The 72,089-nt window shown below is 38.8% G+C and overlaps 5 protein-coding genes across 5 annotated transcripts; all 5 read left to right on the forward strand.

The window, feature by feature from the left end:
* The first annotated feature begins 4,841 nt into the window (after nt 1–4,841).
* LOC135231957 (olfactory receptor 5P76) lies at nt 4,842–5,786 on the forward strand. The gene has a single exon (XM_064289192.1). The coding sequence runs from the start codon at nt 4,842–4,844 to the stop codon at nt 5,784–5,786; it is 945 nt and encodes a 314-aa protein (XP_064145262.1).
* Nucleotides 5,787–17,260: 11,474 nt separating this feature from the next.
* Nucleotides 17,261–18,205, forward strand: LOC100676489 (olfactory receptor 5P76-like). The gene has a single exon (XM_003423634.3). It carries the CDS (start codon nt 17,261–17,263, stop codon nt 18,203–18,205), a length of 945 nt encoding a protein of 314 aa, XP_003423682.2.
* An 18,786-nt stretch (nt 18,206–36,991) lies between these two features.
* Nucleotides 36,992–37,936, forward strand: LOC135231958 (olfactory receptor 5P76-like). Its single transcript, XM_064289193.1, has one exon. The coding sequence runs from the start codon at nt 36,992–36,994 to the stop codon at nt 37,934–37,936; it is 945 nt and encodes a 314-aa protein (XP_064145263.1).
* An 8,852-nt stretch (nt 37,937–46,788) lies between these two features.
* LOC135232146 (olfactory receptor 5P6-like) lies at nt 46,789–47,733 on the forward strand. Its single transcript, XM_064289468.1, has one exon. The coding sequence runs from the start codon at nt 46,789–46,791 to the stop codon at nt 47,731–47,733; it is 945 nt and encodes a 314-aa protein (XP_064145538.1).
* A 17,907-nt stretch (nt 47,734–65,640) lies between these two features.
* Nucleotides 65,641–66,585, forward strand: LOC100672527 (olfactory receptor 5P76-like). Its single transcript, XM_003412182.3, has one exon. It carries the CDS (start codon nt 65,641–65,643, stop codon nt 66,583–66,585), a length of 945 nt encoding a protein of 314 aa, XP_003412230.1.
* The last annotated feature ends 5,504 nt before the right edge of the window (nt 66,586–72,089 follow it).

Raw genomic sequence — 72,089 nt, forward strand, 5'->3', positions numbered from 1 at the left:
TTTCCAGAAAGTTTTACTTTATTTGTGGGTCTCAGTGCTCCAGGATCACAGTCAACAAGACACAACAGATGAAGCCCAGGATAAAAAGCCAGAAAATTCCCACATGCGGGTCAACCTGGCCACTAGCTGGGTGATCCCGGCTAAACTTCTCAACTTGCGAGGCTATACTTTATTCAGCTGTACACTATGTCAAAAATAATATTTCATTCTACAATACTCCAATTAGAAGCATTCTTATAGTAGAAAATCATTCGATTTTTTTTGATAATTGTACTTTAATTACATCCTGGGTATCAGTCATATACTGTTTTGTAAGGTGATTAGATTGATATTTCACATTCCTTCATAAAACAATAATATTTTAACTACAAATATTTAATAAATTTACAAAAGGTGACTGTACCCTAATTTGAAATTCCTGTGTTGTATTAATAACAAGAACAATTCTATTTCACCCATTAGCACAAGTTGCTTCAACTCCTCATTCTCAGTCTTCTCATGTGAAAAATAAGGATAATAGAAGTAGGTAACCTCAGGAAATTCTTGTGAGAATTTGAATTTATGTAAAATGGTAAGCATAGTTCCTACCACAAAATAAGCTCTGAATGAATGTTGGTTCTTATTTTGTTGGGGGAAATCCTACTTCACTCATTCTTCAGGGAGGGAGATAAGAGTTTCTAAAATTAGGATTAGCAAGAGAATTAGGATAAGATTTCTGACTTCAAATTGCCAACACGTGTTTACCACGACTATCCATCCTCCCTATACAGTAAACTACTCCTCAGGAGGCAACCCTCTGAGGCACTGACAGTGAGTGAAAGACTATTTCTTATCCGGAATTTCTCTAAGACTCGTTTTATAAGTTAGCTATCTATATAATTCGCCATATGTGTGTCTTTTAACTTTTGCTATCCTAATCAATGTGCATGTCTTTATAATTCTTGTTATTTAAAATTCAACTTTGCATAAAGTTCCACCTCATGTTCCCCAAGGCATTTAATGACTTGTCTTATAAATATTAGTAAAAAAATATTTATCAGTGAACAGTACAGAATGGATAAAGCTAAGCTTAACTTTCTATATCTGAAGTTTAGCAATGAGCATCCCTTAATCAGAAATATCAAAGTAAATTTGGAACCGATATTTAGGTAGAAAACCAAAACCAAACCAGTTGCTTTAGAATCAATTCCGACTCATAGAGACCCTAAGACAATTTATATTATTCTCCTCAATAATTATTAAACACAAGTTATAGACCTGTGCATGAACATCTATGGAGAAACAAAAGAATACATTGACCACTTGAGAATTTACAGAATCCTGTGAGGACTGCAACTGCTCGATATGTGCTCCAGGACATGGTAATGCTCCATGGCGCTTTGTGAATTCACATTTGAATCTCTAGCATCTTCAGAGATTTATTCCCAAAGGCAAACAATAATAAATGATAATCTATGTAACCACAGTGACTTTAGAATTATTACTAAAGATAAGTGAGTTTTTTTCCAGAAGTTTGTGTGTGTGTGTGCGTGTGTGTCTGTGTGTGAATGAATCTGAAGTATTGATTTTCATTTACCATCTGAGAACACATTACTCTCTAACCTGTCTGTACTCATAAACCAAGGGTGGGAAAGAGGGCACATGTAATCAAGCAATCAACCAGCTAGTAAGAATCTTTGGCTGAATGACTCTGTTTCCACAATCAGTTTCATGTGAATGAAAAGGGACAATCCAAACTACCAGGACTCCATATGACCAGAAGCTCAGGATCGTTCAACACTATCTAAACAAGATATTTACCCTGGAAAAAAAAAAAAAAAAAAATCACTGCCATGGAGGGGATTCTGAAATGCATTCAGTATTTATTGTTAGTAAAGAGCTTGGCAGAAAAACTTACTTTGTTTACGGATCTGAATGCTTTTAACAGCAAGACAAAGCTCAGAATGTGAAGCCCAAAAATTTGGTCATTGGAGCCAACACAGCCCCTAGCTGGGTGATCCTGGGTAAACTTTTTCAATATTTAGATTATACTTTATTCAGCTATACACAGGCAGGTGTGGCTTAAAACATTTGACAACATATAGTCAAGTCCACGGTCCTGTGAAAAAAAATTTTTTTTTCTTTAAAGTGTAAGCAGCTCTCCTTTTATCATTTCCCCCTAACGGTTTTAAGGAAACCCTGGTGATATAGTGGTTAAGAGTTACAGCTGCTAACCAAAAGGTTGGCAGTTTGAATCCACCAGGCGCTCCTTGGAAACTCTACAGGACAATTCTACTCTGTCTTTACGGTCAGTATGACTCCGAATCAACTTGACGGCAACGAGTTTGTTTTTAATGGTTTAAATGAAATTCCAGTGGCCTAGTGGTTAAGACCTCAGCTACTAACCAAAATGTCAGCAGTTCAAATCCACCAGCTGCTCCTTGGAAACCCTATAGAGCAGTTCTACTCTGTCCTATAGGCTCGTTTTGAGTCAGAATTGATTGCCCACAAGAATTTTTTTTTTAATGGTTTTAAAGACGCCCAAACCCAGACTCTTGCAGCACCGGACCACGGGTGGGATACAGGCAGGTGAGTCAGAGGACACGGTTCTGGGCATGGGGTCTTGGGCTTTGTCAGGTGGTGGCTGCAGCTGGGGCTGCAGGGGACCTGGCTGCTCCTGCAGTTCAGGCTGGCAGAACAGCGGGTGGGGCTGGCCTCCCTCTGCCCTCTCCCCCCTCATTTTCTCACTTCCTCTCCATGGCCACCCATTCCTCTGGCCTTCACCTGCAGCTCCGCCAGCAGCAGCAGTGGCAATAGCAGTGACAAGGGCGACTGGAAGCTGACTCCCACAGGGTTTTTAATATGGTGCTAATATAACAGAAACCCTGGTGGTGTGGTGGTGAAGTGCTACGGCTGCTAATCTAAAGGTCAGCAGTTGAAATCCGCCAGGCGCTCCTTGGAAACTCTATGGGGCAGTTCTACTCTGTCCTATAGGGTCGCTATGAGTCGGAATCCACTCGACGGTAAAGGGCTTGTTAGTATAATGTCCACATCACATAACATCCTATTTCACAGAACATACGATGGACCAATGCGTGTCTTTATTATGTTAAAAATTATGTGATTTTATTCTACAATGCTTCACTTAGAAAACATTATTAGAGAATGATTTTGTTCGAATAAATGCACTTTAGTTATGTCCTGATTATTAATCATAAAGTGTTTTGCGTAGTAATTAGATCGATATTTCAAACTATAGGTAGTCCCCAATTTATGAGTTACGGATGAAGCACACGTAGGACCGTCCGGTTTTGTTTTGTATCTTACCGTCAATAATATGCACTGCATACAATGTTGCAGCACGTAATTTGCTGCTTTAACATTCTCAGAAGTTCACTCAAAGATGTTCAGTGTTACGACTTACCGTTCAAAACACAGCTGTATAGAGAACTATGAAAACTAAAAAAAATGTATTTGACTTGCGTTGGAACCGATTTACACTGGATTTCTCCGACCGGAGACAGGTCTAAGTCGGGGACTACCTGTGCTTGATGAAACAATAATATTTTAATTACAAATATTTAAAAATTTAGTAAATTAACAAAAGGTGACTCCATTCATCTCTACTTTGAAATTCCCTTCTGGTACTATTATCAAAAGCAATTGCACCTCTATTCTTTTTAGATGATCTTATTTAACCAATAAACCAAAAACCAAAGCCATTGCTGTCCAGTAGATTCTGACTCATAGCGACCCTATAAGACAGTGTAGAACTGCCTCATAGCGTTATGGAGAAGCAGCTGGTGGATTTGAACTGCCAACCTTTTGGTTAGCACCCTGGCTCTTAACCACTGCACCACCAAGGCTTCATAGTGACCCACAGACATTGTAAAATATATGTCACTAGCCTACTTCCTCATTTATTAGCTCTTAAGAAGCTTAAAGGATAATCTAATATCCACCTATTGGCAAGTGTATTGGATACTGAGGTAAGTATTATTTAACTTCATTTATAGTAAAGTTACTGAAGAAATGTCAGACTTGCTGGCAATCACATTTTGACTCCACACTTGCTATGTAACCTTGTGCAAGTTACATAATCTCTTTCACTCATTTTCCTCATCTACAAAATAATAATGAAAGCACTTAATATTATTTTATAGAAAATAAAATGGAACTATGTATGATGGTGCAGTGGTTAAGAACTACAGCTGCTAACCAAAAAGTTGGCAGTTGAATTTCACCAGCTGATCCTTGGAAACCCTATGGAGCAGTTCTACTCTGTCCTATAGGGTCACTGTGAGTGAGAATCGATTAGACAGCAACAGGTTTATTTTTGCACTGGATATGTGTATATATGGATATGGGTATATATGGATATGTGTATATCTATGTATTTTATATATACGTATACATAAATATATATACTCCTAGCCCTATTCTCATCACTCACTAAGCTTATAATAAATAGATTTTCTCAAGCTTTCAATATAAAACCTATATTTTCTTTGTATTATACTCACCATTTCTTTTTTTTTTTTAATGTTTCTATTTTTTAGATTTAAAAACCACTTTAAATACATTTTTGGAAAAATATAATATAAAAAGGAAAATCATCATACATTGAATTTTCTGGTGTTTTTCCAATAACAATAAATATAAATAAATATAATTGCATATCAACAAGTAAATACAAATATATACTTATCATTACATATTAATATGCAATGACACTTGAACGATATCTTTATGTATAATGACTTTCCATGTGTGTATTAAAGAAAATGGAGCCATGAAATTTATAACTGCTTTAATGCAATTTTTTCTTCACAGATCTTTTCTCATTCCACCTACATTGTCTCATGGATTCCCTGGTGGATGGGAACCACACTGCAGTGATAGGGTTCATTTTATTGGGCTTAACAGAAGATCCTATGCTTCGGGTCACCCTCTTCATGGTCATCCTATGCATCTATCTGGTGACCATATCTGGCAATCTCAGCACAATCATCCTGATCAGAATCTCTCCTCAGCTCCATTGTCCTATGTATTTTTTCCTGAGCCACTTGGCTTTGACTGACATCGGCTATTCATCTTCTGTCACACCCAATATGCTTGTAAACTTCCTGGTGGAGACAAACACAATCTCCTATCTTGGATGTGGGATCCAACTTGGATCAGCTGCTTTCTTTGGACCACTTGAGTGTTTTCTTCTGGCTGCCATGGCCCATGATCGCTTTGTAGCAATCTGCAACCCACTGCTTTATTCAACTAAAATGTCCACACAAGTCTGTGAGCAGTTATTATCTGTGGCTTATGTAGGTGGTTTTCTCGATGCTTCCTCCTTTACCATTTCCTTCTTTTCTTTATTCTTCTGTGGACCTAATCGAGTCAATCATTTTTTCTGTGATTTTGCTCCTTTAGTTAAACTTTCTTGTTCTGATGTCACTATCCCTGCAGTGGTCCCCTCATTTTCTGCTGGCTCCATCATTGTGGTCACAGTGTTTGTCATAGCCATCTCCTACATCTACATCCTCATCACCGTCCTGAAGATACGCTCCACTGAGGGCCGCCACAAGGCCTTCTCCACCTGCACCTCTCACCTCACTGCAGTCACTCTGTTCTATGGGACCGTTACATTCATTTATGTGATGCCCAAGTCCAGCTACTCTACTGACCAGAACAAGGTGGTGTCTGTGTTCTACCTGGTGGTGATCCCCATGTTGAACCCCCTCATCTACAGTCTCAGGAATAAAGAGTTTAAGGCTGCTCTGAAGCGGCAGCTTCATAGAAAAATATTTTCTTAGCAAAACCTCTTATTTTGTAGGGTTTGATGTAATAATATACTATTAATGTAATATTAAAAAAAATTTGATTCCTGTGGGCAAAATATATCTGCATATAATTAGCCAGTATGAGGCTTCGTAGTATACATGGGGGCGGATCTTCAGACAGTAAATCAAAGAAAATAGTGAGTTAACTTTAATAAATTAAATTAAATTAAAAAAAAAACACAAATTGGTTCACAGGAAAAAAAATCTTAATCTGCTGAAAATCTTTTTTAAGCTTTATTTATATATTATTTTTCAAAACCAGTTTTATGTCATAAATCAAGTTTATCAGGCCTCCAAATCTTTAATGCTATATTCATTTTCAACAGCAGATTATGCTGAGAAGAGCCTGATAACCCTAGTTATGCGTTGATTGAGTACCTTCTGAGGGGAAATAACAAAGTGGAACAAGATGGTAAAATTGCTAAAGACATGGTGCTTATAGAAAGCTTAACTGCAGGGGTTGGCATTTGTGTACTCATAAAATTCTAGCCTATGTTTCTGGGTTCTGACTATGGTCTTGGATATAAGGGGTCCCCAGAGTCTAAGAGGATGAGACCACCCTGAGTAACCTGTGAACTGCTCAGTCACATCACAAGAGATGACTTCCTCTGAGGGAATAAACAGGGTTCCCAAACTCATCAGGGAAAGAGCAGAGCAAAAGCAAAAAAAGGATTTCCAGGAGAATCCGGCAAGCTGGATGACATTGAGTCTGTGAGGAAGAAACTCTTGGAGGAATTTATTATCAGGTCCACATTCTGCTCATAAAACTCCAGAGGCCTGGACTGTTTCTCAGCTAAAATAGTGACTTGACAGGCTAAATTCACCTCTATATGCTGATGACTGCTGCATTTATTTCTGTTTCCTGTCCCCACTTAATGATTCAGAAACAAATTGCATCTTTTTGTGAAGAGAAATAAAGGGCATGTCTTACTGAGGGTTCTGTAGAGAAACAGAACCAGTAGAAAGAGAAAAAGAGAGAATATACCTTTGAGCCTTCTGTTCCAGCAATTGCAGGTTTGGTCATTTTAAGCAACTCTCATGATGAACACAGCTAAAGAGAGGGAGGGATTTTTCTAGAGGAACTGGCTCACATGATTAGGGGACCTAAACCTGTTGCCATCAATCGAGACTCATGGTGATGCCATGTATTCCCGACTAGAACTGCCCCTCGTGGTTTTCTTGGCTATAACCTTTATGGAAGCAGATTGCCAGGTCTTTTATCCACAGCACTGTTGGGTGGGTTAGAACTGTCAACCTTTAGGTTAGTAACCGAAAGCAAACCATTTGCCCTACCCAGGGCCGTATACATAGTCTGGAATATATGTAAATAACCTAGTTGTGGTCGAGCTGATTTCAACTGAACTGCCCCATAGAGTTTCCAACACGGTAATCCCTACTGAAGTAGACTGCCACATCGTTCTCCTGCTGAGTGGCCGGTGAGTTCTAACTGCCAACCTTTTGGTTAGTAGCTGAGTGCTTAAACACTGTGCCGCCAGAGAGAGAAAGATTGATTTTGAGGAATTGGCTCATGGGATTACGCAGGCTAGGAAGTCCAAAATCCATATGTCAGGTAAAAGGCTAGAAATTCCAGCAATGTCTATTTACAGTGTTGAAGCTGAATCCTTCTTCAGGAAACCACAGTTTGCTTGTAAGGCCTTCAAGGGATCGGATGAAGCACATCCACATTATGGAAATTAATCCGCTTAGCAGCATCTAGACTAGTGTTTGTCCAAACAACTGGGCACCATAGCCTATTCATGTTGACGTAAATTTAATCATCACATGGCATTAATCATTTCATTCACTAAAAAATTATACTGAGTGCTTCTAATACTCTGGTACCACATAAACTACTGGAAATAAGTGGCAAACAAAGGTGTCTGCCTTCCTGAAATTAATATTCTAGCAAAGGAGACAGACAACAAACACAGCAAGGACATGATATAGAGTATTAGAAGCTAGTGAGTGCTGTGGAGGAAGAAAAAGGAAAGCAGAGTAAGGGACACTGACATGTTAGTATAGACCTCGCTGAGAGGGTAACATCTGAGCAAAGGATCGAAATAGGTGAAGACACTTTGTGCTAGCTGATACCTGTGCACACACATAGAATTGACCTTTGAGGCTTCCACTCCAGCAATGGCAGGATTGGCAACTTTAATCAACTCTTATGATGAACACAACTAAATAAAAGCTTGATGAAATACTAAATATATCATAAAATCATATTAGAGCTTAAAGGATAATAACTCAGAACCCAAATAAACCGTGATTACCCAGAGAAGTGAGCTCAGCACTCAAAAATGCTTTTACAATGAGATTTGAGAAGTAGAAGAAAAAGCTAAGAGGTGGAGCTGTGGATTTAGTGTTCTTTTGGAGTGAGAGAGGCAGAAATCAAAGCCTAGGGCATGTCCAGGTGAGAAGTCTAATTCATGCACCTCATATACACCGTGATGGTAGGGAGAAACATGAAGTAAACAAGCCTTTGTACAGATTTTCAGCCCTGGGAACCTAGGGAAACTTAAGCCTGGAAATTGGGGTAAGGTGGTCTAAGACAAGTGGACCTGAATAAATACATGAACATCCTATCTGGAGAAAGGTCTTCATTCAAAGACTTCATTCCAAGGTGTTTCTACCAATAATTATGATCATCAAAGAGTGAAAACTAATGTCCAATGCAAAAAGAAACAAGAGACTAAACACGGGAACCAGTACGAACAACAAACTATAGAAACAGAATCGCTAAGACTACGATAAGGAGATTAACTGTTAAACTTGAAGAATTAAGAGAAACTTAAAAATTAATACAATCAACTCAAGAAAATACTAGCAAACCAAATCAAAAAACATATTAAAGGATTATACAGCATAATCAAGTGAGATTTATCCCAGAAATTCAATGGTGGTTGAACATTAGAAAGTCAATCAATATAATACAGCAAACTAACAGAACAAAGAAAAGGACCAATTTTTCACCTCAATCAATATAGGAAAGGCATTTGACAAAATTCAGCACCCTTTCATGGTAAAAACAAACAAGATAGGAATATAAGGGAAAGGAGTTTCTATGCGTAGCTTGGGAGATTTTTCTCTGGGCCCTGAGGAACTGGTACAGTTTCCACTGTTACAGTTACCCAGGGAAGAAGCCAGTTCCTGCCAGTAGAAAATGTCAGTTAGATGGAGCCACTTGAGAGGGATTGGTCACTTTAGTCCAGTGAGGGGATTGGTCACTTATTATGCAAAGAGGGTGTGTAAACGCTGCCCAGTAAGATTGAGCCACTTGCCTATATAAGCAACCATCCCACAGAGGTTCAAGGGGTACCTCACTAACACCAAGAAGAGCCTGAAGTGGAGTGTGTCTTTTGGACCTGGGGTTCCCGTACTGAGAATATTAGACCTGGGAGAAAGAGAGAGCTGGAACACAGAAGACCAGTGTGAGACAGCGTGGTGGGCTTCCTGGCCCATGGAGTGAGATGCCTACAGTGCACTTGCTGACCCATGGAACAAGAGAACTTAGGGCCTTTAGGTAGGAGGCTTGCTGCTGTAGTGGGGTGCCTCCAGGCACTTGTTGGTGGAGCTAATAAGCTCAAGGCCAGGCCTGAGCAGAGGCAGAGGCCAGGACCAGGTGGGGACAGAGGCCAGGCCAACAGGGGCAGAGGTAGAGGCCAGGCCCAAGTCCTGAGAGTGAGAGCCTGGCAGCAGAAACCAAGCAGAAGGTATCCTAATTGAAGAACTATATCCTGAGTTATTCTTGTTACTTCTCTGTATGTGGACGTTAAACCTTAAAACTAACCTAGAGGCATAACTGAATGGATGACTTCAGGGCTAAATTAAAACTCCATTCTGAATTAAAGTGAAATCTTCACTTCTATTGTTCTAAAGAGAAAATTCAGCCTCTTTGTCAAAATTTAACTGTGTGTAACACAAAGGGAGCAATAGCAGGATTTCTGGCATGGATGAGGAATTGTTCGTTGAAGGTGTTTATTAAGAATGTTTATTCAGCTTGTTCTTAAAAGAATGCCTATATCAAGCATGTCCACGGAGGTTAGGAAATAGAATTGATAATGTTAAGATGAAGCCTATAACTGTCTTATAATTCCGTAACCAAGATGAGGTAAACATCAGTTAACCAAGTCTTAAACTACATTTTCAATACTGGAGTCTCCTGCTCGGTTTCTGCTAATTCCTTGTAAACCCGTAACTAGGTAAAGTCATAAGCCTGTTAGCTTAAGAAGGGGGAAGAGGCAGATGCGTAGCACTGTAATTAAAATGACTGCCAACAGAATGCCTTGTTCAACAAATCTCAGGATGTAACAATCTCAGAGTGTAGCAAATAGGCTTACTGATGTTAAGAAGAATGTCTTGGCCAAACAGGTAGACAGGTTAGAGATTAATGTTAGGAAAGCTTGTAGTTTAAGAAAGTCCTAGTAATTTTTTGCCATGTAACTCTTCCCTTCACTCCCCGCATCTGCAGTCCTTTGTTTGTTCCACCTGATAAAACCTCACTGTTCTCCCTGAAGTTAGGAACACAATACAGCATCTTGCCTGGGTGCTTGTGTGTCTGCCTGTTTCGTGATATGTTTTAGCCTTCAATAAAGCTCTTTGTTTTTATTTCTCAAAAGCAAAAAACAAAACAAAAAAAAACCCCATTACCTTTGAGTCAGTCCCAACTAGCAGAGTATAAATCTGGTGTTTTACCAAGACACTTCCAAGTTAATCCTGATCCCATGTTACTTCCTTAATAAGCTATGTAACTGTGAGTATGGCCTGTGAGTTGTGTGTGGCCGTTGCAACAAATTATCAAACCCAGCAGAGAAGTAGAGAATGCAGTGGGGAGGACAGCTGGTGTCAGAATTAGTAAAAACTTTGAAGAGTCAGCTTTGTGCTAATGCTGATTCTCATCCTCCCTGAAGTCAGACAAGGTACGACAGTGTTGCTACCTCACTACAGAAGGTGAAAGACTTGTACATAAAACACTGGAGGACATTACTAAAAGAAATTTTTAAAAAAGACCTAAATAAATGAAAGGAGAGTATGTGTTCATGAATTGGAAGGATTAACATAGCTGTCAATACTACCCAAAGCAATCTACACATTCAGTGCCACCCCCATCAAATTTCAACAGCCTTTTTTTTTGCAGAAATGGAAACCAATTCTCAAATTTATATGGAAGGAGAAGGAACGCCAAATAGCTAAAGCAATTTTCAGGAAGAACGAAGTTGCAGGACTCAGGCTTCCTGATTTCAAAACATACTATAAAGCCACACTAATTAAAAGAGCCTGAGACTGGTGTAATAGTAGACTTATAGACCAATGGAATAGCATTGAGAGTGCAGAAATAAAATAATATGTCTATGATCAATTGATTTTCGATAAGGATATTTATTTGATTGGGAAAGAAGTCTCTTCAATAAATTGCACTGGAAAAATTGGAGTTCCATGTGCAGAAAAATAAACCAGAATCCATGTCTAATAATACAATTTTTTTTTTTTAATAGATGAAGAAGCAAAACATGAAACCATAAGATTCTTACAGGAAAATGCAGGGGCATGGCTAAAGGAAGTACTTCTTAATGATGGATTATCAGATATGACAGCAAAAGGGCCACTGAAGGGGACATTCAGATGCCTTAAAAACAAATGAAAAGATGCTCAACAGCATTAGTCGTTGTTAGTTGCTGTCTAGTGGCTTATTAGTATCTGTAGAGAATGGAGCGCTGGGCCACTATTTTTATGAGCCACTCCCCCACTTCCACCAAGGTGAGAATCGGGAGGACTTTATAAATTGAGGATTAGCAAGAGAATTATATTGAGTCTTTGGGTTGAAGATACTTGCTTCTACCATCATCTCCCTAGTCACATAAGCCACAAACCAGTAGTCATCTGTTTGCGGCATGCAGTATGAAAGACTGTCTTATTTGGAAATCATTCATAACTTTTTTACTTCATAGTTCTCAATCTATACAACTTTTAAGGTACTTATTTTGATAACTTTTGCTAGAAAAAAATGTGTCTTAAATAATTTTCTTATTAAAAATTCAACTTTACTTGGTGTTCTACCTCATATTCCCAAAGGTATCATACAGACTTTCTTACTCTCACTACCAAGTACTTATAAAATGAACAAGCTGAATGAATGAAGATAATGTTACCTTCTATATATGAACTTAAGTATTCCTTATGATGAAGTATTGAAGTAAATTAAAAACTAACATTTAGTTATAAGACATTTATTTTATTAGAACTCACTAATCGTCAAATGAATGTGCACCAACACCTACTTAGAAATATAAACAGGCCACTTGAGAATTGACAGAACCCTTAAGACTAGTTGTGTATGTATGATTTGAACTGTTCAATCTCCACTGGAGAATGTGATAATGATCTTTGGTGCTTTGAATTCACATTTGAATCTTCAAAGAACTTTATCCCCAAAGGCAAACAATAATAGAAAGATAGGATGACTGCTATATAACCACAGTGACTTTGAATTTATCACTGGAGGATGAACGAATTATTTCAAGAGGTAAGATTTCAGCATCTATGAGTGAACCTGACATATTGACTATAATTCATCATTGAGAACACTTTGCTTCTAAGATTGTGTCTGTAATCACAAGCCATAGTTGGGGAACCAGGCAGATGTAATCAGGCTGTCAACTAGCAAGTAACTTTGATTGAATTCTTAAGAATCTAGTCAGGTTAGTAGGAAAAAATGAGCTTAATTCGAATTAACAGGACTGCTTATTTATCCACCCTAAGTCCAGAAACTCATATAATCTTTAACACTACACACAACATTCACCACAATGGTAATGAATTCATTAGCATCTAGATTCTTTGGGGATTTATTATTATAAACATCTTTGCAGAAAGATTTACTTTATTTATGGGTCTGAAAGTGCTAGAATCACAATCAACAAGGCACAATGGATAAAGCCCAGGATAAAAAGCCAGAAAATTTGCAGATGAGGGTCAACCTGGCCACAAGCTTGCTAATCCTGGCTAAACTTCTTAACTTGTGAGGCTATACTTTATTCAGCTGCATACTATGCCAAAAATAATAATATTTCATTCTACAATACTCCAATTAGAAAACATCATTACAGTCGAAAATGATTGGATTTGTTTGGATAATTGCACTTGAATTACTTCCTGAGTGTTAGTCATATGGTGTTTTGTAGGGTGAATGGATTGATATTTCACGCTCCTTCATAAAACAATATTTTAACTATAAATATTTAATCCATTTGCAAAAGGTGACTATTCCCTAATTTGAAATTCCTGTGTTGTATTAATATTAAGAATAATTGTATTTCACCCACTAGCACAAGCTGCTTAAACTCCTCGTTCTCCATTTTCTCATGTGAAAAATAAGCATAATAAAAGCAGGTAACCTCATGAAATTGCTGTAATTGTGAGGATTAAATTCATGTAAAATGTTAAGCGTAGTTTTGGGCACAAAATAAGCTTTGAATGAATGTTGGTTCTTCTTTTGCTGGAGGAAAACCCTACTTCACTCATTCTTCAGGAAGGGAGATAAGAGTTCCTAAAATTAGGATTAGCAAGAGAATTAGGATAAGATTTTCATCTTCAGATTGACAACACCTGTTTACCACGACTATCCCACCTATACAGTAAATTGCTCCTCAGGAGGCAACCCTTTGAGGCATTGACAGTGAGTGAAAGACTATTTCTTATCTGGAGTTCCTCCAAGCCTCTTTTTATATTTTAGCTCTCTACCTTAAACAGTTTTCAAGGTGTGTATTTTCTAACTTTTGCTATAATAATCAATGTACATGTCTTAATAATTCTTGTTATTTAAAATCCAACTTTACATAAAGTTCCACCTCATATTCCCCAAGGTACTTAATGACTTGTTTTATAAATATCAGTAAAAAATATTTATCAATGAACAATACAGAATGGATAAAGCTAAGCTTGGCTTTTTATATCTGTAGTTTAGCACTAAAAAACTAAGTATCCCTTAATCAGAAATATCAAGGTAAACTTGGAACCAATATTTAGGTAGAAAACCAAAATCAAACCAGTTGCCATAGAGTTGATTCCGATTCACAGAGACCCGAAGACAATTTACATTATTTTCCTCAATAATTATTATATGAAAGTTATAGGACTGTGCACGCACATCTATGGAGAAACAAAAGAATAAACTGACCACATGAGAATTTACAGAATCACGTGTGGAAACTCTGGTGGCTTAGTGGTTAAGTGCTATGGCTGCTAACCGAAGGGCTGGCAGTTAGAATCTGCCACTGCTCCTTGGAAACTCTGTTCGGAAGCTCTACTCTGCCCTAGAGGGTCGTTAGGAGTCGGAATACCCTGAGCAGCAGTGGGTTTGGCTGTGGTTTGTGTGGCCGGCAGCTGCTCAATCTGCACTCCAGAATGCTCCATGGGGCTTTTGAATTCAGATCTGAATCTCCAGAGTCTTCACAGATTTATCCCCAGAGGCAAACAATAATAAAGGATAATCCATGTAACCACAACGATGAGTGAGGTTTTATTCCAAGAGGTGAGAATTTTCTTGTCTTTTTTTTTGTGTGTGTGTGAATGAATCTGAAATATTGAGTTTCACTTATCATCTGAGAAACATTAGTTTCTAAGGCTCTGTACTCAAAAGTCAAGGATGGCAAACAGGGCAAACATAATCAAGCAATCAACCAGCTAGTAAGAATCATTGGCTGAATTACCTGTTTTCACAGTTTCATGTGAATAAAAAGGGACAATCCACGTAACCAGGATTCCATATGACCAGAAACTTGTACAATCGTTCAGCACTATCTAAACAAGATATTTACCCTTAAAAAAAAAAAAAAAAACACTGCCATGGAGTGGATTCCGAGATGCATTGGGTACTTATTGTTAGTAAATAGTTTGGCATAAAAACTTACTTTGCTGATGGATCTGAATGCTTTTAACAGCAGACAAGCTCAGAACTTAAAGCTGGAAAACTTGGAGTTTGCGCTACCATAGCCACTAGCTGGGTGATCCCGTGCAAACTTTAAAATTTTTAGGTTACACTTTATGCAGCTGTACAGAGGCATGTGTGTCTGAAAACACTGGACAGCGTATAGTCCACGGTCCCATGCTTTTTTTTTTTTTTTTTAATGGAAAGCAGCACTACTTTTGTTTATTTCCCTCTATTGGTTTTAATGGAGCTCTGGTGGCAAGTGGTTAAGAGCTTGGCTGCTAACCAAAACATCAGCAGTTCAAATCCACTAGCTGCTCTTTGGAAACCCTATAGGGCAGTTCTACTCTGTCCTATATAGGGTTGCTACGAGTTGGAAATAACTTGCCCCTAATTTTTTTTTTTTTAATGGTTTTAAACACCCCAAACTCAGACTCTTGCAGCACTGGACAACGAGTCGGATACAGGCAGATGAGTCAGAGGACATGACTCTGGACATGGGCTCTTGGGTTTTGTCAGGCAGTGGCTGAAGCTGGGGCTGCGGGGTCCCTGGTTGCTCCTGCAGTTCAGGCTGGCAGACCATCAGGTCTGGCTGGGGGCTCTCTGCCCTCTGCCGCCTGACTTCCTCAGTTCCTCTGACTCAGCTCCTACAGCCACCTGATCCAGTGGCCTCTGCCTGCCGCTCCAGCAGGAGCCTTAGTGGCAATAGCAGTGACAAGGATGACTGGAAGCTGGCTCCCATAATTTTTTTTAATGTGGTGTTAGCATAATGTCCAAATCACATAACATCCTGTTTCACAGAACATATCATGGACCTAGGCGTACCTGTATTATGTTAAAAACAATATAATTTTATTCTACAATGCTCCAATTAGAAATCATTGTTACAGCAGGAAATGATTTTATTTGCTTGAATAAATGCACTTTGGTAATATCCTGATTATCACTCATATAGTGTTCTGCATAGTAATTAGATTGACATTTCAAACTATACATAGTCCCCAATTCATGAGTTACAGATGAACCACACTCAGGACCCTCTGTTTTTGTTTTTGTTTTGTATCTCACCTTTAGTAATATGTACTATATACACTGTTGCAGTGCATAATAGGCTGATGTTATTATTCTCAAATACTCATTCAAAGATGTTCAATGTTAGGATTTACTGTTCAAACACTGCTGTATAACAGGCTAAGAAAACTGAAAAAAAAAATGAAGTATTTGACTTGCGTCAGACTGATTTACACAGGGTTCTCAGAATGGAAACCAGTCAAAGCCGGGGGCTACTGGTACTTGATAAAACAATAATATTTTAATTACAAATGTTTGCAAATTGAATAAATTTACAAAGTTGACTCCATTCATCCCTAATTTCGAATTTCCTTCTGGTACTATTATCAAAAGCAATTGCATTTCTATTCTTCGAACCCATTGGCATCGAGTCAATCCTGACTCATAGTGACCCTACAGGGCAGAGTAGAACTGCCCCATATGCTTATCAAGAAGCAGCTGGTGGATCTGAACTGCCAACCTTTTGGGTGGCAGCCTAGCTCTTAACCACTGCACCACCAGGGCTCCATAGTGACCCACAGACATTGTAAAACATGTAACTAACTACTCTTCTGTCTTATATATTAGCTGTTAAAAAGCTAAAAGGATAAACTAATATCCACCTATTGGCAAGTGTATTGGACATTGAGGTATTATTATTAAACTTCAGTTAGAGCATAGTTACTAAAGAAATGTCAGACTTTTGGCATTCACATTTTGACTCCATACTTGCTATGTAACCTTGTGCAAGCTACACACTCTCTTTCACCTGGTTTCCTCATCTACAAAATAATAAAGAGAGCACTTACCATTATTTTATAGAAAATAAAATGGAACTATGTATGGTGGTGCAGTGGTTAAGAGCTACAGCTGATAACCAAAAGGTTAGCAGTTCAAATCCACCACCTGTTCCTTGGAAACCCTATGGGGCAGTTCTACTCTGTCCTATAGGGTCACTATGAGTCGGGATTGACTCAATAGCACTGGGTTTCTGGGGTATATATAGAATTCTTAGCCCTGTTTTTATCATTTATGGAACTTGTAATAAATGATAGTTTTTTCTCAAGTTTTCATCAAAAAACCTATATTTTGCTTGGTATTATACTCACCATTCCTTTTGTTATTCTAATCAGTTTCTATGTTTTTTAATTCTTTAGCTTTAAAACCACTTTAAATGCATTTTTGGAAAAAAATAATATAAAAAAGAAAATCATTGTATGTTGAATTTTCTGGCATTTTTGCCAATAACTGCATATATATATGTATATATACATATAAAAATTGCATATCAACATGTAAAGACAAATATATATTTATCACTACATATTAATACGCAATGCCACTTGAATGATATCTTTATTTATAATGACTTTCCCTATGTGTATTAAAGAAAATGGAGCCCTGAAATTGATAACTTCTTTAATGCAATTTTTTCATCACAGATCTTTTTTGACACCAGCTACATTGTCTCATGGATTCCCTAGTGGATGGGAACCACACTGCAGTGACAGAGTTCATTTTATTGGGCTTAACAGAAGATCCTACCCTTCGGGTCATCCTCTTCATGGTCATCCTATGCATCTATCTGGTGACCATATCTGGCAATCTCAGCACAATCATTCTGATCAGAATCTCTTCTCAGCTCCATCATCCTATGTATTTTTTCCTGAGCCACTTGGCTTTGGCTGACATAGGCTTTTCATCCTCTGTCACACCCAATATGCTTGTAAACTTCCTGGTGGAGACAAATACAATCTCCTACATTGGATGTGTGATCCAACTTGGATCAGCTGATTTCTTTGGAACAGTTGAGTGCTGTCTTCTGGCTGCCATGGCCTATGATCGCTTTGTAGCAATCTGCAACCCACTGCTTTATTCAACTAAAATGTCCACGCAAGTCTGTGATCAGTTATTTTCTGTGGCTTATGTAGGTGGTTTTCTCAATGCTTCCTCCATTATGATTTCATTCTTTTCTTTATTCTTCTGTGGACCAAATCAAGTCAATCATTTTTTCTGTGATTTTGCTCCCTTAGTTGAACTTTCCTGTTCTGATGTCAGTATCCCTGCAGTGGTCCCCTCATTTTCTGCTGGCTCCATCATTGTGGTCACAGTGTTTGTCATAGCCATCTCCTACATCTACATCCTTATCACCATCCTGAAGATGCGCTCCACTGAGGGCCGCCACAAGGCCTTCTCCACCTGCACCTCCCACCTCACTGCAGTCACTCTGTTCTATGGGACCGTTACATTCATTTATGTGATGCCCAAGTCCAGCTACTCTACTGACCAGAACAAGGTGGTGTCTGTGGTGTACATGGTGGTGATCCCCATGTTGAACCCCCACGTCTACAGTCTCAGGAATAATGAGATTAAGGCTGCTCTCAAGAGGCAGCTTTGTAGAAAAATATTTTCTTAACAAAACCTCTGATTTTGGAGGGGTTGATGCAGTAATATACCATTAAGGTAATATTAAATGAAGTTTGGTTCCTGTGAGCAAAATATGTCTGTACATAATTAGCCAGAATGAGCTTCATAGTATATGTGGGGGTGGATCTTCGGATAGTAATTTAGAGATAATAGTGAGTTAACTTTAATAAATTAAATTGATTTTAGAATTCAGAAACACAAATTGGTCCATATGAGGAAAATCTTAATCTGCTGAAGATCCTTTTCATATTTTATTCATATATTATATTTCAAAACCAATTCTAAGTCATAAGTCAAGGTTATCGTATGTCCAAACTTCAAGGTTGTGTTCATTTTCAACAGCAGATTATGCTGAGGTGAGCCTGATAATCCTAGTTTTGCCTTGACTGAGTACCTTCTAAGGGGAAATAACAAAGTGGAACCAGACAGTAAAACTGCTAAAGACATGGTGCACAGAGAAAGCATATCTGCTGGGGTTGGCCTCTATGGACTCTTTTTTTTTTTTTTTTGTGGAAATAATTGAGAATGTTTGTTGTTTTTATTTCTTTTTTATTTTTTTAACTTTTATTAAGCTTCAAGTGAACGTTTACAAATCCAATCAGTCTGTCACATATAAGTTTACATACATCTCACTCCCTACTCCCACTTGCTCTCCCCCTCTTGAGTCAGCCCTTTCAGTCTCTCCTTTCGTGACAATTTTGCCGGCTTCCCTCTCTCTCTATCCTCCCATCTCCCCTCCAGACAAGAGTTGCCAACACAATCTCAAGTGTCCACCTGATATAATTAGCTCACTCTTCATCAGCGTCTCTCTCCCACCCGCTGACCAGCCCCTTTCATGTCTGATGAGTTTCTTTGGGGATGGTTCCTGTCCTGTGCCAACAGAAGGTCTGGGGACCATGACCGCCGGGATTCCTCTAGTCCCAGTCAGACCATTAAGTTTGGTCTTTTTATGAGAATTTGGGGTCTGCATCCCACTGATCTCCTGCTCCCTCAGGGGTCCTCTGCTGTGCTCCCTGTCAGGGCAGTCATCTATTGTGGCTGGGCACCAAGTAGTTCTTCTGGACTCAGGGTGATGTAGGTCTCTGGTTCATGTGGCCCTTTCTGTCTCTTGGGCTCTTAGTTGTCGTGTGACCTTGGTGTTCTTCATTTTCCTTTGCTCCAGGTGGGTTGAGGCCAATTGATGCATCTTAGATGGCCGCTTGTTAGCATTTAAGACCCCAGACACCACATTTCAAAGTGGGATGCAGAATGATTTCATAATAGAATTATTTTGCCAATTGACTTAGAAGTCCCCGCAAACCATGTTCCCCAGACCCCCGCCCTTGCTCCGCTGACCTTTGAAGCATTCAGTTTATCCCGGAAACTTCTTTGCTTTTGGTCCAGTCCAATTGAGCTGACTTTCCATGTATTGAGTGTTGTCTTTCCTTTCACCTAAAGCAGTTCTTATCTACTGATTAATCAATAAAAAACCCTCTCCCACCCTCCCTCCCTCCCCGCCTCGTAACCACAAAAGTATGTGTTCTTCTCAGGTTTACTATTTCTCAAGATCTTATAATAGTGGTCTTATACAATATTTGTCCTTTTGCCTCTGACTCATTTCGCTCAGCATAATGCCTTCCAGGTTCCTCCATGTTATGAAATGTTTCACAGATTCGTCACTGTTCTTTATCGATGCGTACTATTCCATTGTGTGAATATACCACAATTTATTTACCCATTCATCCGTTGATGGACACCTTGGTTGCTTCCAGCTTTTTGCTACTGTAAACAGAGCTGCAATAAACATGGGTGTGCATATATCTGTTTGTGTGAAGGCTCTTGTATCTCTAGGGTATATTCCGAGGAGTGGGATTTCTGGGTTGTATGGTAGTTCTATTTCTAACTGTTTAAGATAACGCCAGATAGATTTCCAAAGTGGTTGTACCATTTTACATTCCCACCAGCAGTGTATAAGAGTTCCAATCTCTCCGCAGCCTCTCCAACATTTATTATTTTGTGTTTTTTGGATTAATGCCAGCCTTGCTGGTGTGAGATGGAATCTCATCGTAGTTTTAATTTGCATTTCTCTAATGGCTTATGATCGAGAGCATTTTCTCATGTATCTGTTGGCTGCCTGAATATCTTCTTTAGTGAAATGTGTGTTCATATCCTTTGCCCACTTTTTGATTGGGTTGTTTGTCTTTTGGGGGTTGAGTTTTGACAGAATCATGTAGATTTTAGAGATCAGGCGCTGGTCGGAGATGTCATAGCTGAAAATTCTTTCCCAGTCTGTAGGTGGTCTTTTTACTCTTTTGGTGAAGTCTTTAGATGAGCATAGGTGTTTGAGTTTTAGGAGCTCCCAGTTATCGGGTTTCTCTTCATCATTTTTGGTAATGTTTTGTATTCTGTTTATGCCTTGTATTAGGGCTCCTAGGGTTGTCCCAATTTTTTCTTCCATGATCTTTATCATTTTAGTCTTTATGTTTAGGTCTTTGATCCACTTGGAGTTAGTTTTTGTGCTTGGTGTGAGGTATGGGTCCTGTCTCATTTTTTTGCAAATGGATATCCAGTTATGCCAGCACCATTTGTTAAAAAGACTATCTTTTCCCCAATTAATTGACACTGGTCCTTTGTCAAATATCAGCTGCTCATACGAGGATGGATCTATGTCTGGGTTCTCAATTCTGTTCCATTGGTCTATGTGCCTGTTGTTGTACCAGTACCAGCCTGTTTTGACTACTCTGGCTGTATAATAGGTTCTGAAATCAGGTAGAGTGAGGCCTCCCACTTTCTTCTTCTTTTTCAGTAATGCTTTGCTTATCGGGGGCTTCTTTCCCTTCTATATGAAATTGGTGATTTGTTTCTCTATCCCCTTAAAATATGACATTGGAATTTGGATCGGAAGTGCGTTAAATGTATAGACGGCTTTTGGTAGAATAAACATTTTTACTATGTTAAGCCTTCCTATCCATGAGCAAGGTATGTTTTTCCACTCAGGTATGTCCTTTTGAATTTCTTGTAGTAGAGCTTTGTAGTTTTCTTTGTATAGGTCTTTTACATCCTTGGTAAGATTTATTCCTAAGTATCTTATCTTCTTGGGGGCTACTGTGAATGGTACTGATTTGGTTATTTCCTCTTCGGTGTTTTTTTTGTTGATATAGAGGAATCCAAGTGATTTTTGTATGTTTATTTTATAACCTGAGACTCTGCCAAACTCTTCTATTAGTTTCAGTAGTTTTCTGGAGGATTCCTTAGGGTTTTCTGTGTATATAATCAAGTCATCTGCAAATAGTGATAACTTTACTTCCTCCTTGCCAATCCGGATACCTTTTATTTCTTTGTCTAGCCTAATTGCCCTGGCTAGGACTTCCAGCACGATGTTGAATAAGAGCGGTGATAAAGGGCATCCTTGTCTGGTTCCCGTTCTCAAGGGAAATGCTTTCAGGTTCTCTCCACTTAGAGTGATATTGGCTGTTGGCTTTGCATAGATGCCTTTTATTATGTTGAGGAATTTTCCTTCCATTCCTATTTTGGTAAGAGTTTTTATCATAAATGGGTGTTGAACTTTGTCAAATGCCTTTTCTGCATCAATTGATAAGATCATGTGGTTTTTGTCTTTTGTTTTATTTACGTGATGGATTACATTAATGGTTTTTCTGATATTAAACCAGCCTTGCATAAAACCTGGTATAAATCCCACTTGATCATGGTGAATGATTTTTTTGATGTGTTGTTGGATTCTATTGGCTAGAATTTTGTTGAGGATTTTTGCATCTATGTTCATGAGGGATACCGGTCTATAATTTTCTTTTTTTGTAATGTCTTTACCTGGTTTTGGTATCAGGGAGATGGTGGCTTCATAGAATGAATTGGGTAGTATTCCGTCATTTTCTATGCTTTGGAATACCTTCAGAAGTAGTGGTGTTAACTCTTCTCTGAAAGTTTGGTAGAACTCTGCAGTGAAGCCTTCCGGGCCAGGGCTTTTTTTTGTTGGGAGTTTTTTGATTACCGTTTCAATCTCTTTTTTTGTTATGGGTCTATCTAGTTGTTCCACTTCTGAATGTGTTAGTTTAGGTAGGTAGTGTTTTTCCAGGAATTCATCCATTTCTTCTAGGTTTTCAAATTTGTTAGAGTACAATTTTTCATAATAATCTGAAATGATTCTTTTAATTTCATTTGGTTCTGTTGTGATGTGGTCCTTCTTGTTTCTTATTCGGGTTATTTGTTTCCTTTCCTGTATTTCTTTAGTCAGTCTAGCCAATGGTTTATCAATTTTGTTAATTTTTTCAAAGAACCAGCTTTTGGCTTTGTTAATTCTTTCAATTGTTTTTCTGTTCTCTAATTCATTTAGTTCAGCTCTAATTTTTATGATTTGTTTTCTTCTGGTGCCTGATGGATTCTTTTGTTGCTCAGTTTCTATTTGTTCAAGTTGTAGGGACAGTTCTCTGATTTTGGCTCTTTCTTCTTTTTGTATGTGTGCATTTATCGATATAAATTGGCCTCTGAGCACTGCTTTTGCTGTGTCCCAGAGGTTTTGATAGGAAGTATTTTCATTCTTGTTGCTTTCTATGAATTTCCTTATTCCCTCCTTGATGTCTTCTATAACCCAGTCTTTTTTCAGGAGGGTATTGTTCATTTTCCAAGTATTTGATTTCTTTTCCCTAGTTTTTCTGTTATTGATCTCTAGTTTTATTGTCTTGTGGTCTGAGAAGATGCTTTGTAATATTTCGATGTTTTGGACTCTGCAAAGGTTTGTTTTATGACCTAATATGTAGTCTATTCTAGAGAATGTTCCATGTGCGCTAGAAAAAAAAGTATATTTTGCAGCAGTTGGGTGGAGAGTTCTGTATAAGTCAATGAGGTCAAGTTGGTTGATTGTTGTAAGTAGGTCTTCCGTGTCTCTATTGAGCTTTTTACTGGATGTCCTGTCCTTCTCCGAAAGTGGTGTGTTGAAGTCTCCTACTATAATTGTGGAGGTATCTATCTCACTTTTCACTTCTGTTAAAATTTGATTTATGTATCTTGTAGCCCTGTCATTGGGTGCATAAATTTTTAATATGGTTATGTCTTCCTGTTCAATTGTCCCTTTTTCTCATTATATAGTGTCCTCCTTTATCCTTTGTGGTGGATTTAAGTCTAAAGTCTATTTTGTCAGAAATTAATATTACTACTCCTCTTCTTTTTTGCTTATTGTTTGCTTGATATATTTTTTTCCATCCTTTGAGTTTTAGTTTGTTTGTGTCTCTAAGTCTAGGGTGTGTCTCTTGTAGGCAGCATATAGATGGATCGTGTTTCTTTATCCAGTCTGTGACTCTCCGTCTCTTTATTGGTGCCTTTAGTCCATTTACATTCAGCGTAATTATAGATAAATAAGTTTTTAGTGCTGTCATTTTGATGCCTTTTTATGTGTGTTGTTGACAATTTCATTTTTCCACATACTTTTTTGTGCTGAGGCATTTTTCTTAGTAAATTGTGAGATCCTCATTTTCATAGTGTTTGACTTTATGTTAGTTGAATCGTTACGTTTTTCTTGGCTTTTATCTTGAGTTATAGAGTTGTTTTACCTTTTTGTGGTTACCTTATTATTTACCCCTATTTTTCTAAGTAAAAACCTAACTTGTATTGTTCTATATCGCCTTGTATCACTCTCCATATGGCAGTTCAATGCCTCCTGTATTTAGTCCCTCTTTTTGATTATTGTGATCTTTTACCTATTGACTTCCATGATTCCCTGTTATGTGTATTTTTTTTTAATTAATCTTAATTTGTTTGTTTTTGTGATTTCCTTATTTGAGTTGATATCAGGACGTTCTGTTTTGTGACATTGTGTTGTGCTGATATCTGATATTATTGGTTCTCTGACCAAACAATATCCTTTAGTATTTCTTGTAGCTTTGGTTTGGTTTTTGCAAATTCTCTAAACTTGTGTTTATCTGTAAATATCTTAATTTCGCCTTCATATTTGCGAGAGAGTTTTGCTGCATATATGATCCTTGGCTGGCAGTTTTTTTCCTTCAGTGTTCTGTATATGTTGTCCCATTCCCTTCTTGCCTGCATGGTTTCTGCTGAGTAGTCTGAACTTATTCTTATTGATTCTCCCTTGAAGGAAACCTTTCTTTTCTCCCTGGCTGCTTTTAAAATTTTCTGTTTATCTTTGGTTTTGGCAAGTTTGATGATAATATGTCTTGGTGTTTTTCTTTTTGGATCAATCTTAAATGGGGTTCGATGAGCATCTTGGATAGATATCCTTTCGTCTTTCATGATGTCAGGGAAGTTTTGTGTCAGGAGTTCTTCAACTATTTTCTCTGTGTTTTCTGTCCCCCCTCCCTGTTCTGGGACTCCAATCACCCGCAGGTTATCTTTCTTGATAGAGTCCCACATGATTCTTAGGGTTTCTTCATTTTTTTTAATTCTTTTTTCTGATTTTTTTTTTCAGCTATGTTGGTGTTGATTCCCTGGTCCTCCAGATGTCCCAGTCTGCATTCTAATTGCTCGAGTCTGCTCCTCTGACTTCCTATTGCGTTGTCTAATTCTGTAATTTTATTGTTAATCTTTTGGATTTCTGAATGCTGTCTCTCTACGGATTCTTGCAACTTATTAATTTTTCCACTATGTTCTTGAATAATCTTTTTGAGTTCTTCAATAGTTTTATCGGTGTGTTCCTTGGCTTTTTCTGCAGTTTGCCTTATTTCGTTTGTGATGTCTTGAAGCATTCTGTAAATTAGTTTTTTATATTCTGTATCTGCTAATTCCAGGATTGTATCTTCATTTGGGAAAGATTTTGATTCTTTTGTTTGGGGGGTTGGAGAAGCTGTCATGGTCTGCTTCTTTAAGTGGCTTGATATGGATTGTTGTCTCTGAGCCATCACTGGGAAACTAGTTTTTCCAGAAAATCCACTAAAAAAAAATGCAGTCAGATCCCTATCAGAGTTCTCCCTCTGGCTCAGGCTATTCGGATGTTAATGAAGCCGCCTGGGGAGGGTGGGGGAGGGAACAGAGAGATGGGAGAGTAGCACCTCAGAATATAGCCAGAGTTGCTAGTCTTGCTTGGGATGACTATTATATCTGCGATTCCCACGGGGCGCGTTGCCTATGTGTGCTGGCTGTGTGGAGATTGCCCCCAGGGGGTCTGGCCCGCTGGAGTCACGGTCAGATCCTCCGCTTCCAGCCCCACGCCCAGCGTCAAGGCTCCCCTGCTGGGACGGTGCACTCTCAACTCCATAATCAGTCACTGCCTCCCTGGGACTTCTCCTCCCTCCAGCCACGTTGCCGTGCCGCCTCCGCTAACCGGTTGGGCCCCCTCCCAGGGTTAGTTCAGGTGGGTGGAGCAGCTCCCCTGCTTCTGCCGTGACTGAGTGTCCCGGCTGGGACACTGTTCTCCCCGCTCCAATACCATTCGCTGCCTCCCGGGGACTTCTCCTACCAGCTGCATCCCACGCCGCCCGCCCGAACCAGCTGGGCCCCTTCCCGGGGTTAGTTCAGGGGAGTGGAGCAGCTCTCCATGTTTATGCCGTACCTGCATCCCGTCCAAATCCCGGCGGGACGGTTCCCCGGCTGGGACGCTGCTCTCCTGTTCCAAGACCGGTCACTGCCTCCCGGGGACTTCTCCTACCGGCTGCTTCCCACGCCGCCCGCAGAACTGGCTGGTCCCCCTCCCGGGGTTAGTTCAGGGGGGTGGAGCAGCTCTCTGTGCTTGTGCCGTACCTGACTGGTACGCTGGCTCCAGGCTCTGAAAACAATCGCTGCTTCCCCGTATTAGTTCGTTCTCCGTCTCTAAATCTTTGTTTGTTGTTCAGGGTTCGTAAATTGTTATGTATGTGGTCGATTCACTTGTTTTTCCGTGTCTTTGTTGTAAGAGGGATCCGAGGTAGCATCTGCCTAGTCCGCCATCTTGGCTCCGCCTCTCTATGGACTCTTAAAATTCCAGCCTGTGTTTCTTGGTTCTGACTCTGGCCTTAGATATAAGGGGTCCCCAGAGGGGATGAGGATGAGACCACCCCAACTAACCTGTGAATTAGTTAATCATATCAGAAGAGATGACTTCCTCCGAGGGAATAAACAGGGTTTCCAAACTCATCAGGGATTGAGGAGAACAAAAGCAAAAAAGGATTTCCAGGAGAATCTGGGAAACTGGTGACATTGAGTCTCTGAGGAAGAAACTCCTGGAGGAATTTATGATCAGGTCCACATCCTGCTCATAAAACTCCAGGGTACGGGACTGTTTCTCAGCTGAAATAGTGACTGCCCCTCTGGACAGACTAAATTCACCTCTATATGCTGATGAGTGCTACATTTACTTCTGTATCCTGTCCCCACTTAATGATTTAGACACAAATTGCATCTTTTTGTAAACAGAAATAAAGGGCATGTCTTATTGAGGGTTCTGTAGAGAAACAGAACCAGTAGAAAGAGAAAAAGAGAGAACAGACCTTTGAGTCTTCTGTTCCAGCATTGAAGGTTTTGGTCATTTTAAGCAACTCTCATGGTGAACACAGCTAAAGGGAGAGAGGGATTTTTCTAGAGGAATTTCTCACATGATTATGGGAGCTAAACGTGTTGCTGTCAATTGATGGGGACTCATGGTAATACATGTGTTATAGACTAGAACCGTTCCATATGGTTTTCTTGGCTGTAATCTTTATGGAAGCAGATTGCCAGGTCTTGGGTGGGTTAGAATTGTCATCTTCTAGGTTAGTAGACGAAAGCAAACATTTTACGCCACCAAGGGTTGGGAATATATGTAAATAACATTTTTATGGTCCAGTTGATTTCAACTGAACAGCCCCATAGAGTTTCAAAGGCTGTAATCTTCATGGAAATAGACTGCCACATTTTTCCCCTGCTTAGTGGCTGAGTTTGAACTGCCAACATTTTGGTTATTAGCTGAGTGCTTAACCACTGCACACCCAGAGAGAGATTGATTTTGAGAAATTGGCTCACAAGATTGGGCAGGCTTGGAAATCCAAAATCCATATGTCTACTTACAGTGTTGAAGCTGAATCCTTCTTCTTCAGGAAACCATAGTTTGCTTGTAAGGCCTTCAAGAGTTTGGATGAAGCACATCCACATTATGGAGGGTAATCTGCTTAGTTTAAGGTTAATTGATTTAACGTTAATCACATGTGAATATCTTTATAGCAACATCTAGACTAGTGTTTCTCCAAACAACTGGGCACCATAGCCTATTCATATTGAAATGAAATTAATCATCACAGGGCATTAATCATCTCATTCATTACAAATTTACACTGAGTGTTTCTAATATCTCCGGTACTGTGTAGGCTATTGAAATATAAGTGACAGACAAAGGTGTCTGCCTTCCTGGAATTAATGTTCTTACAGTGGAGACACACCACAAAACTAACAAGTATGTAATTTGGACTGTTAGAAGTTGGTGAGTGCTGTGGAGATGTGGAGAAAGAAAAAGCAAAGCAGAGTAAAGGAGACTGACATGTCAGTGTAGACCTCGCTGAGAAGGTAACATGTAAACAACGGATCAAAGGAGGTGAAGACACCTCATGCCAGCTGTGTCGCTTCCTCTGTACACACATACAGTTGACCTTTGAGGCTTCTGTTCCAGCAGTGTTAGGCTTGGTAATTTTAATCAATTCTCATGATGAACACAAACAAAATAAAGCTTGATGAAATGTTAAATACATCATAAAATCACATTAGAGCGTACAGGATAATAAGTGAGAACCCAGATAAACCATGATTACCCAGAGAGGTGAGCTTTGCACTCAAAAATGCTTTTTCAGTGAGGAGATTTGAGAAGCAGAAGAAAAAGCTAAGAACTGGGGCTGTGAATTTAGTGTTTTTTTGTAGTGACAATGGCAGAAGTCAAAGCCTAGGGTATGTCCAGGTGAGAAGCCTAATTCATACACCTCATATACACCGAGATGGTAGGGAGAAACACGAAGTAAACAAGCCTTTGCACAGATTTGCATCCCTGGAAATCTAGGGAAAGTCAAACCTGGAACTTGGGTTAAGGTGGGCTAAGGCAATGTGACTCTAATAAATACATGAACATCTTATCTGAAGAAAGGCCTTAATTCCAAGCCTTTTTTTCCTGCCAATAATTATGGCCAACAAAGAGTGAAAACTTATGCCCAGCACAAAAGAAATCAAGAGACTAAAGACGGGAACCAGAAGGAACAACAGATCACAGAAACACAATCACTGAGACTAAGACAAAGGAATTAACAGATTGAGACTATAATACTGCTAAGCTTAAAGAAAGAATAGAAACTTAGAAACAAATACAATCAACCAAACAATACATTAGCAAACCAAATCAAAAAACATGATCAAGTGAGATTTATCCCAGGAATGCAAGGTGGTTCAACATTAGAAATTCAATCAATGTAATACAGCAAACTATTGGAACAACAGAAAGGACCACTTGTTCACTCAAATAGTATAGAAAAGGCATTTGACAAAATTCAACACCCTTTCATGATAAAAACACCAAACAAGATAGGAATATAAGGGAAATGAGTTTCTTTGTGGAGTCTTTTCCTTACTTCTGCATAAGAGAAAGAGGAAGAAATCAGCTTGGGAGTTTTTTTTCCCAGGCCCTAAGGAGTTGTTACAGTTTCCCTTATTACAGTTACTCAGGGAAAAGCCAGGCCCTGCCAGTAGAAAATATCAGTTATGCAAATAGATGGAGCCACCTGAGGGGGGATTGGTCAGTTTAGTCCAGTGAGGGGGTTAGTCAGTTATTATGCAAAGAGAGTGTGTAAAATCTGCCCAAAGATTAAGCCACTTGCCTATATAAGCACCTACCATAGAGAGGTTGAGGGGGTATCTCACTACCATCAAGAAGAGCCTGCGTTTCTGTGCTGAGAACCTCCCAGACCCAGGAGACAGAGCTGTAACACTGAAGACCAGCAGGAGATGGCATGGCGGGCTTCCTGGCCATGGACTGAAGTGGCTACAGTGTACTTGCTGACTCATGGAAAAAGAGAACTGAGGGCGTTTACATATGAGGCTTCCTCTGTAGTGGGGTGCCTCCAGGCACCTGCTGGTGGAGCTAATAAGCTCCAGCCCAGGCCTTAGCAGGGGCAAAGGCCAGGCCCAGGTTGGGACAGAGGCCAGGGCAGCAGGGGCAGAGGTAGAAGACAGGCTCAAGCCCTGAGAGTGAGGGCCTGCTATCAGCGGCCAAACAGAAGCTGTCCTGACTGAATAACTATATCCTGAGTTATTCCTGTCACTTCTCTGTATGTGGACTTTCAACCTTAAAACTAAGCTACTGGCACAACTGAAATGGATGACTTCCGGCCTAAATTTTAACTCCATTCTGAGTTAAAGTGAAATCTTCACTTCTACTGTTCTAAAGAGAAAATTCAGCCTTTTTTGTCAACATTTAACTGTGTGTAACACAAAGGGAGCAAGAGTCAGGATTTCTGGCTCCGATGAGGAAATGTTTATTGGAGTTTATTAAGAATGATTATTCAGTTTGGTCTTAAAAGAGTGTCTATCTCAAGCATGTCCATGGAGATTAGGACATAGGATTAGAAAATTGATAATGTTTAGATGAAGCCTATAACTGTCTCACGACTCTGTAACCAAGATGAGGTAAATGTGAACCAAGTATTAATCAAACTACATTTTCACTCACTGGAATCTTGCACTCCATTTCTGCTAACTCTTTGTAAACCCGAAACTAAGTAAAGTCATAAGCCTGTTAGCTTAAGAAGAGGGAAGAGGCAGATGTAGCACTGTAGTTAAAATGACTGCCAACAGATTGCCTTGTTCAACAAATCTCAGGACGTAACAGTCTCAGAACGTAGCAAATAGACTTACTGATGTTAAGAAGAATGTCTTGGTCAAACATGTTAGAGAGGTTAGAAATTAATGTTAGGAAAGCTTGTAGTTTAAGAAAACCCTTGTAATTTTTTGCCATGAAACACCCCACCACCCTCATCTGCAGTCCTTTCTTTGCTCCATCTGATAAAACCTCACTGTTCTCCCTGCAGTTTAGAACACACTGTAGCATCTTGCCTGGGTGCTTGTGTGTTTGCCCGTTTTGTGAAATGTTTTATCCTTCAGTAAAGCTCTTTGTTTTTATTTCTCAAAAAAGAAAAAAAAAAAAACCAGAAAATGAAACCCATTGCCATCGAGTCGATTCCAACTAGCAGAGTGTAAATCTGGTGTTTTACCAAGACACTTCCAAGTTAACCCATGTTACTTCCTTAATAAACCATGTAACTGTGAGTGTGGCCTGTGAGTTCTGTGTGGCCATTGCAACAAATTATCAAACCCAGCAGGGAAGTAGAGAGTGCAGTGGGGAGGACAGCTGGTGTCAGAATTAGGAAAAAGTTTGAAGAGTGGAAGTGTGTCTGACCTCAACCTCATATGAATCGGCTTTGTGCTGATGCTGATTCTCATCCCCTCTGAAGTTAAACAAGGTCCAACATCATTGCTACTTCATTGCAGAAGGTGAAAGACTTGTACATAAAACACTGGAAGACATTACTAAAAGACATTTCGAAAAAGACCTAAATAAATGAAAGGACAGTCCGTGTTCATGGATTAGAAGGCTTAACATAGCTAACATGTCAATACTACCCAAAGCAATCTACAAATTCAATGCAATCCCCATCAAAATTCCAACAGCCCTTTTCTTGCAGAAATGAAAAACCAATTCTCAAATTTATATGGAAGGAGAAGGAACCCCAAATAGCTAAAGCAATCCTGAAAAAGAACAAAGTTGGAGGACTCAGGCTTCCTGATTTCAAAACTTATTATAAAGCCACAGTAATTACAACAGCCTGGGACTGCTATAATAATAGACATATAGGCCAATGGAACAGCACTGTGAGTCCAGAAACAAAATCATACATCTATGACCAAATTTTTGACAAAGGTGCTAAGTCTATTTAGTGGGGAAGAAGTCTTTTTAGTAAATTGTGCTAGAAAAATTGGATTTTCATGTGCAGAAAAATGAATCACAATCCAGGCCTCATACTACACACACAGAAAAAAAAAAAACTAAAATAGATGAAAAACCAAAATACGAAGCCAGAAAATTCTTACATGAAAATATAGGGACACAGCTACACGATGTAATTCTTAATGATGGATTATCAGATATGCCAGCAAAAGGATCACTGAAGAGGACATTCAAATGGCTTAAAAACACACGAAAAGATGCTCAACATACATTAGTCATTGTTGTTAGGTGCTGTCTAGTTGCTTATTAGTATTTGTATAGGATGGGGTGATGGGCCATTATTTCTCTAATGAGCCACTTCCCACTTCCCCCAAGGGAGCATCATGAGGACTTTATAAATTGAGGATTAATAAGAGAATTATATTGAGTCTTTGGGTTGAAGGCACTTGCTTCTACTGTTATCCCTGTAGTCACATAAGCCACAAACCAGCAGTCATCCCTTGGAGGCATGTAGTATGAAACACTGTCTTATTTGTAAATCATTTGTTTACTTCATAGTTCTCAACCAATACAACTTTTAAGATATTTTTTATAAATTTTGCTAGAAAATTACATACCTGTCTTCAGTAATTTTATTATTAAAAATTCAACTTTGTATGGTGTCCCACCTCATATTCCCCAAAGTATTGAATGGAGTTTCTTCCACTAACAAGCAAATACTTATAAATTGAACAGGCTGAATGAGTGAAGATAAAACTACCTTTTATATATGAACTTTAGTATCCCTTAAGATGAAATATCAAAGTAAATGAAAAACAAATATTTAGTTATGAGAATTATACCCCAATAATTGTCAAATGGAAGTGCACCAACACCTACCTAGAAACAAAAATAAATAGGCCACTTGGGAATTGACAGAACCCTTAAGACTAGTTCTGCACGTGTGATTTGAACTGTTCAATTTCTGCGGGAGAATGTGATCATGATCTTTGGTGCTTTGAACTCACATTTGAATCTTCAGAGATTTATCGTCAAAGGCAAACAATAATGGAAAGATAGCAGGGTTGCTATAAATACAATGACTTTGGATTTATTACTGAAAGATGAACGAGTTATTTCAAGACGTAAGATTTTCGCATCTGTGAGTGAAACTAACATACTGATTCATAATTTACCACTAAGAACACTTTGCTGTCTAAGATTGTGTGCGCAATCACAAGCCATAGTTGGGAAACCAGGCAGATGTAATCAAGCAGTCAGCTAGCAAGTAACCTTGAATTCACTTAAGTTTCCAGTCAGTTTAGTGTGAGAAAATGAGCTTAATTCCAATTACCAGGACTCCTTAAGTCCAGTCGCTCATATAATCTTTAACACTGTCTACACACAACATTCAGCCACAATGCTAATGAATTCATTAGTTTCTAGATTCTTTGACAGTTTATTATTTTAAACATCTTTGCAGAAAGATTTACTTTATGGTTCTGAGTGCTCTAGGATCACAGTCAACAAGACACAATAGACAAAGCCCAGGATAAAAAGCAGGAAAATTTGCAGATGAGGTCAACCTGGCCACTAGCTGGGTGATCCCAGCTAAACTTCTTAACTCGTGAGGCTATCCTTTATTCAGGCTGTACATTATGCCAGAAATGATATTATTTCATTCTACAATACTCCAATTAGAAAACATTGTTACAGTAGAAAATGATTTGATTTGTTTGGATAATTGTACTTTAATTACATCCTGAATATCAGTCATATAGTGTTTTGTATGGTGATTACATTGGTATTTCACATTCCTTCATAAAACAATAATATTTTAACTACAGATATTTAGTAAATTTACAAAAGGTATCTAAGCCCGCCCATCACCGTTGAGTCGATTTCTATTCGCTAATATGAAATTACCCTGTTGTATTACTACCAAGAGCACTTGTATTTCACCCACTAGTACAAGTTGCTTAAACTCCTTATTCTCAGTTTTCTCATGTGAAAAATAAGGATAATAAAAGTAGGTAACCTCATGAAATTGCTGTAATTGTGATGATTTGAATTTATGTAAAATGTTAAGCATATTTCTTGGTACAAAATAAGCTCTGATTGAATGTTGGTTCTTATTCTGTTGGGGGAAAACCCTACTTCAGTCAGTCTTCAGGGAGGGAGATAAGAGTTTCTAAAATTAGGATTAGCAAGGGAATTAGGATAAGATTTCTGTCCTCAGATTGCCAACACCTGTTTACCACTAGTATCCTCCCTATGCTGTCAGTTCCTCCTCAGGAGGCAACCCTTTGAGGCACTGGCAGTGAGTGAAAGACTATTTCTTATCTGGAATTCCTCCAAGCCTCTTTTTATACTTTAGCTATCTATACAATTTTCAAGGTGTGTATTTTCCAACTGTGGTACAATAATGAATATAAACCAAAACAAAAAAAAATTTATAAAATATACATGCCTTAAAAATTCCTGCTATTTAAAATTCAACTTTACATAAAGTTCCACCTCATGTTCCCCAAAGTACTTAATGACTTGTCTTATAAATATCAGTAAATAATGTTTATCAGTGAACTATACGGAATGGTAAAGAAAAATTACCTTTTTATATCTGAAGTTTAACACTGAGGATCCCTGAATCAGAAATATCAAAATAAACTTGGAACCAATATTTAGGTAGAAAACCAAAACCAAACCAGTTGCTGTGGAGTCAATCCTGCCTCAAACCAACCCTGGGACAATTTATGTTATACTCCTCAATAATTATTAAATGAAAGAGATGGAACTATGCACGAACATCTATGGAGAAACAAAAGAATAAACGGAACACTTGAGAATTTGCTGAATCCCGTGCGGACCGCAGCTGCTCAGTGTGCGCTCCAGGACGGGGTAATGCTCCCCGGGGCTTCTGAACCCACATTTGAATCTCTGGAAACTTCAGAGAGCCCCAAAGGCAAACAATAATAAACGATACTCTGTATAACTACAGTGACTTAAAAACTGGTACTAAAGATCAGTGAGTTCTTATTCCAAAAAGTAAGAATTATTTTTTGTGTGTGAATGAATCTGAAGTATTTTCATTTACGATCTGAGAACACAGCACTTTATAAGGCTGTCCGTGCTCACAAGCCAAGGGTGGGAAAGAGGGCACACGTAATCAAGCAATCAACCAGCTAGTAAGAATCTTTGGCTGAATGACTCTGTTTCCACAATCAGTTTCATGTGAGTAAAAAGGGACAATCCAAGTTACCAGGATTCCATATGGCCAGAAATTTATACGATCATTCAACACCATCTAAACAAGATATTTAGCCAGTTAAAAAAATGAAAACAGAAGAACCACTGCCATGGAGTGGATTCCGAGATGCACTGGGTATTTATTCTTAGTAAATAGCTGGGCAGAAAAACTTACTTTGTTTATGGGTCTGAATGCTCGTGACAGCCGACAAAGGTCAGAATGCTAAGCTGGAAAATTTGGAGATGGGCGCCAACATAGCCACTAAGGCGGTGATGCTTTCCAAACCCTTAAAATTTTTAGGTTACACTTTATTCAGCTGTACACAGGCATGTGCGGCTTAAAACACTGCACAGCATATAGTCCATGGTCCCGTAAAGTTTTTTTTTTTTTTTAATGGAAAGCAGCTCTCCTTTTGTTTATTTCTCCCTAATGATTTTAATGGAGCTCTGGTGGCTTAGTGGTTAAGAGCTGGCTGCTAACCAAAACATCAGTAGTTCAAATCCACTAGTTGCTCCTTGGAAACACTATAGGGCAGTTCCACTCTGCCCTATAGGTCACCATGAGTTGGAATTCACTTGCCTGCAATGACTTTTTTTTTTTTTTTTAGATCATTTTAAAGACCCCAAACCCAGACTCTTCCAGCACTGGACAACAAGTGGGATACAGGCAGGTGAGTCAGAGGACTCGATTCTGGGCATGGGCTCTTGGGTTTTGTCAAGCTGTGGCTGAGGCTGGGGCTGCGGGAGCTCTGGCTGCTCTGCATTTCAGGCTGGCAGACCATGGGGTTGGGCTGGGGGTGCTCGGCCGTCTCCCCCTGACTCCACTACAGCAGCAGCGGTGGCAATAGCACAACAAGGAGGACTGGAAGCTGGCTCCCAAAAGGTTTTTAACATGGTGTTAGCAAAGCGTCCAAATAACCGAACGTCCTATTTCACAGAATGTATCACGGACCAATGCATTTCTGTATTGTGAAAAACAATATAATTGTATTCTACAATGCTCCAATTAGAAAACATTATTAGAGTAGGAAATGATTTTATTTGCTTGAATAAAAACATTTTATTAATGTCCTGATTATCAATCACACAGTGTTTTGCATAGTAATTAGACTGATATTTCAAACTAGAGGTAGTCCGCAAGTTATGAGTTACTGGAAAAACCACACTTAGGACCATCTGCTTTTGTTTTTTTTTTTTTTTTTTTTTGTGCCTTACCATTAGTGATATGTAGGACATACAATGATGCAGTGCATAATTAGCTGATGTTATCATTTTCAAATGTTCCCTCAAAGATATTCAATCACATGATTTACTGTTGAAAGCACTACTGTATAGAAAACTAAAAAAAAAAAAAAAAAAAAAAATGAAGTATTTGACTTGCATTGGAACCAATTAACACCGAATTTCTCAGAATGGAAGCAAGTCAAAGTCGGGAGGCTACAATAATATATTAATTACAAATATTTAAAAATTGAATACATTTACAAAACGTGACTCCATTCACCCCTGATTTGGCACTATTTTCAAAAGCAATTGCTTTTCTATTCTTTTTAGATGATTTTTTTAAACCAATAAGCCAAAAATCAAACCCATTGCTGTCGAGTCAGTTCTGACTCATAGCCACCCTATAGGACAGGGTAGAACTCCCCATACTGTTACTGGGAAACAGCTGGTGGATTAGAACTGCCAACCTTTTGGTTAGCAGCCTAGCTCTTAACCACTGCACCACCAGGGCTCCATAGAGACCCACAGATATTGTAAAATATATAACTAACTAGTGTCTCTCATACAATTAGCTGTCAAAAAGCTTAAAGGATAATCTAATATCCACCTATCGGCAAGTGCATTGGACACTGAGGTAAGTGTCATTTAACTTCATTTATAGCATAGTTACTAAAGAAATGTCAGACTTCCTGGCAATCACATTTTGACTCCGCACTTCTACGTAATCATGTACAAATTATGTAATACTTTCACTCGGTTTCTTCATCTACAAAATAATGACAGCACTTACTACAATTTAATAGAAAAGAAAATGGAACTATGTATTGTGGTGCAGTGGTTAATGGCTACAGCTGCTAACCAAAAGGTTAGCAGATCAAATCCACCACCCGCTCCTTCGAAACCCTATGGGGCAGTTCTCCTCTGTCCTACATGGTCACTATGAGTCAGCCTCGACTCAACAGCAACGGGGTTGTTTTGGTACTGGATATGCATATATAATTTCTTAGCCCTATTCTTATCATTTACGAAGCTTGTAATAAATGATAGCTTTTTCTCACGTTTTCATTATAAAACCTGTATTTTGCTTGGTATTGTACTCACCATTCCTTTTTGTTATTCTAATCAGTTTCTATTTTTTTATTCTTTAGCTTTAAAACCAACTTAAAAGCATTTTTGGAAAAATATAATATAAAAAGGAAAATCATCATATGTTGAATTTTCTGGTGTATTTCCAATAAAAATAAATATATATACATATAATTGAATAACATGTAAAGACAAATATATATTTATCATTAAAAAAGTATTAATTAATACACAATGACACTTGAATGACATCTTTATTTATGACTTTCCATATGTGTATTAATGAAAATGGAGCCATGAAATTTATACTTTCTTAAATGCAATTTTTTCATCACAGATCTTTTTTGACACCAGCTGCATTGTCTCATGGATTCCCTGGTGGATGGGAACCACACTGCAGTGACAGAATTCATTTCATTGGGCTTAACAGAAGATCCTACCCTTCGGGTCGCCCTCTTCATGGTCATCTTATGCATCTATCTGGTGACCATATCTGGCAATCTCAGCACAATCATCCTTATCAGAATCTCTTCTCAGCTCCATCGTCCTATGTATTTTTCCCTGAGCCACTTGGCTTTGACTGACATAGGCTTTTCATCCTCTGTCACACCCAATATGCTTGTAAACTTCCTGGTGGAGAAAAATACAATCTCCTATATTGGATGTGGGATCCAACTTGGATCAGCTGCTTTCTTTGGACCACTTGAGTGTTTTCTTCTGGCTGCCATGGCCTATGATCGCTTTGTAGCAATCTGCAGCCCACTGCTTTATTCAACTAAAATGTCCACACAAGTCTGTGATCAGTTATTCTCTGTGGCTTACCTAGGTAGTTTTCTCAATGCTTCCTCATTTATGATTTCCTTCTTTTCTTTATTCTTCTGTGGAGCAAATCAGGTCAATCATTTTTTCTGCGACTTTGCTCCTTTAGTTGAACTTTCCTGTTCTGATGTCAGTATCCATGCAGTGGTCCCCTCATTTTCTGCTGGCTCCATCACTGTGGTCACAGTGATTGTCATAGCTGTCTCCTACGTCTACATCCTCATCACCATTCTGAAGATGCGCTCCACTGAGGGTCGCTACAAGGCCTTCTCCACCTGTACATCCCACGTCACTGCAGTCACTCTGTTCTATGGGACCACTACATTCATTTATGTGATGCCCAAGTCCAGCTACTCTACTGACCGGAACAGGGTGGTATCTGTGTTCTACACAGTGGTGATCCCCATGTTGAACCCCCTCATCTACAGTCTCAAAAATAATGAGATTAAGGCCTCTCTCAAGAGGCAGCTTGGTAGAAAAATATTTTCTTAACAAAACCTCTGATTTTGTAGGGTTTGATGCAATAATATACCATGAATGTAATATTAAAAGAAATTTAGTTCCTGTGGGCAAGATATATCTGCATAGAATTAGCCAGTGTGGGGCTTACAGTATATGTGGGTGTGGATCTTCAGATAGTAAATCAGAGACACTAATGAGTTAACTTTAATAAATAAAATTAAATTTAGAATTAAGAAACACAAATTGGATCACACGAAAAAAATCTTAATCTGCTGAAAATGCTTTCTATGTTTCATTCATATACTATGTTTTAAAGAAATTCTATGTCATAAGTTACAGTTAATGTACCTCCAAACCTTTAAGGCTATCTTCATTTTCAACATCAGATTACGCTGATATGAGCCTGATAATCCTAGTTTTGCCGTGACTGAGTACCTTCTGAGGGGAAATAACAAAGTGGAATTAGTCAGTACAATCGCTAAAGACATGGTGTTTGGAGAACTTTTATCTGCTGGGGTTGGTCTTTGTGGACTCTTTAAAATTGCAGGCTGTGCTTCTGGATTCGGACTCTGGCCTTAGATATAAGGGGTCCCCTTAGTCTAAGAGAATGAGACCACCCTGACTAACCTGTGAATTGCTCAATCAGATCAGAAGAGGTGACTTCCTCTGAGGGAATTAATAAAGTCCCCAAACTCATCAGGGACAGAGTGGAGTAAAAGCAAAAAAGGATTTCCAGGAGAATCCAGCAAGCTGGATGACGTTGAGTCTGTGAGGAAGAACATCTTGGAGGAATTTATCATCAGGTCCGCATCCTGCTCATAAAACTCCAGGCGACTAGACTGTTCTTCAGCAGAAATAGTGACTGCCCCTCTGGACAGGCTAAATTCACCTCTATATGCTGATGACTGCCACATTTATTTCTGTTTCCTGTCCCCACGTAAGGATTCAGGCAGAAATTGCATCTTCCTACAAACAGAAACACATGGCATATCTTATTCAGGTTTCTCTAGTGAAACTGAACTGGTAGAAAGAGAAAAAGAGAGAACAGACTTTTGAGCCTTCTGTTCCAGCAACTGCAGGTTTGGTCATTTTAAGCAACTCTCATGGTGAGCGCAGCTAAAAGGAGAGAGGGATTTATCTAGAGGAATTGGCTCACGTGATTATGGGAGCTAACCCTTTTGCTGTCAATGCCTTGACACTCATGGTGACGCCGTGTGTTATACACTAGAACTGTTCCTTATGGTTTTCTTTGGTGTAAACATTATGGAAGCCATTTGCCAGGTCGTTCTTCCACAGCACTGTTGGGTGGGTTAGAATTGTCAACGTTTAGGTTAGTAGCCAAAAGCAAACTGTTTGCACCACCCAGACCATATATATATTCTGGATTATATGTAAATAACCTCGTTGTGGTCGAGTTAATTTCAACTAGACTGCCCCATAGAGTTTCCAATGCTGTCATTTTTATGTAATGGACTGCCACATCTTTTCCTGCTGCGTTGCCGGTGAGTTCAAACTGCCAACCATTTGGTAAGTACCTGAGTGCTTAACCACTGTGCCACAAAAGAGAGAGAGAGAGATTTTGAGAAACTGGCTTGTAGGATTAGGCAGGATAGGAAGTCCACAATCCATACATCAGTTAAAAGGCTGGAAATTCCAGCAATGTCTGTTTACAGTGTTGAAGCTGAATCTTTCTTCAGGAAACCACAGTCTGCTCATAAGGCCTTCAACAGATTGGATGAAGCACTTCCACATTATGGAGGGTAACCTGCTTAGTTTAAGGTCAATTGATTAAATGTTAATCACATGTAAATATCTTTATAGCAACATCTAGACTAGTGTTTGTCCAAACAACTGGGCACCATAGCCTATTCATGTTGACATAAAATTAATCATTGCAGAGCATTACTCATTTCATTCACTCAAAAATTATACTCATTGCAACTATTATCTCTGGTACAGTGTAGGCTATTGGAAATATAAGTGATAAACAAAGGTGTCTGCCATCCTGATATTAATCATCTAGCAGAGGAGACAGACAACAAAACTAACACGTATGCGATATAGACTATTAGAAGATAGTGAGTTCAAAAGAGAAAGAAAAAGCAAAGCAGAGTGAAGGAGACTGACATATCAGTGTAGACCTTGCTGAGAAGGTAACATCTGAACAAAGGATCGAAGTAGGCGAAGATATTTCATGCTAGCTGCTGCCTGTGTACACACATACAATTGACCTTTGAGGCTTCTGTTCCAGCAGTGGGAGGCTTGGTAATTTTAATCAACTCTCATGATGAACACAACTCAATACGTTTGATGAAATATTAAATACTTCATAAAATCACACTAGAGCTTACAAGATAACAAGTGAGAACCCAAATACACTAATTACCCAGAGAAGTGAGCTCAGAACTCAGAAATGCTTTTATAATGAGGGGATTTGACAAATAGAAGAAAAAGCCAAGAACTGGGGCTGTGGATTTAGTGTTCTTTTGAAGTGAGAGAGGCAGAAGTCAAAGCCTAGGGCATGTCCAGGTGAGAAGTCTAATTCATACACCTCATATAGACCATGATGATCGGGAGAAACATGAAGGAAACAAGCCTTTGTACAGATTTGCATCCCTCTGGAAATCTAGGGAAAGTCAAGCCTGTAGCTAGGGTTAAGGTGGTCTAAGACAAGGTGACTTGAATAAATACATGAACATCCTTTCTGGAGAAAGGTCTTCATTCCAAGCATTTTTTTTTTTCCTGGCAATAATTACGACCATCAAAGAGTGAAAAATAATGTCCAACAGAAAAGGAAACAAGAGACTAAACATGGGAACCAGTAGGAACAGGAGACTACAGAAACAGTATCATTAAGATTAAGATAGGAAATTAACAGACACTATTAATATTTTTTTATAATACTGCTAAGAGAAATAACCTTAAAGATAAATAAAATCATTTCAACAAAATACTAGCAAACCAGATCAAAAAACATATAGAAGGATTATACATCATAATCAAGTGAGATTTATCCCAGGAATGCAAGGACGGTTCAATACTAGAAAATCAACCAATGTAATACAGCAAACTCATAGAACAAAAGAAAGGACCACTCGTTCATCTCAATTAATACAGAAAAGGCATTTGACAAAATTCAACACCGTTTCGTGATAAAAGCTCCAAACAAGATAGAACTATAAGGGAAATGAGTTTCTTTGTGTAGCCTTATGCCTTGCTTCTGCATAAAAGAAACAGAGGAAGAAATCAGCTTGGGAGATTTTTTTCCTGGGCCCTAAGGAGTTCTTAAAGTTTCCCTTCTCATAGTTTCCCAGGGAAGAAACCAGTCACACAAATAGATATATGTGAACCCATGTTCACTGCAGCACTCTTCACAATATCAAAAAGATGGGAAGAACCTAGATGCCCATCAACAGAAGAATGGATGAACACACTGTAGTACAATGGAGTATTATGCAATGCTAAAGAACAACAATGAATCTGTGAAGTATCTCATAACTTGGATACATCTGGAGGACATTATGCTGACTGAAATAAGTCAGTCACAAAAGGACAAATATTGTATGAGTCCACTACTGTAAAAACTCATGAAAACGTTTACATACAAAAAGAAACAATATTTGATGGTTACAAGGGAGGGGAGGAGTGGAGATGGAAAAACACCTAATAGACAATAGATAAGCAGTATCTCTGGTAAAGGGTAAGACAATACACAATGCTGGGGAAGCCAGCACAACCTGTACAAGGCAAAGCCATGGTAGCTCCATAGACACATCTAATCTCCCTAAGGGACTGAATTGCTGGGCTGAGGGCTGTGGGAACCATGGCCTCAGGGAACATCTAGCTCACTTAGCATAATAGAGTTTATAAAGAATATGTTCTACTTTCTACTTTGGTGAGTAGCATCTGGGGTCTTAAAAGCCTCTGAGCAACCATCTACGATACTCCACTGGTCTTATGCCTTCAGAAGCAAGGAAGAATGAAGAAAATTAAAGACATAAGAGAAAGATTAGTCCAAAGGACTAAGGGACCACATCTACCACGGCCTCTACCAGACTGAGTCCAATACAACTAGATGGTGCCTGGCTACCACCACTGACTACTCTGACAGGGATCATAATAGAGAGTCCTGGACAGAGCTGGCGAAAACTATACAACAAATTCTAACTCAAAAAGAAAGACCAGACTTGCTGACCTGACAGAGATTGGAGAAACCATGAGAGCATGGCCCCCAGACACACTTTCAGTGCAGTAATGAGGCCACTCCTGAGGTTCACCCTTCAGCCAAAGATTGAACAGTCCCATGGAACAAAACAAGACTAAAGTGGCACACCAGCCCTAGGACAGGGACTGGAAGGTAGGAGGGAACAGAATGCTGATAATAGGGAACCCAGGGTTGAGAAGGGACAGTGTTGACATGTTGTGGGGTTGTTAGCCAATGTCATACAACAATGTGTGTACTAACTGTTTGATGAGAAACTAGTTTGTTTTGTTAACCTTCGTCTAAAGTTCAATAATAAATAAATAAAGAATGTTTATTTACCCTGATGGGGCAGGAGACCAGTGGGATGCAGGCCTCAATTCTTGTAAAAGGACCAGACTTAATGGTCTGACTGAGCCTAGAAGGACCCTGGAGGTCATGGTCCCCAGAGCTTCTGTTAGCCCAAGACTGGAACCATTCCCAAAGGCAACTCTACAGACGGGGATTTCACTGGATTATAAGATAGAAGATGATACGGGTGAGGAGTGAGCTTTCTGGATCAAGTAGACACATGAGACTATGTAGGCAGCTCCTGCCTGGAGGGGAGATGACAAGTCAAGGGGCAAAGAAGTTGGCTGAATGGACACAGAAATAGAGAGTGGAGGAAAGGAGTGTGCTGTCTCATTAGGGGGAGAGCAACTAGGAGTATATAGCAGGGTGTATATAAATAATATATATAAAACCCTGGTGGCCTAGTGGTTAAGTGCTACAGCTGCCAAACAAAGGGTTGGCTGTTCAAGTCCGCCAGGCGCTCCTTGGAAACTCTATGGAGCAGTTCTACTCTGGCCTATAGGGTCACTATGAGTCGGAATCAACTTGACTGCATTGGGTTTTTTATATACATTTTTGTATGAGAGACTGACTTGATTTGTAAACTTTCACTTAAAACACAATAAAAATTAAAATAAAGAAAAAAAAAAAGAAACTCCTTGTAATTTTTTGCCCTATAACTCCCCCTTTCTCCCATCTGCACTCCTTTGTTTGTTCCACCTGATAATTTTTTTTCTTTTGTTCTCCGGGCAATTTGGAACACACTGCAGCATCTTGCCCGGATGCTTGTGTGTTTGCCCATTTTGTGAAATGTTTTATCCTTCAGTAAAGCTCTTGGTTTTTGTTTCTCAAAACAAAAAAACAGAAAATCAAACCCATTGCCATTGAGTCAATTCCAACTAGCAGAGTGTAAATCTGGTGTTTTACCATGACACTTCCAAGTTAATCCTGATCCCATGTCACTTCCTTAAGAAACCATGTTGCTGTGAGTATGGCCTGTGAGTTGTGTGGCTCTTGCAACAAATTATCAAACCCAGCAGAGAAATAGATTGCAGTGGGGAAGACAGCTGGTGTTAGAATTAGTAAAAACTTTGAAGAGTGGAAGTGTGTCTGACCTCAACCTCATATGAATCAGCTTTGTGCTGATGCTGATTCTCATTCTCCCTGAAGTTAGACAAGGTCCGACACTGTTGCTACCTCATTGTAGAAGGTGAAAGACTTGTACATAGAATACTGTAAGACATTACTAAAATAAATTAAAGAAGACCTGAATAAATGAAAGAATAGTCTGTGTTAATGGATTGGAAGGCTTAATATAGCTAAGATGTCAATACTACCCAAAGTAATCTACAAATTCAGTGCGATCCACATCAAAATTCCAACAGCCTTTTTTTGCAGAAATGAAAAACCAATTCTCAAATTTATATGGAAGGAGAAGGAACCCCAAATAGCTAAAGTAATCTTGAAGAAGAAGGAGGTTGGAGGACTCAGGCTTCCTGATTTCAAAACATACTATAAAGCCACAGTAATTAAAACAACCTGGGATGGTGTAATAATAGAGCTATAGACCAATGGAATAGCAACAAGATTCCAGAAATAAAATCATACGTCTATGATCAGCTGATTTTTGACAAGGGTGCTAAGTCTATTTGGGGGAAAGGAAGTCTCTTTAAAAAATTGTGCTAGAAAAATTAGATTTCCATGTGTGGAAACATGAATTAGAATCCATTATTCATCTCACACACAAAAAAATTTTAAATAGATGAAGAACCAAAATATGAAACTATAAAATTCTCACAAAAAAATACAGGGGCACAGCTGTAGGATGTATTTCTTAAACATGGATTATCAGCTATGACAACAAAAGGATCACTGAAGAGGACATTCAAATGGCTTAAAAACATATGAAAAGATGTTCAACATCATTAGTCGTTGTTGTTAGTTGCTGTCTAGTGGCTTATTAGTATTTGTATCGGATGGGGTCATGGGCCATCATTTTTCGTATGAGCCCCTTCCCCACTTCCACGAAAGGGGGCATCAGGAGGACTTTATAAACTGAGGATTAGCAGGGGAATTTCATTGAGACTTTGGGTTGAAGATACTAGCTTCTACTGTTATCCCCCGAGTCACATAAGCCACAAACCAGTAGTCATCCCTTTGAGGCACGTAGTATGAAAGGCTATGTTATTTGGAAATCATTTTTTTACTTCATAGTTCTCAATCTATACCACTTTTAAGATATTTTATAACTTTTGCTAGAAAAATATGTACATGTCTTAAATAATTTTGTTATTAAAAATTCAACTTTGTATGGTATCCCACCTCATATTCCCCAAAATGTCAAATGGAATTTCTTACGCTAACTACCAAATATAAAATGAACAAGCTGAGTGAATGAAGATAAAATTACCTTTTATATATGAACTTTAGTATCCCTTAAGATTTAATATCAAAGTAAATTAAAAACTAATATTTCGTTATAAGAAATTTAGTTTATTATGCCCCGATAATCGTCAACTGAAAGTGCACTAACACCTACATAGAAACAAAAATAAATGAATAAATAGGCCACTTGAGACTTGACAGAACCCTTCAGACTAGTTGTCTGTGTGGGATTTCAACTGTTCAATGGCCACTGGAGAATGTGATGATGATCTTTGGTGCTTTGAATTCACATTTGAATCTTCAGAGGTTTGTCCCCAAAGGCAAACACCAACAGAAAGCATGGCTGCTGTATAAATACAATGACTTTGGATTTATTACTGAAAGATGAATGGATTATTTCAAGAGGTAAGATTTCAGCATCTGTGAGTGAACCTGAGCTACTGATTCATAATTTACTATGGAGAACACATTGCTCTCTCAGATCACGTCTGTACTCACAAGCCATAGTTGGGTAACCAGGCAGATGTAATCAAGCAGTCAGCTAGCAGGGAACTCTGAATTCACTTAAGTTTCCAGTCAGGTTAGTATAAAAATATGAGCTTAATTCACATTACTAGGACTCCTTACTTATCCATCCATAAGTCCAGAAACTCTACCTACATATGACATTCAGCCACAATGCTAATGAATTCATTACCTTTTAGATTCTTTGGAGATTTATTATTTTAAGCATCTTTGTAGAAAGTTTTACTTTATTTATGGGTCTGAGTGCTCTAGGATCACAGTCAACAAGACACAACGGACAAAGCCCAGGATAAAAAGCCAGAAAATCTACAGATGAGGGTCAACCTGGCCACTAGCTGGGTGATCCTGGCTAAACTTCTTAACTTGTGAGGCTATAACATATTATTTCATTCTACAATACTCCAATTAGGAAACATTGTTACAGTAGAAAATGATCTGATTTGTTGGAATAATTACATTATTCCAACAAATCAAATCATGAGTGTGAGCCATGTAGTGTTTTGTATGGTGATTAGATTGATATTTCACACTCCCTCATAAAACAATAATATTTTACCTACAAAGATTTAATGAATTTTCAAAAGGTGACTATTCCCTAATTTGAAATTCCTGTGTTGTCTTAATATCAAGAATAATTGTATTTCTCCTTTAAAAAAATGTTCTTGTCTTACTGATAGACTTTCTGAACTATGTAACTAACTAGACATCTCTTTTATATGTTAGCTGTCAGAAAGCAAAAAGGTTAATCTCTTATTTACTAATTTCCAAGTATATTCAACTTCATCGATATAATCATTCAATGTCATTTATGTTATAGTTACTAAAGAAATGGACTGGATTCAAACTTTGGGGTTCATATCCTGATTCCACCACTTTGTATACAACTTCAGGTAAGTTACTTAATTTTTCAGCTATCAGTTTCCTTATCTGTGAAATGAGAATAACAAAATACTTAATATTATTTCATGGAAATTAAAACAGAAGCATGTATATAAAATGCTTAGTCCTGTGTCTGTTGTTTAGTAAGCATTAAATATTAGCGATTATGCTAGTTTTCAGTATGTAATCCTGTATTTATACATTTTTTTTATACCTATGAATCCTTTCGTTATTTGCATAAGTCTTATGTTTTCTAATTTTTACATTTAGAGGCACTTGGAATGCACTATTGTAAACAATAATATTAGCAAGAAATTCAACCAAGTTATCTGATGCTTTTAATAAAAGTGATTTAAAACTAGAGAGGGACTCATCACTGCATATAAATATATACATTTTTCTGGGGCTCTAAGTAAACATTAAATTTTTAAAAACCAAACTTGATAAATTTGTTTATAAAGACTTCCATGTATGTATTTATGAAAATGAAACCATGAAATTCATAGCTTCTTTAAGGCAATATTTTCATCACAGGTCCTTTTTGAACCAGCTACATTGTCTCATGGATTCCCCGGTAGATGTGAACCACACTGCAGTGACAGAGTTCATTTTATTGGGCTTAACAGAAGATCCTGCCCTTCCGGTCGCCCTCTTTATGGTCATCCTATGCATCTATCTGGTGACCATATCTGGCAATCTCAGCACAATCATCCTTACCAGAATCTCTTCTCAGCTCCATCATCCTATGTATTTTTTCCTGAGCCACTTGGCTTTTTCTGACGTAGGCTATTTATCTTCTGTCACACCTAATATGCTTATAAACTTCCTGGTGGAGAGACATACAATCTCCTATCTTGGATGTGCCATCCAGCTTGGTTCAGTTGTTTTCTTTGGGTCAGCTGAGTGCTGTCTTCTGGCTGCCGTGGCCTTTGATCGCTTTGTAGCAATCTGCAACCCACTGCTTTATTTAATTAAAGTGTCCACGCAAGTCTGTGTCCAGCTGTTCTCTGTGGCTTATATATGTGCTTTTCTCAGTAGTTGTTGTTGTACTATTTGCTTTGATTCTTTATACTTCTGTGGACCAAATCAGGTTAATCATTTTTTCTGTGATTTTGCTCCTTTAGTTGAACTTTCCTGTTCTGATGTCAGTATCCCTGCAGTGGTCCCCTCATTTTCTGCTGGCTCCATTAATGTGGTCACAGTGTTTGTCATAGCCATCTCCTACGCCTACATCCTCATCACCATCCTGAAGATGCGCTCCACTCAGGGCCGCCACAAGGCCTTCTCCACCTGCACTTCCCACCTCACTGCAGTCACTCTGTTCTATGGGACCATTACATTCATTTATGTGATGCCGAAATCCAACTATTCTACTGAACAGAACAAGTTGGTGTCTGTGTTCTATACGGTGGCAATCCCCATGCTGAACCCCCTCATCTACAGTCTCAGGAATAATGAGATTAAGGCTGCTCTCAAGAGACAGCTTGGTAGAAAAATATTTCCTTAACAAAACCTCTTATTTTGTAGGGTTTGATGCAATAATATACTATTAATGTAAGAGTAAAAAGAAACTTGCTTCCTGTGCGCAAAATGTATCTGCAAATAATCAGCCACTATGAGGCTTCATAGTATACCTGGGGGCAGATCTTCAGACAGTAAATCAGAGAAAATAATGAGTTAATAACTTTAATGAAATCAAATGAAATTTATAATTAAGAAACACAAATTGGTTCATGTGAAAAAAACCTTAATCTGCTGACAATCTTTTTTAATATTTATTCATACATGATTTTTCAAAAGCAATTCTATGTCATAAGTTAAGGTTATTGTACTTCCAAACCTTTAAAGTTGTGTTCATGTTCAGCATCAGGTTATGCTGAGATGAGCCTGATAACCGTAGTTTTGTCTTGACTGAGCACCTTCTGAGGGGAAATAACAAAGTGGAACCACACAGTAAAATTGCTAAAGACATTGTGCTTATAGAAAGGTTATCTGCTGGGATGGTCTTTGCAGACTCATAAAATTCCAGCTGTTTTTCTGAGTTCTAACTCTAGCCTTGGATTTAAGGGGTCCCCAGAGTTTAAGAGGAGCCCTGGTGTTGTAGTGGTTAAGAGCTCAGCTTCATACCAAAAGGTCAGCAGTTCGAATCCACCATCTGCTCCTTGGAAATCCTATGGGGCAGTTCTACTTTGTCCTATAGGGTCACTATGAATTGGGTCGTTATGAGTCAAAATTGACTCCATGGCAATGCGGTTGGAGCCCTGGTGGCACAGTGGTTAAGAGTTCAGCTGCTAACCCAAAGGTCGGGAGTTCAAATCCACCAGCCACGCCTTGGAAAAGCCTTTGGGCACTTCTACTCTGTCCTAACCCACTAAAACCAACCCACTGCCGTCGAGTCTATTCCGACTCATAGCAACCCTATAGGACAGAGCAGAACTGCCCCATAGAGTTTCCAAGGAGCGCCTGGGGGATTCGAAATGCCAACCTTTTGGTTAGCAGCTGTAGCACTTAGCCACTACACCACCAGGGTTTCCAACTCTGTCCTACAGGGTCAATATAAGTTAGAATTGACTGGACAGCAATGGGTGGTGGTAGAGTCTAAGAGTAAAAGAGCACCCTGACTAATGTGTGAGTTGTTCAATCAGATCAGAAGACATGACTTACTCTGAGGGAATGAGCAGGGTTCCCAAACTCATCAGGGACTGAGCAGAGCAAAAGCAAAAAAGGATTTCTCGGAGAATCCGGCAAGCTGGATAAAACTGAGTCTGTGAGGAAGAAACTAATGGAGGAATTTGTTTATGATCAGGTTCACATCCTGTTCTTAAAACTCCAGGGGACTAAACTCTTTCCCAGCTAAAATAGTGACTGCCTCTCAGAACAGGCTAAATTAACCCCAATATGCTGATAACTGCTACATTTATTTTTGTTTCCTGTCCCCACTTAAGGATTTAGACACGAATTGCATCTTTTTGCAAATAGAAACACAGGGAATTCCTTAATCAGGGTTCTCTAGAAAAACAGAACCCGTAGAGAAAGAAAAAGAGAACAGCACTTTGAATCCAGCAACTGCAGAATTGGTAATTTTAAGCAATTCTCATGGTGAACAGAGCTAAAGAGAGAGAGATTTATCTAGCTGAATTGGCTCACATGATTATAGGAGATAAACTCGTTGCTTTGGATCGATTGAGAATCATGGCGGTGCCATGTGTTATAGACGAGAACTGCTCTATATGGTTTTCTTAGCTGTAATCTTTACGAAAGGAGACTGTCCGGTCTTTCCTCCACAACACTGTTGGGTGGGTTGGAACCATCAACCTTTAGGTTACTAGCTGAAAGGAAAGCGTTTGCACCACCCAGGGCCATATATATATTCTGTAGTACATATAAATAACTTCACTGCCAATGAGTTGATTCTGACAGAACTGCCCCACAGAGTTTCCAATGCTGTAATCACTATGGAAGCAGACTGTCACATCTTTCCTCCACAGAGCAGCTAGTGGGTTTGAACTGCCAACATTTTAGTCGCTGAGTGCTTAACCGCTGTGCCACCAGACAGACAGAAAGAGAGATTGATTTTGAGAAACTGGCTCACAGAATTAGGCAGGACAGGAAGCCCAAAATCTGGATATGAGGTAAAAGGTTAGAAATTCAAGCAATGTTGTCTATTTACAGTGTTGAAGCTGAATCCTTCTTTAGGAAACTATAGTTTGGTCTTAAGTCCTTCAAATGTGTGGGTGAAGCACATTCACATTGTAGAGGGTAATCTGCTTAGTTTAAGGTCAACTGATGAAATGTTAATCACATGTAAACACCTTTATAGCAACCTCTAGACTACTGTTTGTCCAAACAACTGGGCACCATAGGCTATTTATAAAAATTCATGTTGACATGAAATTAATCATCACAGGCCATTAATCATTTCATTCATTCAAAATTACATTGAGTACTTCTAATATATCTGGTACTGTGTGGGCTATTGGAAATACAAGTGACAAACAAAGGTGCCTGCCTTCCTGGAATTAATATTCTCACAGAGGACACAGATGAAAAGAGTAACAAGTACATGATATAGACCATTAGAAGTTGGTGAGAGGTAAGGAGAAAGAAAACGCAAAGCAGAGTAAGAGAGACTGACATGTCAGTGTAGACCTCACTAAGAAGGTAACATCTGAGCAAATGACTGACGTAGGTAAAGACGCTTCATGCCAGCTGTGGTGTTGCCTGTGTACTCACATACAAATGACCACTGAGGCTTCTGTTCCAGCAATGGGAGGCTTGATAATTAAATCAATTCTCAGGATAAACACAAAATAAACAAAACGATGAAATATTAAATACATCATAAAATCACATTAGGTCTTACAGGATAAAAAATGAGAACCCAAATAAACTGTGATTACCCAGAGAAGTGAGCTCAGCACTCACAAATGCTTTTATAATGAGGAGATTTGACAAGTAGAAGAAAAAGCTAAGAACTGGGGCTGTGGATTTAGTGTTCTTTTGCAGTGAGAGAGGCAGAAGTCAAAGCCTAGGGCACGACCAGGTGAGAAGTCTAACTCATACACCTCATATACACAGGGAGAAACATGAAGGAAACAAGCCTTTGTACAGATTTGCAGATCTAGAAATTTAGGGAAAGTCAAGCCTACAATTTGGGTTAAGGTGGTCTAAGACAAGGTGACTTGAATAAAAACATGAACATCCTATCTGGAGAAAGGTCTTCATTCCAAGCCTTTATTTTTCATGCCAAAAATTATAAACATCATAAAGTGAAAAATAATGTCCAATGCAAAAGGAAACAAGAGGGGCGGGGCCAAGATGGCAGACTAGGTGGACACTACCACGGATCACTCTTGCAACAAAGACTTGGAAAAACAAGTGAATCGATCACATACATAACAATCTACGAACCCTGAACAACAAACACAGATTTAGAGATGGAGAATGAACAAATACGGGGAGGCAGCGATTGTTTTCAGAGCCTGGAGCCAGGGTACCAGCCAGCGGATTTTCTGGAAAAACTAGTTTCCCAGTGATGGCTCGGAGACAGCAGTCCATATCAAACCACATAAAGAAGCAGACCATGACAGCTTCTACAACCCCCCAAACAAAAGAATCAAAATCTTTCCCAAATGAAGATACAATCCTGGAATTATCAGATAAAAAAGAAGAGAATATAAAAAACTAATTTACAGAATGCTTCAAGACATCACAAACGAAATTAGACAAACTGCAGAAAAAGCCAAGGAACACACCGATAAAACTGTTGAAGAACTCAAAAAGATTATTCAAGAACATAGTGGAAAAATTAATAAGTTGCAAGAATCCACAGAGAGACAGCATGTAGAAATCCAAAAGATTAACAATAAAATTACAGAATTAGACAATGCAATAGGAAGTCAGAGGACCAGACTCCAGCAATTAGAATGCAGACTGGGACATCTGGAGGACCAGGGAATCAACACCAACATAGCTGAAAAAAGATCAGATAAAAGAATTTAAAAAAAATGAAGAAACCCTAAGAATCATGTGGGACTCTATCAAGAAGGATAACTTGCGGGTGATTGGAGTCCCAGAATAGGGAGGGGGGACAGAAAACGCAGAGAAAATATTTGAAGATCTGCTGACACAAAACTTCCCTGACATCATGAAAAACGAAAGGATATCTATCCAAGATGCTCATCGAACCCCATTTAAGATTGATCCAAAAAGAAAAACACCAAGACATATTATCATCAAACTCGCCAAAACCAAAGATAAACAGAAAATTTTAAAAGCAGACAGGGAGAAAAGAAAGGTTTCCTTCAAGGGAGAATCAATAAGTTCAGACTACTCAGCAGAAACCATGCAGGCAAGAAGGGAATGAGGCGACATATACAGAGCACTGAAGGAGAAAAATTGCCAGCCAAGGATCATATATGCAGCAAAACTCTCTCGCAAATATGAAGGCGAAATTAAGATATTTACAGATAAACACAAGTTTAGAGAATTTGCAAAAACCAAACCAAAGCTACAAGAAATACTAAAGGATATTGTTTGGTCAGAAAACCAATAATATCAGATACCAGCACAATACAAGGTCCCAAAACAGAACGTCCTGATATCAACTCAAATAGGGAAATCACAAAAACAAACAAATTAAGATTAATTAAAAAAAAATAATAATAATACACATAACAGGGAATCATGGAAGTCAATAGGTAAAAGATCACAATAATCAAAAAGAGGGACTAAATACAGGAGGCATTGAACTGCCAGATGGAGAGTGATACAAGGCGATATAGAACGATACAAGTTAGGTTTTTACTTAGAAAAATAGGGGTAAATAATAAGGTAACCACAAAAAGATATAACAACTCCATAACTCAAGATAAAAGCCAAGAAAAACGTAATGACTCAACTAACATAAAGTCAAACACTATGAAAAGGAGGATATCACAATTTACTAAGAAAAACGTCTCAGCATAAAAAAGTATGTGGAAAAACGAAATTGCCAACAACACACATGAAAAGGCATCAAAATGACAGCACTAAAAACTTATTTATCTATAATTACGCTGAATGTAAATGGACTAAATGCACCAATAAAGAGACAGAGAGTCTCGGACTGGATAAAGAAACACGATCCATCTATATGCTGCCTACAAGAGACACACCTTAGACTTAGAGACACAAACAAACTAAAACTCAAAGGATGGAAAAAGATATATCAAGCAAACAATAAGCAAAAAAGAAGAGGAGTAGCAACATTAATTTCTGACAAAATAGACTTTAGACTTAAATCCACCACAAAGGATAAAGAAGGACACTACATAATGATAAAAGGGACAATTGATCAGGAAGACATAACCATATTAAATATTTATGCACCCAATGACAGGGCTGCAAGATACATAAATCAAATTTTAGCAGAATTGAAAAGTGAGATAGACACCTCCACATATATAGTAGGAGACTTCAACACACCACTTTCGGAGAAGGACAGGACATCCAGTAAGAAGCTCAATAGAGACACGGAAGATCTAATTACAACAATCAACCAACTTGACCTCATTGACTTATACAGAACTCTCCACCCAACTGCTGCAAAATATACTTTTTTTTCTAGCGCACATGGAACATTCCCTAGACTAGACCACATATTAGGGCATAAAACAAATCTTTCCAGAATCCAAAACATCGAAATATTACAAAGCATCTTCTCAGACCACAAGGCAATGAAGCTAGAAATCAATAACAGAAAAACTAAAAAAAAAAATAACAGAAAAACTAGGGAAAAGAAATCAAATACTTGGAAAATGAACAATACCCTCCTGAAAAAAGACTGGGTTATAGAAGACATTAAGGAGGGAATAAGGAAACTCATAGAATGCAACTTTAATGAAAATACTTCCTATCAAAACCTCTGGGACACAGCAAAAGCAGTGCTCAGAGGCCAATTTATATCGATAAATGCACACATACAAAAAGAAGAAAGAGCCAAAATCAGAGAACTCTCCCGATAACTTGAACAAATAGAAAGTGAGCAACAAAAGTACCCATCAGACACCAGAAGAAAACAAATAATAAAAATTAGAGCTGAACTAAATGAATTAGAGAACAGAAAAACAATTGAAAGAATTAACAAAGCCAAAAGCTGGTTCTTTGAAAAAATTAACAAAATTGATAAACCATTGGCTAGACTGACTAAAGAAATACAGGAAAGGAAACAAATAACCCGAATAAGAAACAAGAAGGACCACATCACAACAGAACCAAATGAAATTAAAAGAATCATTTCAGATTACTACGAAAAATTGTACTCTAACAAATTTGAAAACCTAGAAGAAATGGATGAATTCCTGGAAAAACACTACCTACCTAAACTAACACATTCAGAAGTAGAACAACTAAATAGACCCATAACAAAAAAAAAGATTGAAACGGTAATCAAAAAACTTCCAACAAAAAAAAGCCCTGGCCCGGACGGCTTCACTGCAGAATTCTACCAAACTTTCAGAGAAGAGTTAACACCACTACTACTGAAGGTATTTCAAAGCATAGAAAATGACGGAAAACAACCCAACTCATTCTATGAAGCCACCATCTCCCTGATACAAAAACCAGGTAAAGACATTACAAAAACAGAAAATTATAGACCTATATCCCTCATGAGCATAGATGCAAAAATCCTCAACAAAATTCTAGCCAATAGAATCCAACAACACATCAAAAAAATAATTCACCATGATCAAGTGGGATTTATACCAGGTATGCAAGGCTGGTTTAATATCAGAAAAACCATTAATGTAATCCATCACATAAATAAAACAAAAGACAAAAACCACATGATCTTATCAATTGATGCAGAAAAGGCATTTGACAAAGTCCAACACCCATTTATGATAAAAACTCTTACCAAAATAGGAATTGAAGGAAAACTCCTCAACATAATAAAGGGCATCTATGCAAAGCCAACAGCCAATATCACTCTAAATGGAGAGAACCTGAGAGCATTTCCCTTGAGCACGGGAACCAGACAAGGATGCCCTTTATCACCGCTCTTATTCAACATTGTGCTGGAAGTCCTAGCCAGGGCAATTAGGCTAGACAAAGAAATAAAGGGTATCCGGATTGGCAAGGAGGAAGTAATGTTATCACTATTTGCAGATGACATGATCTTATATACAGAAAACCCTAAGGAATCCTCCAGAAAACTACTGAAACTAATAGAAGAGTTTGGCAGAGTCTCAGGTTATAAAATAAACATACAAAAATCACTTGGATTCCTCTACATCAACAAAAAGAACACCCAAGAGGAAATCACCAAGTCAATGCCATTCACAGTAGCCCCCAAGACGATATAATACTTAGGAATAAATCTTATCAAGAATGTAAAAGACCTATACAAAGAAAACTACAAAGCTCTACTACAAGAAATTCAAAAGGACATACTTAAGTGGAAAAACATACCTTGCTCATGGATAGGAAGACTTAACATAGTAAAAATGTCTACTCTACCAAAAGCCATCTATACATATAACGCACTTCCGATCCAAATTCCAATGTCATATTTTAAGGGGATAGAGAAACAAATCACCAATTTCATATGGAAGGGAAAGAAGCCCCGGATAAGCAAAGCATTACTGAAAAAGAAGAAGAAAGTGGGAGGCCTCACTCTACCTAATTTCAGAAACTATTATACAGCCACAGTAGTCAAAACAGCCTGGTACTGGTACAACAACAGGCACACAGACCAATGGAACAGAATTGAGAACCCAGATATAAATCCATCCACGTATGAGCAGCTGATATTTGACAAAGGACCAGTGTCAGTTAATTGGGGAAAAGATAGTCTTCTTAACAAATGGTGCTGGCATAACTGGATATCCATTTGCAAAAAAATGAAACAGGACCCATACCTCACACCATGCACAAAAACTAACTCCAAGTGGATCAAAGACCTAAACATAAAGACTAAAACGATAAAGATCATGGAAGAAAAAATAGGGACAACCCTAGGAGCCCTAATACAAGGCATAAACAGAATACAAAACATTACCAAAAATGATGAAGAGAAACCCGATAACTGGGAGCTCCTAAAAATCAAACACCTATGCTCATCTAAAGACTTCACCAAAAGAGTAAAAAGACCACCTATAGACTGGGAAAGAATTTTCAGCTATGACATCTCCGACCAGCGCCTGATCTCTAAAATCTACATGATTCTGTCAAAACTCAACCCCAAAAAGACAAACAACCCAATCAAGAAGTGGGCAAAGGATATGAACACACATTTCACTAAAGAAGATATTCAGGCAGCCAACAGATACATGAGAAAATGTTCTCGATCATTAGCCATTAGAGAAATGCAAATTAAAACTGCGATGAGATTCCATCTCACACCAGCAAGGCTGGCATTAATCCAAAAAACACAAAATAATAAATGTTGGAGAGGCTGCGGAGAGATTGGAACTCTTATACACTGCTGGTGGGAATGTCAAATGGTACAACCACTTTGGAAATCTATCTGGCCTTATCTTAAACAGTTAGAAATAGAACTACCATACAACCCAGAAATCCCACTCCTCGGAATATACCCTAAGAAACAAGAGCCTTCACACAAACAGATATATGCACACCCATGTTTATTGCAGCTCTGTTTACAATAGCAAAAAGCTGGAAGCAACCAAGGTGTCCATCAACGGATGAATGGGTAAATAAATTGTGGTATATTCACACAATGGAATACTACGCATCGATAAAGAAAAGTGACGAATCTCTGAAACATTTCACAATAACATGGAGGAACCTGGAAGGCATTATGCTGAGCGAAATGAGTCAGTTGCAAAAGGACAAATATTGTATAAGACCACTATTAAAAGATCTTGAGAAATAGTATAAACTGAGAAGAACACATACTTTTGTGGTTACGAGGGGGGGAGGGAGGGAGGGAGGGAGAGGGTTTTTTATTGATTAATCAGTAGATAAGAACTGCTTTAGGTGAAGGGAAAGACAACACTCAATACATGGAAGGTCAGCTCAATTGGACTGGACCAAAAGCAAAGAAGTTTCCGGGATAAAATGAATGCTTCAAAGGTCAGCGGAGCAAGGGCGCGGGTCTGGGGACCATGGTTTGAGGGGACTTCTAGTCAATTGGCAAAATAATTCTATTATGAAATCATTCTGCATCCCACTTTGAAGTGTGGCGTCTGGGTCTTAAATGCTAACAAGCAGCCATCTAAGATGCATCAATTGGTCTCAACCCACCTGGAGCAAAGGAAAATGAAGAACACCAAGGTCACACGACAACTAAGAGCCCAAGAGACAGAAAGGGCCACATGAACCAGAGACCTACATCATCCTGAGACCAGAAGAACTAGTTGGTGCCCGGCCACAATCGATGACTGCCCTGACAGGGAGCACAACAGAGAACTCCTGAGGGAGCAGGAGATCAGTGGGATGCAGACCCCAAATTCTTATAAAAAGACCACACTTAATGGTCTGACTGAGACTAGAGGAATCCCGGCGGCCATGGTCCCCAGACCTTCTGTTGGCACAGGACAGGAACCATCCCTGAAGACAACTCATCAGACATGAAAGGGACTGGTCAGCGGGTGGGAGAGAGATGCTGATGAAGAGTGAGCTAATTAAATCAGGTGGACACTGGAGAGTGTGTTGGCAACTCTTGTCTGGAGGGGGGATGGAAGGATAGAGAGAGTGGGAAGCTGGCAAAATTGTCACGAAAGGAGAGACTGAAAGGGCTGACTCAAGAGGGGGAGAGCACGTGGGAGTACGGAGTAAGATGTATGTAAACTTATATGTGACAGACTGATTGGATTTGTAAACGTTCACTTGAAGCTTAATAAAAGTTAATAAAAAAAAAAATAAAGCTTTACACGGTTGTCCACTTCATATTTCCCAAGGAATCGAACAGACTTTCTTACTCTCACTACCAAATACTTACAAACTGGACATGCTGAATGAATGATGGTAACATTACCTTTTATATATGAACTTTAGTATGCCTTAAGATGAAGTATCGAAGTAAATTCAAAACTGTTAATTATGAGAAATTTATTTTACTGTATCCCAATAACTGTCAAATGAAAATGCACCAACACCTACATAGAAACAAAAATAAAAAAATAAATAGGCTGCTTGAGAATTGACAGAACCCTTAAGACTATTCGTGTATGTGGGATTTGAACTGTTCGGTTTCCACTGGAGAATGTGATAATGATCTTTGGAGCTTTCGAATTCACATTTGAATCTTTAGAGATTTATCCCCAAAGGCAAACAATAATACAAAGCTAGAAAGATAGCCTGGCTGCTATAAAAAAACAATGACTTCAGATTTATTACCAAAAGATGAATGAATTATTTCAAGAGGTAAGATTTCAGCATCTATGAGTAAAACTGACGTATTGATTATAATTCAGCATTGAGAACACTTTGCTCTCTAAGATTGTGTCTGTACTCACAAGCCATAGTCGGGTAACCTGGCAGATGTAACCAAGCAGTCAGCTAGCAAGTAACTTTGAATTCACTTAGGTTTCCAGTCAGGTTAGTTTGAAAAAATGAGCTCAATTCAAATTACCAAGACTCCTTATTTATCTACCCCTAAGTCCAGGAACTCATATAATCTTTAACTCTATCTACACATGACATCCACCACAATGCTAACTAATTCATTAGCTTCTAGATTCTTTGGGGATTTATTATTTTATACATCTTTCCAGAAAGTTTTACTTTATTTGTGGGTCTCAGTGCTCTAGGATCACAGTCAACAAGGCACAACGGATGAAGCCTAGGATAAAAAGCCAGAAAATTTGCAGATACGGGTCAACCTGGCCACTAGCTGGGTGATCCTCGCTAAACTTCTTAACTTGCGAGGCTATACTTTATTCAGCTGTACACTATGTCAAAAATAATATTATTTCATGCTACAATACTCCAATTAGAAGTATTCTTATAGTAGAAAATGATTTGATTTTTTTGGATAATTGTACTTTAATTACATCCTGGGTATCCGTCATATACTGTTTTGTAAGGTGATTAGATTGATATTTCACATTCCTTCACAAAACAATAAAATTTTAACTGCAAATATTTAATAAATTTACAAAAGGTGACTATACCTTAATTTGAAATTCCTGTGTTGTATTAATAACAAGAACAATTCTATTTCACCCATTAGCACAAGTTGCTTCAACTCTTCATTCTCCATTTTCTCGTGTAAAAAATAAGGATAATAGAAGTAGGTAACCTCAGGAAATTCTTGTAAGAATTTGAACTTATGTAAAATGGTAAGCATAGTTCCTACCACAAAAGAAGCTCAGAATGAATGTTGGTTCTTATTTTGTTGGGGGAAAACACTACTTCACTCATTTTTCGGGGGGGAGATAAGAGTTTCTAAAATTAGGATTAGCAAGAGAATTAGGATAAGATTTCTGTCTTCAGACTGACAACACGTGTTTACCACGACTATCCGTCCTCCCTATACTGTAAACTACTTCTCAGGAGGCAACACTTTGAGGCACTGACAGTGAGTGAAAGACTATTTCGTATCCGGATTCTCTAAGACTCGTTTTGTAAGTTAGCTATCTATATAATTCGCCATATGTGTGTCTTCTAACTTTTGCTATACTAATCAATGTGCATGTCTTTATAATTCTTGTTATTTAAAATTCAACTTTGCATAAAGTTCCACCTCATGTTCCCCAAGGTATTTAATGACTTGTCTTATAAATATTAGTAAAAAAATATTTATCAGTGAGCAATACAGAATGGATAAAGCTTAGCTTAACTTTCTATATCTGAAGTTTAGCACTGAGCATCCCTTAATCAGAAATATCAGAGTAAATTTGGAACCGATATTTAGGTAGAAAACCAAAACCAAACCAGTTGCCATAGAATCGATTCCGACTCATAGAGACCCTAAGACAATTTATATTATTCTCCTCAATAATTATTAAACGCAAGTTATAGACCTGTGCATGAACATCTACGGAGAAACAAAAGAACACATTGACCACTTGAGAATTTACAGAATCCTGTGAGGACTGCAACTGCTCGGTATGTGCTCCAGGACGTGGTAATGCTCCATGGCGCTTTGTGAATTCACATTTGAATCTCTAGAATCTTCAGAGATTTATTCCCAAAGGCAAACAATAATAAATGATAATCTATGTAACCACAGTGACTTTAGAATTATTACTAAAGATAAGTGAGTTTTTTCCCAAAAGTTTGTGTGTGTGTGTGTGTGTGAATGAATCTGAAATATTGATTTTCATTTACCATCTGAGAACACATTACTCTCTAAGGCAGTCTGTACTCAGAAACCAAGGGTGGGAAAGAGGGCATACGTAATCAAGCCATCAACCAGCTAGTAAGAATCTTTGACTAAGTGACTCTGTTCCCACAATCAGTTTCATGTGACTAAAAAGGCATAATCCAAGTTACCAAAATTCCATATGACCAGAAACTCATAGGATCGTTCAACACTATCTATACAAGATATTTAGCCATTAAAAACAAAAACAAAAACAAAAAAACCCACTGCCATGGAGCGGATTCTGAGATGCACTGGATATTTATTGTTAGTAAATAGCTTGACAGAAAAACTTACTTTGCTTATGGGTCTGAATGCTTTTAACAGTGGACAAAGCTCAGAACATAAAGCCAGAAAATTTGGAGATATGAGCAAACCTGTCCACCAGCTGGGTGATCCTGGGTAAACTTTTCAAATTTTTAGGTTACACTTTCTTCAGGTGTACACAGGCATGTGTGGCTTAAAACATTGGACAGCATATACTCCACAGACCCACGAAGTTTTGTTTTGTTTTAATAGAAACCAGCTCTCCTTTTGTTTATTTCCGCCTAATCATTTTAACGGAGCTCTGATGGACCGGTAGTTAAGAGCTGACTGCTAACCAAAATATCAGCAGTTCAAATCCACCAGCTGCACATTGGAAAGCCTGTAGGGCAGTTCTACTCTGTTCCATAGGGTGGCCATCAGTAGGAATTGACTTGCTAGCAATGAGTTTTATTATTGTTTTTCAATGGCTTTAAAGACCCCAAACCCAGACTCTTGCAGCACTGGACCACAACTGGGATACAGGTAGGTGAGTCAGAGGACATGGCTCTGGCCATGGGCTGTTGAGTATTGTCATGCAGTGGCTGAGGCTGGGGCTGTGGGGCCTGGGCTGCTTCTGCTATTCAGGCTTGCAGAACAGAGGATGGGGCTGGGCGCCTCTGCCCTCTCCCCTCTTCAGTTCCTCACTTCCCCTGGACTGGATCCTACCACCACTGGTTCCACTGGTCTCTGCCTGCAGTTCCAGGAGCAGCAGCGGTGACAGTAGCTGTGACAAGGATGACTGGAAGCTGGCTCCTATAAGGTTTTTAATATGGTGCTGTCATAATGTACAGATCACATAACATCCTATTTCACAGAACGTATCATGGACCAATGCATATCTGTATTATGTTGAAGACAACAAAAGTTTATTCTACAATGCTCCAGTTAGGAAACATTATCACAGTAGGAAATGATTATTTGCTTGAATAAATGCACTTTACTAATGTCCTGATTATCAATCCTATAGTATTTTGCATAGTAATTAGACCAATATTTCAAACTATAGGTAGTCCCCCATTTATGAGTTATGGATGAACCACACATAGGACTGTTTTTGTTTTTTCTTTATCTTACTGTTAGTAATATGTACTACGTACAGTGTTGCAGTGCATAATTTGCTGATTTATCATTCTCAAAAGTTCACTCAAAGATGTTCAATGTTATGATTTACTGTTTAAAACACTGCTGTATAGCGGACTATGAAAACTAAAAAAAAAAACAAATGAACTATTTGACTTGCCTTAGAACTGATTAACACAGGGTTTCTCAGAATGGAAACTGGTCTAAGTCGGGGGCTACCTGTGCTTGATAAAACAATAATATTTTAATTACAAATATTTATAAATTGAATACATTTACAAAAGGTGACTCCATTTATCCCTAATTTGAAATTTCCTTCAGGTACTATTGTGAAAAGCAATTGCATCTCTGTTCTTTTTAGATGAATAAAGCAAAAATCTAACCTATTGCCATGGAGGTGATTCTGACTCATCGCCACACTATAGGACAGGATAGAACTACCCCATCAAGTTACTGAGAAGCTGCTGGTAGATTTGAGCTGCCAACCTTTTGGTTAGCAGCCTAGCTCTTAACCACTGCACCACCAGGGCTCCACGGTGACCCACAGACGTTGTAAAATATATTAACTATCATCTTATATATGAGCTGTCAAAATCTTTAAAGGACAATCTAATATCCATCTATTGGCAAACGTGTTGGACTTTGAGGTAAGTATTATTTAACTTCATTTATAGCACAGTTACTAAAGAAATGTCAGACTTCTGGCATTCACAATTTTACTCCCCACTTGCTATGTAACCTTGTGCAAGTTACATAATCCCATTCACTTGGATTCTTCATCTACAAAAAAATAATGAGATCACTTACCATTATTTTACAGAAAATGGAACTATGTATGGTGGTACAGTGGTTAAGAGCTACAGCTGCTAACCAAAAGGTTGGCAGTTGAAATCTACCACTTCCTCCTTGAAAACCCTATGGGGGTAGAAAACCGAAACCAAACCAGTTGCCATAGATTCGATTCCGACTCATAGAGACCCTAAGACAATTTACACTATACTCCTCAATAATTATTAAACCAAAGGTACAGAACTGTGCATGAGCATCTATGGAGAAACAGAAGTATAAATTGACCACTTGAGAATTTACAGAATCCTGGGCGGAAAGCGTGATGGCGCAGTTGTTAAGCGCTATGGCTGCTAACCAAAGGGTCAGCAGTTTGAACCCGCCAGGTGCTCCTTGGAAACTCTGTGGGGAAGTTCCACCCTGTCCTACAGGGTCGTTATGAGTCAGAAAACCCTGGGCGGCAGTGGGTTTAGTTCTGGTTCTGTGTGGCCGGCAGCTGCTCAATGTGCCCTCCAGACTGTGATAACGCTCCGGGGGGCTTCGGAATTCACATCTGGGTCTCCAGAGTCTTCAGAGATTCATCCCCAAAGGCAAACGATAACGAATGGTGATCCATGTAACCACGGTGACTTTAGAGTTGTTACCAAAGATGAGTGAGTTATTTTTCCAAGAGGTAAGCTTGTGTCTGTGTGTGTGTGAATGAATTTGAAGTATTGGTTTTCGTTTACCCTCTGAGAACATCTTGCTCTCTAAGGCAGTCTGTAGTCACAAGCCAAGGTGGGAAACAGGGCATATGTGATCAACCAATCAACCCGCTAGTAAGAATCTTAGGCTGAATTACCTATGTTTTCACAGTTTCATGTGAATAAAAGGGGATAATCCACAGTACCAGAATTCCATATGACCAGAAACTTGTACGATCATTCAAGACTACCTAAAGATATTTAGCAATGAAAACAAATAATAATAATAACAAAAAAAAAACAGTGCCATGGAGTGGATTCCGAGATGCATTGGGTATTTATTGTTAGTAAATAGCTTGGCAGAAAAACTTACTTTGCTTATGGGTCTGAACGCTTTTAACAGTGGACAAGCTTAGAATGTAAAGCTGGAGAATTTGGAGATGTGGGCCAACATAGCCACTAGCTGGGTGATCCTCTGCAAACTTTTAAAAATTTTAGGTTACACTTTATTCAGCTGTACACAGGCATGTGTGGCTTAAAACATTGGACAGCATATAGTCCATGGTCCCTTTTTTTTTTTTTTTTAATGGTTTTAAAGACCCCAAACTCAGATTCTTGCTGCACTGGAAAATGAGTCCGATACAGGCAGGTGAGTCAGAGGACATGACTCTGGACATGAGCTCTTGGGTTTTGTCAGGTGGTGGCTGCGGTTGGGGAGGCGGGGACCCTGGCTGCTCCTGCATTTCAGGCTGGCAGACCATCAGGTCTGGCTGGGGGCGCTCTCCCTTCTCCCGCCTGACTTCCTCAGTTCCTCTGACTCAGCTCCTACCACCACTTGTTCTACTGGCCTCTGCCTGCTGCTCCAGCAGGAGCATTAGCGGCAATAGCAGTGACAGGACGACTGGAAGCTGGCTCCAATAATTTTTTTAAATATGGTGTTAGGTAACATCCAAATCACATAACATCCTATTTCACAGAATATATCATAGACCAATGCATATCTGTATTATGTTAAAAACAATATAATTTTATTCTATAATGCTCCAATTAGAAATCATTGTTACAGCAGGAAATTATTTTATTTGCTTGAATAAATATACTTTGCTAATGTCCTGATTATCACTCATATAGTGTTCTGCGTAGTAATTAGATTGATATTTCAAATTAGAGGTAGTCCCCCGGCTCATGAGTTACGGATGAACCACACTCAGGACCCTCTGTTTTTGTTTTTCTTTATCTTACCGTTAATAATATGTCCTACATGCAATATTGCAGTGCATAATAGGCCGATGTTATCATTCTCAAATGTGCCCTCAAAGATGGTCAATGTTATGATTCACTGTTCAGAACACTGCTGTATAACAGGCTAAGAAAACTAAAAAAAAAAATGAGGTATATGGCTTGCGTCAGAACCCATTTACATAGGGTTCTCAGAATGGAAACCAGTCAAAGTTGGGGGCTACCTGTACTTGACTAAACAATAATATTTTAATTACAAATGTTAGCAAATTGAATAAATTTACAAAGTTGACTCCATTCATCCCTAATTTGAAATTCCTTCTGGTACTATTATCAAAAGCAATTGCATTTCTGTTCTTTTTAGATGATCTTATTTAACCAATAAACCAAAAACCAAACTCGTTGTCATCGAGTCAATCCTGACTCATAGTGACCCTACAGGGCAGAGCAGAACTGCCTCATATGCTTATCAAGAAGCAGCTGGTGGATCTGAACTCCCAACGTTTTGGTTAGCAGCCTAGCTCTCAACAACTGTACCACCAGGGCTCCATAGTGACCCACAGACATTGTAAAATATATAACTAACTAGTCTCCTCTCTCATACATCAGCTGTCAAAAAATTTAAAGGATAATCTAATATCCACTGATTGGCAAGTGTTTTGGACATTGAGGTGCTATTATTATTTAACTGCATTTATAGGACAGTTACTAAAGAAATGTCAGACTTCTGGCATTCACATTTTGACTCCACACTTGCTATGCAACCTCGTGCAAGCTACATAATCTCTTTCACCTGGTTTCCTCATCAACAAAATAATGAGAGCACTTACTATTATTCTATAAAAAATAAAATGGAACTATGTATGGTGGTGCAGTGGTTAAGAGCTACAGCTGCTACCCAAGAGGCTGACAGTTCAAATCTACCACCTGCTCCTTGAAAACCCTATGGGCAGTTCTACTCTGTTCTATACGGTCACTATAAGTCAGAATCAACTCAGTAGCAACAGGTTTGCTTTGGTTTCAGATATTATATATATTATATGTATATAATTCTCAGCAATATTCTTGTCATTTACTAAGATTGTTATAAATGATAGTTTTTATCAAGTTTTCATTAAAAAAAACCTGTATTTTTCTTGGTATTATACTCACAGTTCCTCTTTGTTTTCTCAATCAGTTTCTTTTCTTTTTTTTAAATTCTTTAGCTTTAAAACCACTTTAAATGTATTTTTGGAAAAATATACTACAAAAAGAAAAATCATATGTTCAATTATCTGGTGTTATCGTCAACACGTATATATATATATACACACGCATATATAAGTGCATATCAACATGTAAAGAAAATATATGTGATTATATATTAATTAATATGCAATGACACTTGAATGATATCTTTATTTATAATGACTTTCCATATGTGTATTAAATCAAGCCATGAAATTTATAACTCCTTTAATGCAATTTTTTCATCACAGATCTTTTTTGATGCCAGCTACATTGTCTCATGGATTCCCTGGTGGATGGGAACCACACTGCAGTGACAGGGTTCATTTTACTGGGCTTAACAGAACATCCTACCCTTCGGGTCATCCTCTTCACGGTCATCCTGTGCATCTATCTGGTGACCATATCTGGCAATCTCAGCACAATCATTCTGATCAGAATCTCTTCTCAGCTCCATCATCCTATGTATTTTTTCCTGAGCCACTTGGCTTTGACTGATATAGGCTTTTCATCCTCTGTCACACCCAATATGCTTGTAAACTTCCTGGTGGAGACAAATACAATCTCCTACACTGGATGTCTGATCCAGCTTGGATCAGCTGCTTTCTTTGGACCACTTGAGTGTTTTCTTCTGGCTGCCATGGCCTATGATCGCTTTGTAGCAATCTGCAACCCACTGCTTTATTCAACTAAAATGTCCACACAAGTCTGTGACCAGTTATTCTCTGTGGCTTATGTAGGTAGTTTTCTCAACGCTTCCGCCCTTACCATTTCCTTCTTTTCTTTATTCTTCTGTGGACCTAATCGAGTCAATCATTTTTTCTGTGATTTTGCTCCTTTAGTTGAACTTTCCTGCTCTGATGTCACTATCCCTGCAGTGGCCCCCTCATTTTTTGCTGGCTCCATCGTTGTGGCCACAGTGATTGTCATAGCTGTCTCCTATGTCTACATCCTCATCACCATCCTGAAGATGCACTCCACTGACGGCCGCCACAAGGCCTTCTCCACCTGCACCTCCCACCTCACTGCAGTCACTCTGTACTACGGCACCACTACGTTCATTTATGTGATGCCCAAATCCAGCTACTCTACTGACCAAAACAAGGTAGTGTCTGTATTCTACATGGTGGTGATCCCCATGTTGAACCCCCTCATCTACAGTCTCAGGAACAATGAGATTAAGGCTACTCTCAAGAGGCAGCTTGGTAGAAAAATATTTCCTTAACAGAACCTCTTATTTGGTGGGGTTTGTGTCAATAATATGCTATTAATGTAATATTAAATACATAACCAATGTAATATTAAAGGAAATATTGTTCCTGTGAGCAAAATATGAAGCCAGTATGAGGCTTCATAGTATACGTAGGGGTGGATCTGCAGACAGCAAATCAGAGACAACACTGAGTTAACTTTAATAAACTAAATTATAAACTAAGAATCACAAATAGGTCCACATGAAGAAAACCTTAATCTGCCTAAATTCCTTTTTACATTTTATTCATATTTTACTTTTCAAAAGGAATTCTACGTCCTAAGTCCCGATTATTGTACCTCCAAACCTTTAAGGCTATCTTCATATTCAACAGGAGATTATGCTGAGGTGAGCCTGATAATCCTAGTTTTGCCTTGACTGAGTACCTTCTGAGCAGAAATAACAAAGTGGACCCAGACAGTAAAACTGCTATAGACATGGTGCTTGGAGAAAGCTTATCTACTGGGGATGGTCTTTATGGACTCTTAAAATTCCAGCCTGTGTTTCTGGGTTCTGACTCTGGCCTTGGATATAAGGGGTCCCTAGAGTCTAAGAGGGTGAGACCACCCGACTAACCTGTGAATTGCTCTATCAGATCAGAAGAGATGACTTCTCCTGGGGGAATAAACACGGTTCCCAAACTCATCAGGAACTGAGCAGAGCAAAAGCAAAAAAGGATTTCCAGGAGAATCCGGCAAGCTGGATGACATTGAGTCTGTGAAGAAGAAACTCTTGGAGGAATTCAGGATCAGGTCCACATCCCGCTCATAAAACTCCAGGGGACTGGACTGTTTCTCAGCTGAAATACTGACTGCCCCTCTGGACAGGCTAAATTAACCCCTATATGCTGATGACTGCTACATTTATTTCTGTTTCCTGTCCCCGCTTAAGGATTCAGACACAAATTGCATGTTTTTGTAAAAGAAACACACAGCATGTCTTATTCAGGGTTCTCTAGAGAAACAAAACCAGTAGGGAGAGAAAAGGAGAGAACAGAACTTCGAGACTTCTGTTCCAGCAATTGCAGGTTTGGTCATTTAAATCAACCCGCATGGTGAGCACAGCTAAAGGGAGAGGGGGATTTCTCTAGAGAAATTGGGTCACGTGATTATGGGAGCTAAACCTGTTGCTGTCAGTTGATTGAGACTCATGGTAATGCATGTGTTATAGACTAGAACTGCTCCATATGCTTTTCTTGGCTGTAATCTTTATGGAAGCAGATTGCCAGGTCTTTCATCCACAGCACTGTGGGGGGGTTGGAACTGTCAACCCTTAGGTTAGTAGCTGAAAGCAAACTGTTTGCGCCACCTAGGGCCAGGAATATATGTAAATAACATTTTTGCGGTCCAGCTGATTTCAGCTGAACAGACCCATAGAGATTCTGAGGGCTGTAATCTTTATGGAAGCAGACTGCCACATCTTTGTCCTGCTTCATGGCTGCTGAGCTCCTGCTGCCAATATTTTGGTTAGTAGCCAAGTGCTTAACCACTGCACAACCAGAGAGAGAGAGAGATTGATTTTGAGAAACTGGCTCATAAGATTAAAAAGAAAGATTTAGGAAGTCCAAAATCCATTTGTCAGGTAAAAGGCTGGAAATTCCAGCAATGACTATTTACACTGTTGAAGCTGAATCCTTTTACTTCAGGAAAACATCATTTGCTCATAAGGCCTTCAACAGTTTGGGTGAAGCACATCCACAGTATGAAGGGAAATCTGCTTAGTTCAAGGTTAATTGATTTAATGTTAATCACATGTGAATACCTTCATAGCAACATCTAGACTAGTGTTTCTCCAAACAACTGGGCACCATAGCCTATTCGTATTGACATAAAAGTAATCATCACAGGGCATTAATCATTTCATTCATTAAAAATGTATACTGAGTGCTTCTAATATCTCTGGTACTGTGTAGGCTATTGAAAATGTAAGTGACAGACAAAGGTGTCTGCCTTCCTGGAATTAATCCTCTAGCAGAGGAGACAGACAACAAAACTAACAAGTAGATGATATAGACTACTAGAAGTTGGTGAGTGCTATGGAGAAAAAAAAGCAAAGCAGAGTAAGGGAGACTGACATGTCAGTGTAGACCTCGCTGAGTAGGTAACATCTGAACAAAAGGCCAAAGTAAGTGAGGACACTTCATGCCAGCTGTGATGTTGCCTGTGTACACACATACAATCGAGCTTTTAGGCTTCTGTTCAAGCAATGGGAGGCTTGATAATTAAATCAATTCTCATGATGAACACGAACTAAACAAAGCTTGATGAAATATTAAATACATCATAAAATCACATCAGAGCTTACAGGATACAGGATAATAAGTGAGAACCCAGATAAAGTGTGATTACCCAGAGAGGTAAGCTCACCACTCAAAAATGCTTTTATAATGAGTAGATTTGATAAGTGGTAGAAAATGCTAAGAAGTGGGGCTGTGGATTCAGTGTTCTTTTGGAGATGAAAGAGGCAGAAGTCGAAGCCTAGGGCATGACCAGGTGACATTTCTAATTCATACACCTCATATGCACCATGATGGTAGGGGCGAACATGAAGTAAACAAGCCTTTCTATAGATTTGCATCCCTGGAAATCTAGGGAAAGTCAAGCCTGGAACTTGGGTTAAGGTGGTCTAAGACAAGGTGACTTGAATAAACACATGAACATCCTACCTGGAGAAAGGTCTTAATTCCAAGGCTTTTTTTCCTGCCAATAATTATGCCCATCAAAGGGTTAAAACTAATGCCTGGCACAAAAGAAATCGAGAGACTAAACATGGGAATCAGTGAGAACAACAGATCACAGAAACACAATCGCTAAGGATAAGATAAGGGAATTAACAGACGGAGACTATAATACTGCTAAGCTTAAAGAAAGAAAAGAAACTTAGAAAAAAATACAATCAACCAAACAAAATATTAGCAAACCAAATAAAAAAAAATACTGAAAGGTTGAACACCATGATCAAGTGTGATTTTTCCCAGGGTCACATGGTGGTTCAACATTAGAAAATCAACCAATGTAATACAGCAAACTAATAGAACAAAGGAAAGGGCCACTTGTTCATCTCCATTAGTATAGAAAAGGCATTTGACAAAATTCAACACGCTTTCATGATACAAACACCAAACAAGATAGGAATATAAGGGAAATGAGTTTCTTTGTGTAGCCTTTTGCCCTGCTTCTGTATAAAAGAGAGAGAGAGGAAGAAATCAGCTTGGGAGATTTTTTTCCTGGGCCCTAAAGAGTTGTTATAGTTTCCGTTGTCACAGTTACCCATGGAAGAAGCCAGTCCCTGCCAGTAGAAAATATCAGTTATGCAAATAGATGGAGCCACTTGACAGGGGATTGGTCAGTTTAGTCTAGTGATGGGATGGGTCAGTTATTATGCAAAGAGGGTGTGTAAAATCTGCCCAATAAGATTGAGCCACTTACCTATATAAGCACCTACCCCACAGAGGTTGAGTGGGTACCTCACTACCATCAAGAAGATCTTGAAGTGGAGTGTGTCCTCTGGACCCGGGGTTCCTGTGCTGAGAACCTCCCAGATCCAGGAGACAGAGCTGTAACACTGAAGACCAGCGTGAGACGGCATGGTGAGCTTCCTGGCCCATGGAGTGAGGTGGCTACAGTGCGCTTGCCAACCCATGGAAAAAGGGAACTGAGGGCCTTCATGTAGGAGGCTTGCTGCTGTAGTGGGGTGCCTCCAGGCACCTGTTGGTGGAGCTAATAAGCTCCAGGCCAGGCATGAGCAGGGGCAGAGGCCAGGCCCAGGTGGGCATAGAGGCCAGAGCAGCAGGGGCAGAGGTAGCTGCCAGGCCCAAGCCCTGAGAGTGAGGGCCTGGTATCAGCAGCCAAGCAGAAGCTGTCCTGATTGAAGAATTATATCCTGAGTTATTCCTGTTACTTTTCTGTATGTGGACTTTAAACCTAAAATCTAACCTACTGGCATAACTGAAATGGATGACTTCAGGCCTAAATTAAAACTCCATTCTGAATTAAACTGAAATATTCACTTCTACTGTTCTAAACAGAAAACTCAGACTTTTTTTTGTCAAAAGCTAACTGTGTATAACACAAAGGGAGCAAGAGTCAGGATTTTTGGCTTGGATGAAGACTAGTTTATTGAGGGTGATTATTGAGAATATTTATTCAGCTTGGTCTTAAAAGAATGCCTATCTCAAGCATGTCCATGGAGATTAGGATACAGGATTAGAAAACTGATAATGTTAAGATGAAACCTATAACTGTCTCATAACTCTGTAACCAAGATGAGGTAAATGTCAATTAACCAAGTATTAATTAAACTACATTTTCACTCGCTGGAATCTTCTGCTCCATTTCTACTAACTCATTGCAAACCCGTAACTAGGTAAAGTCATAAGCCTGTCACCTGAAAATGAGGGAAAATGCAGGCATATAGCCGTAATTAAAATTATTCCCGCAGAATGCCTTGTTAACAAACCTCAGGATGTAACAGTCTCAGAATGTAGCAAATAGACTTATTGATGTTAAGAAAAATGTCTTGGTCAAAGAGGTTAGAGAGGTTAGAAATTAATGTTAGGAAAGCTTGTAGTTTAAGAAAATCCTTGTAATTTTTTGCCATGTAACCCTCCCCACCCTCCACGTGCAGTTCTTTGTTTGCTCCATCTGATAAAACCCCACAGTTCTCCCTGTAGTTTGGAACATACTATAGCATCTTGCCTGGGTGCCTGTGTGTTTGCCCATTTTGCAAAATGTTTTATCCTTCGGCAAAGCTCTTGGTCCTTATTTCTCAAAAAACAAAAATAGCAACAACAAAAACCCACTGCTATGGAGTCGATTCCAACTAGCAGAGTGTACGTCTTGTTTTTTACCACGAAATTTCCAAGTTAATCCTGATCTCATGTTGCTTCCTTAATGAACCATGTAACTATGAGTATGGCCTGTGAGTTGTGTGTGGCTGTTGCAACAAATTATTGAACCCAGCAGAGAAGTAGAGAGTGCAGTGGGGACAGCTGGTGTCAGAATTAGTAAAAACTTTGAAGAGTGGAAGTGTGTCTGACCTCAGCCTCATATGAGTCAGCTTTGTGCTGATGCTGAGTCTCATCCTCCCTGAAGTCAGACAAGCTCCGACACTGTTGCTACCTCATTGCAGAAGGTGAAAGGCTTGTACATAAAACAGTGTAGGACATTACTAAAAGACATTTCAAAAAAGACCTAAATAAATGAAAGGACAGTCTGTGTTCATGGATTGGAAGGATTAACATATTGAAGATATCAATACTACCCAATGCAATCCACAAATTCAATGCAGTCCCCATCAAAATTCCAACAATCTTTTTTTTGCAGAAATGGAAGACCAAATCTCAAATTTATATGGAAGGAGAAGGAACCCCAAATAGCTAAAGCAATTTTGAAGAAGAATGAAGCTGGAGGACTCAGGCTTCCTGATTTCAAAACATACTATAAAGCCACAGTAATTAAAACAGCCTGAGACTGGTG

This window comes from Loxodonta africana, chromosome 7, assembly GCF_030014295.1.
Source record: "Loxodonta africana isolate mLoxAfr1 chromosome 7, mLoxAfr1.hap2, whole genome shotgun sequence".
Classification (NCBI taxonomy): Eukaryota; Metazoa; Chordata; class Mammalia; order Proboscidea; family Elephantidae; genus Loxodonta; species Loxodonta africana.

Excerpts from the sequence above, each read along its gene's own strand:
- LOC135231957 (XM_064289192.1), top strand. The coding sequence starts at position 4,842 with ATGGATTCCCTGGTGGATGGGAACCACACTGCAGTGATAGGGTTCATT.
- LOC100676489 (XM_003423634.3), top strand. The coding sequence starts at position 17,261 with ATGGATTCCCTAGTGGATGGGAACCACACTGCAGTGACAGAGTTCATT.
- LOC135231958 (XM_064289193.1), top strand. The coding sequence starts at position 36,992 with ATGGATTCCCTGGTGGATGGGAACCACACTGCAGTGACAGAATTCATT.
- LOC135232146 (XM_064289468.1), top strand. The coding sequence starts at position 46,789 with ATGGATTCCCCGGTAGATGTGAACCACACTGCAGTGACAGAGTTCATT.
- LOC100672527 (XM_003412182.3), top strand. The coding sequence starts at position 65,641 with ATGGATTCCCTGGTGGATGGGAACCACACTGCAGTGACAGGGTTCATT.